The 72,089-nt window shown below is 39.8% G+C and overlaps 1 pseudogene; it reads left to right on the top strand.

Annotated features, from left to right (window-relative positions):
• The first annotated feature begins 23,881 nt into the window (after positions 1-23,881).
• On the top strand, positions 23,882-25,287 carry LOC127102846 (uncharacterized; annotated as a pseudogene).
• Positions 25,288-72,089: the final 46,802 nt, after the last annotated feature.

Below are 72,089 nucleotides of genomic sequence, written 5' to 3' on the forward strand. Positions count from 1 at the left end.
ACCGCATTAATCTGATCTTTGACTATCTTTTCAAAGCTAAACCCCAGGCCAAATTTATCAGACTTGTACGGTACATCGATCAGTTGACCCCAGCCAGTACGACCACCATCTTCAACTACGGCTTGAGCATATTTCAGAGAAATCATAGCAGGAGGAGCACGAAGAACCTTGGGCACACGGGAAGTTGGCTTAAGGATAGGACTGGTCGGAGGAACTACTTCAAATGACTGAGAAGGAGTCTCAAAGAATTCACCATCCATCTCGATGTATCTGAAGGTATGTGTCATACCCCAAAATTTGCCCGTTGGTATTGCAAGACATTTTACAGGACCCTCCGACTTATTTTGCAAGGCACCGACTCTAATGGAACAGAAGCCCAGCTCACAACAGGCCCAATCCAAGAAAAGGCCCAAACTAGCTTGCTCGCTAGGCGAGCAATTCCTTCGCCTAGCGAACACCTCGTCATGACACTCGCCCCAGCGAGGCGCCAGATCCAGTAAAAGCCCAAAATATCTTGCTCGCTAGGCGAGCAATTCCTTCGCCTAGCGAAGCTTGCGAATACCAGAATTTCTGGGCTTCATTCTGAGCCCATTAGGTCATCATAATCACTATAAATAGCCAAGCTTCAGCCACGAAAAGGGACAGACGAAGACGGACGGAAACCCTGGCATAGAAACCCTGGAGATCAACTTGAAAGCTTCCGAGTAAAGAAACCCTGAAGGCCGCTCATTCACTCCGAAGCTACCGCCGCCCAGCACCGCCTGATACCAAAAGCAATCCGCCAGTTCAGTGTTACAATTCAGCTGCCACAGGTTTGCGCGTCACTATTGTTTTATGCTTCCAAGTTGTAATCTCTAAATACATAATGCATCATGATCGAATTTTTGGATATGTAGTTAGATTTTGCATGTGAGTTTAAGTATGCATGCCTATCCCGAATGTGCGACCATATTATTTTTGTAATTGAATACCACATGGCTTGCAGCGTGCTGAGATTATACTGTATTGAAATTCAAAACCAGCAGCCGCTCGCTAGCACATCGCTAAGCGAGACAGTAGCGAGTACTCGCTAGGCCTTCGCTAGGCGAAGCAGAGGCGAGCGGAACAGTGGCTGCTTTGTCTCTTTGCTGTTCTATCTTAGGTTTATCAAATCATGACTTATTATAGTTCTGCATCATTTGGCCTGAGTTCATGACTGTTATGTTTATTTTATGGTGCCACTCTCAATTATGCTTTATCTCAATGCTCTAATCCGTGTGTTGAATTGTGTAAGGGCTTACTCATTCTCGAAGAAACGGCCGGCCAGGTATTCCACCTCATGTGTGGGATACCCTTATGGAGATTTATTCTGAATTATTCAATTAATTTTAATGTATTTTATGGCGAAGATCCACCCTAATGGCTTAATTGTTCTTAATGTATTGTTTCTAATATGGACCTAATTACCTACTTGATTACGGCTACTTAATTGAACGTAAAACTTTGCCTTTAAATAAGTGATATCGGACCTCTCTTTGTTACCCTACGATTACGGTATTACGGTCATGTCCCGCGAATGGGGGGAATACACTTAGCAATGACCCTTCGATTAAATCATCATAAAATAAGTCATAGTCCCTCGGGTGTTGCCTTCGAATATATGATTTTGCTCCTCGATGACCCTTCGGTGTAGCCTACGGTTAAATGATGATTGTCCCTTCGAATGCTAAGGTATCCTCACCACTGTTGCCTTCAATGACCAATCGATGACCCTACGATGACCCTTTTACATCCAAAGGATAAAACTACTTACTTCTCAATAGTAAGGACAGTTTTACCCTCATAAGGATAGGAAATGCCCGGAAAGACCTCGGATAGGTATAACTCTTAGTTGCTCATTCACAATTCAAAACTACTTTTCACACCTTACACATTTCAAAACATCCTTTCTTAGAAAATCACCACTTGGCATACATTCGTACTAGAATCCTTGCCGAGTTATATTTTTCTAAACAACTTTCAAAACTAAACGAGATAACCACTTTGTATACATTCATACAAGAATCATTACAAAGTTAAATTCTCCTTTTCAAAACATTTCCTACACATTTCTCAAACACTCTTTCAAACTAGAAAAACATAAATGATTGAGCAATTAAGAGCCCATGGATAACCATGGATACAAAGGGTGCTAACACCTTCCCTTTGTATAATGTACCTCCCGAACCCAAAATCTATTGAGGTCTTTCCTGTTCTTTTCCACCTTTCCTTATTGGATAAAAGAAAAGTCGGTGGCGACTCTTGCTATCCGCGACATTGCGATAAAAAGCAAAACACCCCAAGTCAGTGCACCGTATGACAGAACTGGCGACTCTGCTGGGGACTAGACAAAGAGAGGTCATCTTAAAAAATCATTTATGTTTCAAAGTGTTCTTTCTTTTAAGGGTATTGTTGAGTGAAAGATCCTACACCCGGATCTAGCGTATCTTAGGTAAGTGGCAATAGATCATCGCGACTATCCGGCGTATACTGGAATGGTTAAAATGATGGCCACGGTTAATGTGACACTTTGGATGTCCTGATGTTCCTCATGTTTACTTGAGGAAAAATTTGGCATCTGCGTGGTGTCATCAAAGCATTAACCAGACCTTTAGAACCCTAATTGACTCATCCTAGCCATTAGAAAGTAGTGAGATAACTGACTTCGGTTCCGACTGGGGTTGGTTGATACTCGATACTACACTCTTTGAGATTTGACTTTAGGGAAGCTTTGGTCAACCACTTGGTGTTGCACTGAAGTGGACTTAAGGGAAGGTCGATGATTTGAGATCCTTCTAGAACCCGGTTACTATTCTAGGACAGGTTGAACCAACCAAACTTCAGTGGGGAGGGTACTTACCTATGGAACTCATGCAAGCCTTAAACCTAGGAATGATTGTTGTGTGACTCGCTTGTGCTTGTTGTTTACATAATATCATAATATCATAATATCATAACATCATAACATCATAACATCATAACATCATGGCATTACACTAACCATTTCAAGGACTTAGGGGTTTAGCTTTGCTCTATTAAACAGGTTATGGCTTCCCGGAAGACTATCCGGATCAATCTCGTAACGATCTCTCCTCAACTCAAGGATTTAGTGTCAGAACTTCCCGATCATGCCCAGTTCATCCAGAAGCATGGTTCTCTCCTCAATTTGGTTACCACCAGTTTCAAAGAAGATATGATGAGAGTCCTATTCCAGTTCTTCGACCCTAAACATCATTGCTTCACCTTCCCAGATTATCAGTTGGTACCTACACTGGAAGAATTCTCCAGACTGCTTGGGATACCTATCCTTGATCAAATACCTTTCAGTGGTTTAGAAAAGGTTCCGAAGTCTGAAGAAGTTGCCGCATCTTTACACATGACAAAGTCCGACATTGAAACTAATTGGGAAACAAGAAGTGGAGTTAAGGGTTTACTTGCCAAATTTCTAATAAATAAGGCCCGAGAATTCCTAAAAGCTATGAATGCCCATGCTTTTGAAGATGTCCTAGCATTACTGATCTATGGTTTGGTGTTATTCCCTAATCCAGACCAATTCATAGACATGAATGCTATTAAGATATTCCTCACTCATAACCCTGTGCCTACCTTGCTCGGAGACATCTTGCATGCCCTTCACACTCGTACTACGAGAAGGCAAGGGACTCTCATGTGCTGCGTACCTTTGTTGTCTAGGTGGTTTATTTCGCACCTCCCTCAATCAGTCTTGAAGAATGATCAAAATTTGAAATGGTCTCAAAGGATAATGGCACTCTCCCATTTAGACATCCGTTGGTGTTCTAATCTCAAAGAAAATGTTATCCTCATCGACCCTTGTGGAGAATTCTCTAACGTACCACTCCTGGGGATAAGAGGGGGTATTACTTATAACCCAGCTTTAGCCTTACGTCAGTTTGGGTATGCTCGAAGAGATGGTCCACGCGAAATGACTATTCAAGGTACTGTGTTTGACTATGACAACGACTCTCAAGGTCTCCGTCAAAGGTTTGTACGAGCTTGGGGCATGGTGAAAAGAAGCACTTTAGGACAGAAAAATTCTATTCCTATGGAGCCTTATCTCAGATGGGTGCGAGCCAGAGCTCGTGAACTTGTCATGCCATATCTTGCGATCGGGCCATTGATTGTTGAACCAGGAGTTGAAGGAAGTACTTCTCAGATCATTCCTTATCCAGATATGCCTACCCATGTTGATGAATTGAAAAGGTCCTGGACCCAGTTGAGAGAGGAAAGGGATACTTTCGAAGCTCAGTTCAATGCAGAAAAGAAGAAAGTACTAGAGCTCACCAGCCAGCTTAATGAGGAACGAAGACTCAATACATATCTTCGCCCAAAAAGAAGCCGTCCCTGGGAGGCTTGAGCTGTTATTGTATTTTTTACTTTTTCCTTACTGTAATGAACCTTGAAAAAAATTATTATTAACAAAAGTGTCTCTTTTTGGTAGTTTACGCAAAGTTAAATTCCAAAAGTCCTTGAAAACATTTCATGCATTGCATAACATAACATAACGCTGCATAACAGGTATTCTACAAGTTCAATGTTCTCACGGTCTTCATTGCCACAGAAAAATGGATCTCGAACAAACTGTCAAGGATCTCCAGACTCAGAATGCTCAATTCAAGGAGATGATGCTAAGCTTATCCAAGGGGCAGGAGGAATTGAAGGCTCTTTTGGTCGAAAAGAAGAAAGACAAGAAAGCTGTGAGTTTCATTAACCCGGGAAGAAGGCGTAAAGGACAGACCGCAGGAGTCAAGTTTGGAATCCCGAATGGTCCAGAAGAGGGGGCGGAGAATGATTCAGAGGAAGAGAATGCTGATTTCTCCGACCCTGAGGATGACGATGAAGATTATGAAAATGAACAGTACTCTCCAAGAGATGATAAGTACAAGCTGCTGGAAGAACGTATGCTAGCCATGGAGGGTCAGAAAGCGCCCGGTCTGGATTTCGAAAGTTTGGGTCTGGTCTCCGATGTGACCATTCCTCGCAAATTCAAGATCCCCACTTTCACTAAGTACGATGGTGCATCCTGTCCTCAGATGCATCTGAGAGCTTATGTGAGAAAAATCCAGCCACATACCACTGATAAGAAGCTATGGATCTATTTCTTCCAAGAAAGTCTGTCTGGCACACAGTTGGAATGGTACTATCAGCTCGAGAGCTCTGACATCCGCACCTGGACTGATTTAGCAACAGCCTTCTATAAACAGTACCGGTATAACTCTGAACTAGCGCCTACCCGGCTACAGTTGCAGAATATGACCATGGGATCCAAAGAAAGCTTCAAAGAGTACGCTCAGAAATGGAGAGATTTGGCTGGCAGAGTCAAACCCCCTATGACTGACAGGGAATTGGTAGACATGTTCATGGGCACACTGACCGGCCCATTCTACAGCCATCTCCTGGGAAGCTCTTCATCCGGTTTCACCGAACTTATATTGACAGGTGAGCGTGTTGAAAATGGCATCCGAAGTGGTAAGATACAGGCGACCACCTCTGCAAGCACCAAAAGGTCCTATCAGGGAAGGAATGAATCAAATGCTGTGTACGGTCAAAAGGGTCATAATAAGAAAAATGGTGACCATGCTGTTGGAGCAGTGACAATTGCAGCCCCGCCAGCTCAAAACTTCCAGCACAGACAAGACCGACCAAGAAGGCAGTTCACCAAGATCAATATGACCTTGGTTCAGGCACTGCAAAGTATGCTAAAGGCAAACTTAATCACTCTCAGAGGTCCTCCTGCGAATGTCAACACTACTTCGCCTCGTTATAATCCTAATGCCAGGTGCGCATATCACTCCGATAGCCCCGGGCATGATACAAACGATTGTTGGCTGTTGAAGAATAAAATTCAAGACATGATCGACGCTGGGGAAATTGAGTTCGAGCCTCCGGAGACTCCTAATGTCATCACTGCACCTATGCCTAATCATGACAAGGTTGTTAATGCTCTCAATGACGATTCTCTCATCACTGCTGTAGCGGACTTAACATCTCCTCTCCTGGCCATCAAGAAGAAGTTATTGCAAGCTGGTTTATTTCCAGGTTGTGCTGAAAATTGCGATCTCTGTATATCCCGACCCAATGATTGCCTGAAGTTGAGAGGTGGTATTCAACGGCTGATGGACGATCATACCATTCTCTTCGAAAAGGTTCCTCAGGTGGAAGACCCTGTGGAAGAAATATCTGTGATTGCAAGGTCCAAAGCTCCAGTGAAGATTACTGCTCCCAGAGTACCCGTAAAGATTACTGCTGAGCCCAAGGTAGCCCCCCTGATCATTACTGCACCTGGCCCAGTACCGTATTCTTCAAGCAAAGCCATTCCGTGGAATTATGGAGGTGATGTTTACATCCATGGCGTAAAGCAAGTTGGTGATTCTGCTAATCCTAATGACATTGTTGGGACTAGTAAAGTTACTCGAAGCGGAAGGATCTTCTCTCCAGAAATCTCACCTCCAGTTCCCGAAAACCGAGGAAAGGAACCAGTCAACCCTTCTCAGTCAGATATACCGATCGAAGCTACTACTGAAGACGTTGCCAAACGAGAAATGGAAGAAATGCTGAAAATCATCCGCAAGAGTGATTTCGATGTGGTAGAACAGTTAGGGCATACTCCTTCCAAAATCTCGATGTTATCCTTGTTGTTATCTTCTGAATCTCATGCCCATGCCTTGATAAAATTCTTGAAGACTGCTCATGTACCTCAGGAAACATCCGTCGATCAATTCGAAAACTATGTTGCTAACCTGACTGTTGACGATGGCCTAGGATTTTCCAATGCTGACCTGACACCAGCAGGGAAGAATCACAATAAAGCCCTGCATATTTCTATTGAGTGTAAGGGGATCACCCTGTCTCATGTGTTGATCGATAATGGCTCTTCTTTGAATGTGCTACCGAAGGCCGTGCTCAATAAACTTGACTGTAAAGGCATTGAATTGAAGCCTAGTGACATTGTGGTGCGTGCTTACGATGGTGCAAAGAGTGTTGTCCACGGTGAAGTTGTTCTCCCTATCAAGATAGGACCTCAAGTCTTCAACACTACCTTTCATGTAATGAACATTCGCCCCGCCTATTCCTGCTTGCTGGGACGCCCTTGGATTCATGGGGCGGGCGCTGTAGCTTCGTCTCTCCATCAAAAGCTGAGATATCCAATAGAGGGTAAGATTGTCACTGTGTGTGGGGAAGAGGAGTATATCGTCAGTAGTGTGCATACCTTCAGATATGTTGAGATGGATGGTGAATTCTTCGAGACTCCGTCTCAGTCATTTGAAGTGGTTCCTCCGCCCCGTCCTGTCCTTAAGCCAACTCCCCATGTGCCCGAGGTTGTTCGAGCTCCTCCTGCCATGATTTCCCTGAAGGACGCTCAAGCTGTGGTTGAAGATGGTGGCTGTACTGGCTGGGGTCAACTGATCAACATACCCTACAAGTCTGATAAATATGGTCTGGGATTTAGCTCTGAAAAGATGGTCAAAGATCAAATCAATGCTGTAGAAGATGCTGACAGTAATTGCGACCTGGATAGCTGGATCTACCCAACAATTGGTGACAGACTCAATAATTGGAAGGCTGAAGACACTATCCCGATCTCCTTTAGTCGGGAGTAATTGTTATTGTCCATTTAGTATTGCAAATTTTTAATTTTTCAATTGAAGCATTGTGTCTACGCCCGGGGCACAATAGCTAAGTTGTTAAGGGTTTTGTCATTTCATAAGCATATTCATATTCAATAAATCAATGGACTTTTTGCATTCAAATATTGCGCTCTTTATCTTTCCTGTCGTCTTTCAATCAAGCTATGTTTTCTTACACACACTCACGTAACAAATTGCAGATCCGTATCCACTCTGGATCCTATTGATAATAATTCCGCTACTGTTCATTATGACTTTGAAAATCCGATCTACCAAGCCGAAGATGGAAGTGAGGAAGATTGTGAAGTACCTGGAGAGCTTGCCAGACTGGTACTGCAAGAGGAAAGGACTATACAGCCGCATGAAGAGTCACTCGAAATTGTAAATCTAGGTACTGAAGTGGACAGAAAAGAAGTCAAAATAGGAGCAGGCTTGGAAAACAGTGTCAAAGAGAGATTGATTCAGATGTTACATGATTACGTAGAGGTTTTCGCTTGGTCTTATGAAGACATGCCCGGATTGGATACTGACATAGTAGTGCATCGTCTGCCAACGAAGGGAGACTGTCGTCCTGTTAAGCAGAAGGTTCGCCGCATGCGTCCTGAAATGTCTGAGAAAATCAAAGCTGAGGTTATGAAACAATTCAATGCCGGTTTTCTAGCCGTCACTTCTTATCCCCAATGGGTTGCTAATGTAGTACCAGTGCCGAAGAAGGATGGCAAGGTACGAATGTGTGTAGACTACAAAGATTTGAATAAAGCGAGTCCCAAAGACGACTTCCCACTCCCGCACATCGATGTTCTGGTAGATAACACCGCTCAACACAAAGTATTCTCCTTCATGGATGGATTCTCGGGTTATAACCAGATTAAGATGGCACCTGAGGACATGGAGAAAACTACGTTTGTGACGCAATGGGGCACTTTCTGTTACAAAGTAATGCCATTCGGTTTGAAGAATGCAGGAGCAACATACCAGCGTGCTATGGTAGTTTTGTTTCATGATATGATTCATCATGAGATAGAAGTATATGTGGATGACATGATAGCCAGATCTCATACTGAAGAAGAACATCTCGGTCATTTATACAAACTGTTCGAGAGGTTGAAGAAGTATAAGTTGAGATTGAATCCGAACAAATGCACCTTTGGAGTAAGATCCGGTAAACTCTTGGGCTTTATTGTCAGTGGTAAAGGAATTGAGGTTGACCCGGCTAAAGTGAGAGCTATTCAAGAAATGTCAGTTCCCCGTACGGAGAAAGAAGTCAGAGGTTTCTTGGGACGCTTGAACTACATTGCCCGATTTATCTCCCATTTGACCGCTACCTGCAAACCCATCTTCAAATTACTGAGGAAGAATCAAGAGATGATGTGGAATGACGAATGTCAAGAGGCTTTTGACAAAATCAAGGAATATCTCCAGGAACCTCCAATTCTGATACCACCAGTTGAAGGAAGACCTCTAATCATGTATTTGACCGTGTTAGAAAATTCAATGGGGTGTGTATTGGGGCAACATGACGAGTCTGGTCGAAAAGAGCACGCCATATACTACCTTAGCAAAAAGTTCACCGACTGTGAAACAAGATACTCACTGCTCGAGAGAACTTGCTGTGCTTTGGCCTGGGCTGCTCGCCGACTAAGACAGTATATGTTGAATCATACCACTTTGTTGATTTCTAGGATGGATCCCATCAAATACATGTTCGAGAGACCTGCCCTCTCCGGAAGAATAGCGAGATGGCAGATGATCTTAACGGAGTACGACATCCAGTATACTACCCAGAAAGCAATCAAAGGAAGCGTGCTAGCTGATCATTTGGCTCATCAAGCGGTGGACGATTATCAATCTATGAATTTTGAGTTCCCGGATGAGGATGTCATGCTTGTTACTGATGATGAAAAAACTAAACCGGATGAAGGACCCGAACTGGGATCCCGATGGACTATGGTTTTTGATGGATCTTCTAATGCATTGGGCAATGGTGTTGGTGTGGTAATCATTTCTCCCGAGGGTTACCATACGCCTTTTACTGCTAGACTATGTTTTCATTGTACCAATAATATGGCTGAGTATGAAGCATGTATTTTGGGACTCAAAGCTGCTATAGATCGACGAATCAAGTTTCTGAGAGTGTACGGAGATTCGGCCTTGGTAATCAGTCAGATCAAAGAAGAATGGGATACTAAACATCCAAATCTCATCCCTTATCGAGAGCGGGTAATGACATTAATCCCATACTTTGAAGAGATTACATTTGAACATATTCCACGAGAGGAGAATCAGTTGGCAGACGCATTAGCTACCATGTCATCTATGTTCAGAGTCAGATGGGACAACGAAGCTCCCAGGATCACTATTGAACGATTGGATGAACCAACACACTGTTATGAACTTAACGCTGAGAGGGTACCGGAGAAACCTTGGTTCCACGACGTAAAAAGATATTTAGAAGCTCAGGAATACCCTGAAGGGGCATCCATCAATGACAGAAAATTCCTGAGGAAGTTCTCCGCTAAATTCTTTCTGAGTAATGGAGTGTTATACAAACGTAATCATGATTTGACTCTGCTTCGCTGTGTGGATAGAAAGGAAGCAGAAAAGATTATGGAAGACCTGCATGACGGTATTTTTGGGACTCATTCTAATGGACATACAATGGCCAAGAAGATTCTGAGATCAGGGTATTATTGGTCTACCATGGAAGCTAATTGCCACCATCACTCCAGAACCTGTCACAAGTGTCAGATCTATGCGGACAAAGTACATGTGCCTCCTGCTCCATTGAACGTGTTGACAGCACCTTGGCCCTTTGCAATGTGGGGCATCGATATGATTGGAGAGATTAAACCCACGGCTTCTAATGGACATCGCTTCATTCTCGTCGCTATTGATTACTTTACGAAGTGGGTAGAGGCAGCCTCATTCGCTTCTGTCACCAAGAACGCGGTGGCACGGTTCATCAAGAATAGCCTTATTTGTCGATACGGCATCCCTGAAAGAATTATCACTGATAATGGTACTAATTTGAACAACAAGATGATTACTGAACTCTGCACGCAGTTCAAAATTAAACACCATAACTCTTCTCCGTACCGGCCAAAGATGAATGGCGCCGTAGAGGCTGCTAATAAGAACATCAAGAAGATCATACAAAAGATGACAGTAACGTACAAAGACTGGCATGAGATGTTACCGTTTGCTCTCCATGGTTATCGCACTTCAGTACGCACTTCGACAGGGGCAACTCCTTTCTCTTTAGTCTACGGAACGGAAGCCGTTTTACCAGTGGAAGTTCAGATTCCCTCTCTAAGAATCATGAAAGAGGCGGGCTTAGATGAAGAGGAATGGATTCAGACTCGACTCGATCAGATAAACTTGATTGATGAGAAGAGACTTGCGGCTGTTTGTCACGGGCAGATATATCAGAAGCGCATGACCCAGGCATTTAACAAAAGAGTCAAGAGACAGGTGTATCAAATTGGCGACTTGGTGATCAAGCGTATCATTCTACCACAAGGGGATCCCAGAGGCAAGTGGACTCCCACATACGAAGGGCCATTTGTGGTTAAGAAGGTATTCTCCGGTGGAGCCATGATACTTGCTACAATGGATGGCGAAGACTTCCCGCATCCTGTGAACGCGGACATAGTTAAAAAATACTACGCATAAAAGAGACCCGCTAGGTCGACGTACCTAGGCAAAAGTAAGGGCATCCCGGCGAACCAAAAGGGTTCGGGCAAAAATTAGGGATAAATATATAAAGACGTACACCCGGCAAGTCGAAAACCTGAAAAGGCGGCTTGGGCAAAAAGGGGTATCCCGGTGGACTGAAAATCTGAAAAGGTGGTCCAGGCAAAAATTAGGGATTAAAGCGTATGACTACATCCCGTTCTCTGTCAGCTTCAACCAAGTTCAAGGGACTGAACAAGCCAATCACCTTTATCTGACAGCAGGAGATGAGATGCTTGAAGACATAATGACAGTAGTGAAATTAGAATCGATAGGACTTTTTCTGCATAGCTTTCTCTTTGTTTTCCTGACAATTTCGTCTTACTAGGATTTCTGTCTCCTTGTATTCAAATCGCCTGTTTATAGGCTCTCTTTCAAAATCAATACAATTTCATTTCCAAAAAGATGCTTTTGTTTTTACCTTTTCTGTTTTGATTGCGTAAACGTCCATTGATTTAACTTGAATTGATATATGCATTTGAATATGATCAATGTTTATCAAAATACATGCATAAAACAGCGATGGCAGTTACTAAAAGACTTCAGGATCCAGGAGAAGGTCTAACCATGCTTCCCAATGAATCCGTTGCTAATTCGATTCCCCGGCAACGCCAATTATTCCCCAGAAGAGGTCGGCACCACCAGACAGACAGGTCATCTCTTCTAATCCCAGTCAGGCTATGTTGGATATTTCCACCATCAGACAGAAATCAAATACCCCCAGCTGAGACCGGGTCATCAATACAAATATCTCCGACCAGAAGACTGAGATTTATTTCCCTAATAGAGTCCCCTGGAAGAACGTTTCAGACGCATAGTGCATTCATTGCACCATTTCATAACATGTACATGCATACAAAGTTCGCATTCATTTCAGACGTATAAGTTATTCATTACATCATTTCACAGCATACACATGCATACGTTGTTCGCATTTTGTTTCAGAAACATAAGACATCTCATGCATCATGATATAGCATGAAGCTAACTTTACTTTTCAGGTCAGTTATCCTCCTGACACAGTCAAAGCAAAGGTCCGTTCAGACGGACATCTTTATCAATTACATTCAAGATTCAATTATAACCCTCAGATACGGCCTAGCGTATGGTGTATTCCGAGGTGTAGTCTAGCGTACGATTACTTTCTTCTTCAGATATATCTTTCAGATATACTCCATGTCAGCATTCATCCTGACATCCTCCTAGTGATGGCATCTCTAAGCCCATCCCAGACATTTATTGCGGATACAACATATGCAATCTCATCGGATATAGCCTAACGTACGGTTCATCCTGATTCAGCCCCTATGATTCCTTCAAATGTTTCAAGACGGTCTAACGTACGACCCATTCGGATATTCATCTCCTCAGATGCTGCCCAGTGTATGATACATTTCTGAAGTGTAGCCCAGCGTACGACTACCCCTTTCATCCTCCGACGCGGCCTGACAGACGACTCATTCCGCAACTCCAATGTGGCCTAACATACGACCCATTTGGACCTTCAGCTCAGAGGAGATCTAGCGTACGATCCATTCTGATTCCACCTTCGTCAGATACAGCCTAACGTACGACTCATTCTGCAACTCAGATACGATCTAGCGTACGATCCATTCTGATCTTTCATCCCCAGCAAAGTCATCCGCCTAATGAACGACTCACTCTAGTAGTCGGATATGATCTAGCGTATGATCCATCCTGATCTTTCATCCCCAGCAAAGTCATCCGCCTAATGAACGACTCACTCTAGTAGTCGGATATGATCTAGTGTATGATCCATCCTGATCCCTTATCCCCAACAGTATATAACACACTCTGACTCCCCGGCGAAGTCGACAGCATAATGGATGACTCACTATACGGTCTGACGCACGACCCGGTAAGAACACCCGTGTTTCCAGATATCGTCTAACGTACGACACAATCTGAAGCCCATCTCCATCAAGACAAATTGACGAGCGCAAATTTTTGGGGCATTCTAGTGTTCAATAATCTTTCACCTCCAGACCACGAACGACATGCTTGCCACCCTAACTCTCTCGGTTCAAGAATATTGAACAGGGGCAGCTGTCATACCCCAAAATTTGCCCGTTGGTATTGCAAGACATTTTACAGGACCCTCCGACTTATTTTGCAAGGCACCGACTCTAATGGAACAGAAGCCCAGCTCACAACAGGCCCAATCCAAGAAAAGGCCCAAACTAGCTTGCTCGCTAGGCGAGCAATTCCTTCGCCTAGCGAACACCTCGTCATGACACTCGCCCCAGCGAGGCGCCAGATCCAGTAAAAGCCCAAAATAGCTTGCTCGCTAGGCGAGCAATTCCTTCGCCTAGCGAAGCTTGCGAATACCAGAATTTCTGGGCTTCATTCTGAGCCCATTAGGTCATCATAATCACTATAAATAGCCAAGCTTCAGCCACGAAAAGGGACAGACGAAGACGGACGGAAACCCTGGCATAGAAACCCTGGAGATCAACTTGAAAGCTTCCGAGTAAAGAAACCCTGAAGGCCGCTCATTCACTCCGAAGCTACCGCCGCCCAGCACCGCCTGATACCAAAAGCAATCCGCCAGTTCAGTGTTACAATTCAGCTGCCACAGGTTTGCGCGTCACTATTGTTTTATGCTTCCAAGTTGTAATCTCTAAATACATAATGCATCATGATCGAATTTTTGGATATGTAGTTAGATTTTGCATGTGAGTTTAAGTATGCATGCCTATCCCGAATGTGCGACCATATTATTTTTGTAATTGAATACCACAAGGCTTGCAGCGTGCTGAGATTATACTGTATTGAAATTTAAAACCAGCAGCCGCTCGCTAGCACATCGCTAAGCGAGACAGTAGCGAGTACTCGCTAGGCCTTCGCTAGGCGAAGCAGAGGCGAACGGAACAGTGGCTGCTTTGTCTCTTTGCTGTTCTATCTTAGGTTTATCAAATCATGACTTATTATAGTTCTGCATCATTTGGCCTGAGTTCATGACTGTTATGTTTATTTTATGGTGCCACTCTCAATTATGCTTTATCTCAATGCTCTAATCCGTGTGTTGAATTGTGTAAGGGCTTACTCATTCTCGAAGAAACGGCCGGCCAGGTATTCCACCTCATGTGTGGGATACCCTTATGGAGATTTATTCTGAATTATTCAATTAATTTTAATGTATTTTATGGCGAAGATCCACCCTAATGGCTTAATTGTTCTTAATGTATTGTTTCTAATATGGACCTAATTACCTACTTGATTACGGCTACTTAATTGAACGTAAAACTTTGCCTTTAAATAAGTGATATCGGACCTCTCTTTGTTACCCTACGATTACGGTATTACGGTCATGTCCCGCGAATGGGGGGAATACACTTAGCAATGACCCTTCGATTAAATCATCATAAAATAAGTCATAGTCCCTCGGGTGTTGCCTTCGAATATATGATTTTGCTCCTCGATGACCCTTCGGTGTAGCCTACGGTTAAATGATGACCGTCCCTTCGAATGCTAAGGTATCCTCACCACTGTTGCCTTCAATGACCAATCGATGACCCTACGATGACCCTTTTACATCCAAAGGATAAAACTACTTACTTCTCAATAGTAAGGACAGTTTTACCCTCATAAGGATAGGAAATGCCCGGAAAGACCTCGGATAGGTATAACTCTTAGTTGCTCATTCACAATTCAAAACTACTTTTCACACCTTACACATTTCAAAACATCCTTTCTTAGAAAATCACCACTTGGCATACATTCGTACTAGAATCCTTGCCGAGTTATATTTTTCTAAACAACTTTCAAAACTAAACGAGATAACCACTTTGTATACATTCATACAAGAATCATTACAAAGTTAAATTCTCCTTTTCAAAACATTTCCTACACATTTCTCAAACACTCTTTCAAACTAGAAAAACATAAATGATTGAGCAATTAAGAGCCCATGGATAACCATGGATACAAAGGGTGCTAACACCTTCCCTTTGTATAATGTACCTCCCGAACCCAAAATCTATTGAGGTCTTTCCTGTTCTTTTCCACCTTTCCTTATTGGATAAAAGAAAAGTCGGTGGCGACTCTTGCTATCCGCGACATTGCGATAAAAAGCAAAACACCCCAAGTCAGTGCACCGTATGACAGTATGCACACTAGTGACAATATACTCTTCTTCTCCACACTTAGTGACAATCTTTCCCTCTATTGGATACCTCAGCTTTTGATGGAGAGACGAAGCTACAACACTTGCCCCATGGATCCAAGGGCGTCCCAGCAAGCAGGAATAGGCAGGACGAATGTTCATTACGTAACAGGTAGTGTTGAAGACTTGAGGTCCTATCTTGATAGGGAGAACCACTTCACCATGGACAACACTCTTCGCACCATCGTAAGCACGCACCACAACGTCACTAGGTTTCAGTTCAATGCTTTTACAGTCAAGCTTATCGAGCACAACTTTCGATAGCACATTCAAAGAAGAGCCATTGTCGATCAACACATGAGACAAGGTGATCCCCTTACACTCAATGGAGATATGCAGAGCTTTATTGTGATTCTTTCCTACTGGTGTCAGGTCAGCATCAGAAAAACCTATGCCATTATCAACAGCCAAGTTAGCAACATAATTTTTTAACTGATCGACAGATGTCTCCCGAGGTACATGAGCGGTCTTCAAGAATTTTATCAACGCATTGGCATGAGATTCAGAAGATAACAACAAGGATAACATCGAAATTTTAGACGGAGTATGCCCCAATTGTTCTACCACATCAAAATCACTCTTACGGATGATTTTCAGCATTTCTTCCATTTCCTGCTTGGCAACATCTTCGGGAGTAACTTCGACTGGTGTCTTTGACTGAGAAGGATTGATTATTGGTCCCTTTCCTCGAGTTTCAGGGGCGGGAGGTGAGATTTCTGGAGAGAAGATCCTTCCACTTCGAGTAATTTTACTAGTCCCAACAATGTCAACGTCATTAGGATTAGCAGAATTATCATCTTGCTTTATGCCGTGGATGTAAACATCACCTCCATAATTCCACGGAATGGCTTTGCTTGAGGAATACGGTACTGGGCCAGGTGCAGTAATAATTAGGGGAGCTACCTTGGGCTCAGCAGTAATCTTCACAGGCACTCTAGTAGCGGTAATCTTCACTGGAACTTTGGACCTAGCAATCACAGATATTTCTTCAATAGGGTTTTCCACCTTAGGAATCTTTTCAAAGAGAATTGTACGATCATCCATCAGCCGTTGAATACCATTCCTCAACTTCAAGCAATCATTGGGTCGGAGTATACAGAGATCGCAATTTTCAGCACAACCTGGAAACAAACCAGCTTGTAATAAATTCTTCTTGATGATCAGGAAAGGAGATGCTAAGTCAACTACATTAGTAATGTGAGAATTGTCATCCACAGCACTAACAGTCTTGTCATGATTAGGCATAGGAGCAGTGATGACATTAGGAGTCTCCGGAGGATCAAATTCAATTTCTCCAGCGTCGATCATATCCTGAATCTTATTCTTCAACAACCAACAATCATTTGTATCATGCCCGGGGCTATCGGAGTGATATGCACACCTGGCATTGGGATTATAACGAGGAGAAGTAGTGTTGGGATTTGTAGGAGGATCTCTGACGGTAATTAAATTTGCTTTTAGCATACCCTGCAGTGCTTGTGCTAAAGTCATATTGATCTTGGTAAACTGTCTTCTTGGCCTGTCTTGTCTGTGTTGGAAGTTTTGAGATGGCGGTGCTACAATTGTAACTGCTCCAACAGTATGGTCACAATTTTTCTTGTTATGACCCCTTTGACCGTACACAGCATTTGATTCATTATTCCCCTAATAGGACTTTTTGGTGCTTGCAGAGGTAGCCGCCTGTATCTTTCCACTTCGAATGCCGCTTTCAACACGTTCACCCGTCAATATAAGTTCAGTGAAACCCGATGAGGAACTTCCCAATAGATGGCTGTAGAATGGGCCAGTCAGTGTATCCATGAACATGTCCACTAATTCTCGATCAGTCATAGGGGGTTTGACTCTGCCAGCTAAATCTCTCCATTTTTGAGCATATTCTTTGAAGCTTTCTTTAGAGCCCATAGTCATATTCTGCAGCTGTAGCCGAGTAGACGCTAATTCAGAATTATACTGGTAGTGCTTGTAGAAAGTTGTCGCTAAATCAGTCCAGGTGCGGATGTTAGAGCTCTCGAGCTGATAATACCACTCTAACTGTGTGCCAGACAGACTCTCTTGGAAAAAATGGATCCATAGCTTCCTATCAGTGGTATACGGCTGAATCTTTCTCACATAAGCTCTCAGATGCATCTGAGGACAAGACGCACCATCATACTTAGTGAAAGCGGGGACCTTGAATTTGCGATGAATAACCACATCAGAGACCAGACCTAAGCTTTCGAAATCCAGATCGGGCGCCTTCTGACCCTCCATAGCTAGCATATGTTCTTCCAGCAACTTATACTTATCATCTTTCGGAGAGTACTGTTCATTTTCATAATTTTCATAGTCGTCCTCAGGATTGAAGGGATCAGCATTCTCATCTTCCAAATCATTTTCTGTCTCATCTTCTTTATCCTTCGGAATTCCAATCTTGGCTCCTGAAGCCTGTCCTTTAAACCTTCTTCCCGGGTTAATGCAACTCACAGATTTCTTGTCTTTCTTCTTCTCGAGCAATAGAGTCTTCAGTTCCTCCTGCCCCTTGGATAAGTTCAAGATCATCTCCCGGAATTGAGCATTCTGAGCCTGGAGATCCTTGACAGTTTGTTCGAGGGCTATTTTTCTGTTTGAGAGGAAGACCGTGAGAACATTGATCCTTTAGAGTACCTGTTATGCAATGTTATGTTATGCTATGCAATGTATGAAATGTTTTCAAGGACTTTTGGAATTTAACTTTGCGTAAACCACAAAAAAGGGGAACTTTTATTAATAATTTCTTTAATCAATGTTCATTACAAGAAAAATGAAAGCTCAAGTCTCCCAGAGACGGCTTTTTTTTGGGCGGAGATATGCATTGAGACTTCGTTCCTCATTAAGCTGGCTGGTGAGCTCTAATACTTTCTTCCTTTCAGCACAGAACTGAGCTTCAAAAGTATCCCTTTTCTCTCTCAACTGGATCCAAGATTTCTTCAATTCTTCAACATTGGTAGGCATATCTGGATAAGGAATGATCTAAGGGGTACCTCCTTCAACTTTTGGTTCAACAATCAGAGGTCCGATTGCAAGATATGGCATGATAAGCTCACAAGCTCTGGCACGTACCCATCTGAGAAAAGGTTCCATAGGAATAGAGTTTTTCTGTCCTAAAGTACTTCTTTTCACCATGCCCCAAGCTCGTACAAACCTTTGACGGAGACCTTGAGAATCGTTGTCATAGTCAAACACAGTGCCTTGGATAATTATTTCATGTGGACCATCTCTTCGAGCATAACCAAACTGACGTAGGGCTAAAGCAGGATTATAAGTAATACCTCCTCTTATCCCCAGGAGTGGTACGTTAGAGAATTCTCCACAACGGTCAATGATGATAACATTTTCTTTGGGTTGGGGACACCAATGGATGTCTGAATGAGAGAGCGACATTATCCTTTGAGACCATTTCAAATTTTGCTCATTCTTCAAGACTGATTGAGGAAGGTGCGAAATAAACCACCTAGATAATAAAGGTACGCAGCACATGAGAGTCCCTTGCCTTTTCATAGTACGAGTGTGAAGGGAATGCAAAATGTCTCCAAGCAAGGTGGGCATAGGGTTATGAGTGAGAACTATCTTAACAGCATTCATGTCTATGAATTGATCTGGATTAGGAAATAGCACTAAACCATAGATTAGTAATGCTAGAACATCTTCGAAAGTGTGGACACTCATAGCTTTTAGGAATTCTCGGGCCTTATTTATCAGAAATTTGGCAAGTAAACCCTTAACTTCACTTTTTTTTACCCAATTAGTTTCAATGTTGGACTTTGTCATGTGTAAAGCCGCGACAACCTCTTCAGACCTCAGAATCTTTTCTAAACCACTGAAAGGTGTTTGATCAAGGATAGGTATCCCAAGCAACCTGGAAAACTCTTCTAATGTGGGTACCAACTGATAATCTGGGAAGGTGAAGCAATGATGTTTGGGATCGAAGAACTGGAATAGAACTCTCATCATATCTTCCTTGAAACCGGAGGTAACTAAATTGAGGAGATAACCATGTTTCTTGATGAACTGAGCATGATCGGGAAGTTCTGACACTAAATCCTTGAGTTGAGGAGAGGTCGCTACAAAATTGATCTGGATGGTCTTCCTAGAAGCCATAGCCCTACAAAACAGAGCAAAGTTAAATCCCTAAGTCCTCGAAATGGTTAGTATAATGCCATGATGTCATGATGTTATGATGTTATAATGTCAAGTAAGTAACAAGCACAAACAAGTCACACCACAATCATTCCTAGGTTTTAAGGCTTACATGAGTTCCATAGGTAAGTACCCTCCCCCCTGAAGTTTGGTTGGTTCAACCTGTCCTAGAATAGTAACCGGGTTCTAGAAGGATCTCAAATCATTGACCTTTCCTTAAGTCCACTTTAGTGCAACACCAAGCGGTTGACCAAAATTTCCCTAAAGTCCAATCTCAAAGAGTGTAGTATCGAGTATCAACCAACCCCAGTCGGAACCGAAGTCAGTTATCTCACTACTTTCTAATGGCTAGGATGAGTCAATTAGGGTTCTAAAGGTCTGGTTAATACTTTGATGACACCACGCAGACGCCAAAATTTTCCTCAAGTAAACATGAGGAACATCAGGACATCCAAAGTGTCACATTAACCGTAGCCATCATTTTAACCATTCCAGTATACGCCGGACAGTCGCGATGATCTCTTGCTACTTACCTAAGGTACACTAGATCCGGGTGTAGGATCTTTCACTCAAGTATAGAATACCCAAACAATCCCTTAAAAGTAAATCAGACAAAGAAACAATTCGAAAACATAAGTGATCTTATCTTTAAGGTAACCTCTCTTTTTAAGATTCCCCAGCAGAGTCGCCAGTTCTATGATACGGTGAACTGACTTTGTGTTTTTGCTTTGAAAAGCTATGTTGCGAATAGCAAGAGTCGCCACCGACTTTTCTTTTATCCAATAAGGAAAGGCAGAAAAGAACAGGAAAGACCTTGATTAGATTTTGAGTTCGGGAGGTACATTATACAAAGGGAAGGTGTTAGCACCCTTTGTATCCATGGTTATCCATGGGCTCTTAATTGCTTAAGTCACTTATGTTTTCCTTGTTTGAGAAAGTGTTTGAGAAATGTGGTGTGTTTAGAAAATATTTTGAAAGGAGAGTTTAACTTTGTAATGATTCTTGTACGAATGTATACAAAGTGTTTATCTCGTTTGATTTTGAAAGATGTTTAGAAAAATATAACTCGGCGACGATTCTGGTGCAAATGTATACCAAGTGGTGATTTTCTAAAAGATGTTTTGAAAAGTGTGAGGTGTGAAAAGTATTTTAAGCTGTGAGCAAGCATTTAAGAGTTATACCTAACCAAGGTCTTTATAGGTATTTCCTATCCTTAGGAGGGTAAAACTGTCCTTACTATTGAGAAGTAAGTAGTCTTATCCTTTGGATGTAAAGGGACATCGTGGGGTCGTCGATTGGTCATTGAAGGCAACATTTGTAAGGATACCTTAGCATTCAAAGGGACGATCATCATTTAATCGTAGGCTACAACGAAGGGTCATCGAGGGACAAAGTCATACACTCGAAGGCAACGTCCGAGGGACAAGGTCATATATTCGAAGACAACGTTCGAGGGACTATGATTTATCTTGTAGGGACATTGACCTTTTGATCGAAGGGACTATGACTTATCTGTTTAGGGATGACGATGATTTAATCGAAAGGGTCTTTGCTAAGGGTATCCCCACATTCGCGGGACATGACCGTAATATCGTAAGGCAACAAAGAGAGGGTTACCCTAGAGGTGCAAGTGTGAAAATGATTGGATTCAGATATATTATCTTGAATTAATTTATCTAAGTTCGATTATTTATCTTTCCATGCAATCCTATTAGCATACATCTAGACAGTTATATTCATAGTATAGAAAATTAAAGTGCGAAAAATAAGACTACGCTATTACATGGCTTCGGGATAGGGGGTACATAATTTAAAAGGGGATATAAAATATCTAAATCTTACTTAACGAGTACCAAATTAAAAGGGCATGCAAAATAATAAAACCTAATTAAACTAAAAAGAAGGAAATAAAAAAAATCCTAATTAAATCTATTACATAGAAAGTCCATGACAAATGAAATAACTAAACTAAATTTAAGAATGAATTAAGAATATTTTTAGTCTATAATAATAGAAACTTTTTTTTTATGAATTTATGGAAAAAACTTAGACTAAATTGATAGAAATTTTAAAAGAAAAGAGAAAAAAAATATAATTAGATTTTTATTATTCAAAATAGCTCATTTTAATTAATTGAGTGATATATGAAAGTTTAATTAATAAACTAGATTAAATTATATCCTAGTTTAAATAACTAAGATAATATATTAATTAGAAAATTAATTAGTAAAAACACTGAAAAGCTAAAAGTGAGGGGGGAGCTACCAACGAGCCATGTTGGTCCATTCGTTATTTATTCGCCTTCATTAAAATATATATTAATTCTACATGGATTTTTCCATTTTGACACAACACCACCGTGCATGTTACAGCTTTCTCTCTTACGGCAAGCTACTTTATTTTTTCTCATGCTGTTTCTTTCATGTGAATACAACTAACCTGTAACTTCATCTTATATCAAACCACACACATAAAATAAGATCATATGTAATCATCATGCAATAATAAAAATAGCCATGCACAAATCAAGAAGCTTATATTATTTTACTCATGTATTAGTTCTCTTTACTGCAAGTGATAATGATAAAACAAACCTTACGCATACATGTTAAAGACAACCAAGGATTTATATTATCACCATTATATCATCATCATCATTATTATGTAATAACAGCATGTGAAATAAACATAATCATGCTAGAAACAACACTCATATAATAATAATAATTAAATGGCAGATATAATTCTTTAATCATGCAAACAGAATTTCTCCAACATGCTATGACATATCAAGAACAGATGCATACTTGAATAAAGCAATATCAACATCCACCAAACGATGAATACATCATCTCAATATATATATTAAACCAATATTATTCATGCATGAATTAAGGAGTATTGCAAGGTAATCATGCTGGATTCAAATTCCATAATGAACACTTACTGGGGATTTGATTCTTCTAGCTTGCTCACTGTATGTGGGTTGTTCTTATTCAGGATATGAGTGCTTTATGGTTGCTTCTCTTTTCCCTGCCCGTGGATCTTCTTGCTTCTGCCTTGCCTTGTGTATCTTCTTCTGTTGTATCTCTCCTCTTTTTCCTCTCCTCCCTCTCGCTGCAGCCATATGAAGTATTTATAATGGTGTGGATTAGGGTGTAACCTTGCTAAATATTTGGATCCCTTCCTATACTTTAGGGTTTAACCTTGCTAAATATTTGGATCCCTTCCTATACTTTAGGGTTTAACCTTGCTAAATATTTAGAGAATGTATGCTAATGAATGAATGCAAATGTGACATGAATGCCATGCATGAATCAATTTATCATAAAAATTAACAGGCAAATTTTGGGGTATGACAAACAGTCTAGATTGGATCTGGTACGTTTTAAAGCCTAATCCCATGCTTACCAAAGGCTATTTAAAGAGAATGTTGCTAACCTAATTTAAAAGAAGTTAGAGCTACGCTTGAGTATTGTGAAATTAGGGGTTTAGTGTTCTTTGTTATTTATGAGCCACTCTTATATCTCGTTGATGTTAGAGTTGGACAGTGTTTTTATGTTGTAATTGTTAATCACTCATAACCTTTTAAGTAAGAGTGGATTATATGTTTTGGAAGAGTGTATTCTATTATTTGATTAAAGTAATTATCATTGTATGTGATTGACGGGAAGTGAGAGGGTTCTCATATCTAAGAGGGTCTTAGATAGAAATAACATGGGTATTGATCAGGTGCAAAGATTGTAAATAGGAAGTTGTTTACTGAGGTTTTCAAACTAATACTATTATATTGGATTTTATTTTTGGCTTGGATACCCCCATATGTAGGTGAAGTTGCACCGAAGTGGGTTAACAATCATCTGTATTATTTAGTTTCAGTAGTGCATTTTAAAATCCTTATTATTGTTGTTGTTGTGTGAAGTCTTAATATTAGTGTCGTGACATTGCACATGACATCTGATATTTGAATACCAGAATTTCAATTAGTATCAGAGCAGGCATCCTGCTCTGTTTCTGGGTGAGATCCAGGAAGATACTTTTTGGTACCTTGGACAAGGAAGGATAATTTGTTAACAGATCACCCTTATTAGATGGCACCAACTATGACTATTAGAAGGCATGTTTGGTGGCATTCCTAAAATCTATGGACAACAAGACTTGGAAAGCTGTCATCAAGGGTTGGGAACATCTCGTTGTAAAGGACAAAGATGGAAAGGCTATTATTGACTTGAAGCCTGAAGAAGACTGGTCTAAGGAAGAAGATGAACTAGCTCTTGGAAAATCCAAAGCTTTGAATGTTCTATTCAATGGAGTTGATAAAAATATATTCAGGTTAACAAACACTTGTACTGTGGCCAAAGATGCATGGGAAATTCTCAGAACCACTCATGAAGGCACATCTAAAATGAAGATGTCTAGACTTCAGCTTCTCACTACTAGATTTGAGAATCTAAAGATGAAAGATGATGAGAGTATTCATGATTTTCACATGAATGTTATTGAAATAGAAAATTCATTTAGTGCCTTCAGAGAGAAGATGTTAGAAGAAAAGATGATTTGAAAAATTCTCAGGTCCCTACCTAAGAAATTTGACATAAAGGTCACAACCATTGAAGAAGCCCAAGACATCAGCAATATGAGAGTATATGAACTTATTGGGTCACTCCAAACTTTTGAATTGGGTATTAGTGACAGATCTGAAAAGAATAACAAGAGAATAACTTTTGTATCCAACACTGAAGATGATGGGGACCAATGTGACTTGGATACTGATGAAGGAATGTCTAATGCTATTGTACTGCTTGGGAGACAATTCAACAATGTGCTAGAGAAAATGGACAAGAAGTCAAGACCAAATGTCAAGAACAACTCGTCTGACATCAGCAAGAACAATGACTTTCAGAGTAGAACAAGAACAGATGATAAATCCAATCAAGGTAAAGGCATCCAGTGTCATGGGTGTGAAGGATTTTGACACATTAGATCAGAATGCCCTACATATCTCAAGAAACAAAATAAGGGAATGTATGTCTCTTGGTCTGATGATGATAACTCTGAAAGTGAACCTGAGGATGAATATGTTAAACATGTAACTACTTTAACTGAAAGATGTGATTCTGATGAAGATTCATGTGATGAAGAAGTCTCTTATGATGACTTGGTTGCCTCTTATAAAGAATTGTGCATCAGAAGTGAAGAAGTTTGTCAGCTGGGAGAAAAACAAAAGAAAATTATATCTCAACTACAGACTGAAAAAGTAAAATATTTGTCTACTATATCTGGTCTTCAAGATGAGGTGAACCTATTGACTTCTAAACTTGAGAACAGACAAAGTCTGTAAGAATGTTGAACAATGGTTCTGATGTGTTGGATGAAGTTCTTCAAGTTGGAAAAGTGGATGGAGATTTGAAAGGGATAGGCTTTAATTATCAATCTTTAAACAAACAAGGAGAAACTCATGTGACAAACTTTGTTCCTCCAAAAAGGAAGCATGAGCCTATGATGTCTAATTATATATCTGAACATCGTGCCAGACATCAGAATACATAAACTGGAGGCAAGTTATTGCGATGGACATGTCATTACTGTGGAAATTTTGGTCATATAAATCCCTTTTGTTTCAAACGGTATGGTTATCCAAGGTGTCCAACACAACCTAGGGCTAATCAAGTGGTGATTAAAATTAGAAAGGAGTGGATACCTAAGCCTATCACCACTAGTCTTATAGCTTACACCTCTTTTAGAGCTTCGGTTTGAGAAGACTGGTACTTTGACAGTGGATGTTCTAGACATATGAAAGGGGTCAAGAAGTTCTTGGTGGACATCAAGTCTTACTCCACCAGTTATGTCACTTTTGGTGATGGGGATAAAGGTGAAATTAAAGGAGTTGAAAGAATAGCTTGTATAGGACTCCCTAGTCTTGATGATGTTATGCTTGTAAAAAATCTGACTGCTAATCTGATTAGTATCAGTTAGTTATATGATCAAGGTCTTAAAGTTAATTTCACTAAGTCTAAATGTTTGGTCACTAATGAGAAGAATGAAGTGTTGATGAGGGGAGTCAGGTCTAAGGATAATTTTTACTTATGGACACCTCAATAAAGTGATTGTTCTTCCACATGCTTGTTGTCCAAGTAAGATGAAGTCAAACTGTGGCACCAAAAACTTGGACATTTGCATCTGAAAGGCATGAAGAAGATTATATTTAAAGAAGATATCAGAGGTATTCTTAAGCTTAAGATCGAGGAAATAAAAATTTGTGGCGAGTGTCAAATTGGAAAGCAGACCAAGGTGTCACACCAGAAGATCCAACATCTAACTACTTCAAAGGTTCTGGAACTTCTTCATACAGATTTAATGGGGCCCATGTAGGTTGAGAGCCTTGGTGGGAAAAGGTATGCCTATGTTGTTGTTGATTATTTTTCAAGATTCACTTGGGTGAACTTCATCACGGAAAAATAAGATGTCTTTGAGGTTTTCAAAGATTTGTGTTAAGGGCTTCAAAGGGAGAAGTAAAGTGGAATTGTCAGGACTAGAAGTGACCATGGAAAGGAATTTGAAAATAGTAAATTTGATGAGTTTTGCTCCTTTGAAGGTATTCGCCATATGTTCTCTTCTCCCATAACTCCTCGACAAAATGGATTTGTTGAGCGCAAGAATAGGACTCTACAAGAATCAACTAGATTCATGTTTCATGCTAAGCATCCACCCTACCATTTTTTGGCTGAAGCAATGAATATTTCTTGCTATATTCAAAATGGGGTCACTCTGAGAACTGGTATATCATCTACTCTCTATGAATTGTGGAAAGGGAGGAAGCCTATTGTCAAATACTTTCATGTGTTTGGAAGTAAATGTTACATTTTGGCTGATCGTGAATAAAGAAGAAAGATGGATTCCAAGAGTGATGAAGGAATATTTTTGGGCTACTTTACAGACAACAGAGCCTATGGAGTATTTAATTCCATAACTAAACTCATGATGGAATCTATTAATGTTGTGTTTTATTATTCAATCACAGAGAAGGAAACTGGTGTCGAAGAAGATGTTGGAACATCATCTCAAATGAATGATGCTCTAGAAGATGTAGCAGACATTGAGTCCAACACTGAGTCTGCAGGTACTGAATCAGAGGTCAATCAAGCCAACAAAGGTCCGTCTATCAGAATTCAAAAATATCACCCTAAGGAACTCATTATAGAAAATCTTAGTGAAGGAATAACCACTAGATCAAGAGAGGTTGTATCCAATTCTTGCTTTGTGTCTAAGTTTGAACCCAAGAATGTGAATGAGGCTTTAAGTGACGAGTTTTAGGTCAATGTTATACAAGAAGAGATAGGTCAATTCAAGAGGAATGAAGTATGGGATTTGGTTCCTAGGCCTGAAGGAACAAATGTCATTGGTACAAAATGGGTTTATAAGAATAAATTTGATGAAAAGGGAGTTGTCACCAAAAATAAGGCCAGACTTGTGGCTCAAGGATACACTCAAATTTAAGGAGTAGATTTTGATGAGACCTTTTCTCCAGTTGCTCGTCTTGAATCCATATGACTGTTGTCATGAGTGGCGTGTATACTAAAGTTCAAACTATTTCAGATGGATGTGAAAAGTGCCTTTGGAATGGGTATTTAAATGAAGAGGTGTATGTTGAACAACCCAAGGGGTTCATAGATCCTACTTTTCCAGATCATGTGTTCAAACTAAAAAGCTCTTTATGGGACAAAGCAAGATTCTAGGGCTTGGTATGAAAGGCTGACAGAGTTTCTTGTCAATAATGGCTACAAGAAATAAGGAATAGACAAGAGCATGTTTATTAAGGAGAAGGATGGAAAACTCATGATTGCTCAGATATATGTGGATGACATTGTGTTTGGTGGAATGTCAAGTGAGATGGTTCAACATTTTGTCAAGCATATGCAATCTGAATTTGAGATGAGTCTTGTTGGTGAATTAACCTATTTTCTTGGTCTTCAAGTGAAGCGGGTGGATGATTCTATATTTATATCTCAAAGTAAGTATGCTAAGAACATAGTGAAGAAGTTTGGTATGGAGAATTATAGTCACAAGAGGACACCTGCACCTACTCATTTGAAGTTATCTAAAGATAAAAAGGTGTTAATATGGATCAAAGTCTGTACAAGAGCATGATTGGTAGCCTGTTATACCTTACAACTAGCAGACCTAACATCACATTTGTTGTAGGTGTGTGTGCAAGATATCAAGATGAGCCCAAAATGAGTCGCATCAATCAAGTGAAAAGGATTCTGAAGTACATCAATAATACAAGTGGTTATGGAATGTTATACTCTCATGGATCTAATTCCATACTTATAGGGTATTGTGATGCATATTGGGCAGGTAACATCTATGATAGGAAAAGCACTTTAGGAGGTTTCTTCTTCTTATGGAAGAATATTATATCTTGGTTTAGTAAGAAGCAAAATTGTGTGTCCCTATCCACTGCTGAGGCTGAGTATATTATAGTAGGAAGTAGTTGTTCTCAGTTGATTTGGATGAAGCATATGTTTAAAGAATATAATGTGAAACAAGATGTCATGACATTATATTGTGACAACATGAGTGCTATAAATATCTCTAGAAATCCTATTTAACACAGCAGGATAAAGCACATTGACATACGTCATCACTTTATCAAGGATCTTGTTGAAGACAAGGTTATTACCCTTGAGCATCTGGCCACTGAGAAGCAACTGGTGATATTTTCACTAAGGCATTGGACGCAAATCAATTTGAAAAACTAAGGGGTGAACTTGGAATTTGCATTTTTGAGGAATTATAGCAATTATTGTTATTTAAGCGTGCAATAAAAACTTTATCTTCCCTCCATGCATTGGTGCATGCTACTCAAAGGAAATCATTTCAAACTTTCCTCATTTGTTTTCAAACACGCTATCTTCTTATTTACATCTAGTATGCCGTTTTAGTTCACGATATTTTCATAAATTTCCTCTTCTTTGTGCTTACCTATTTCCATCTAAAAATCATATTCCAAGCTATTTTCAAGATGTCAAAATAATTTGCTTCAACACCCATCGGCATCTCAAAGGGCAACTCAGATTCATCCCCCATGAAAGCTAAGGTTGCTTCCTCTACTGCAATGGTGGCCCCTCCGATATAGTCCTTGATGTAGTTACTTTGTCAATGGTTCCATGCCCTGTCCCTATTCAAAATAAGGCGAGAAATCCATCTACAAAGAAGGCTAAGGCAACTATTATGAGTAAGTCTCCCAAGCCATCTGTTGTTGTCAAGAAAGCTTATTCTATGACAAGTCTTTATGTTAAACCCATTCAATCTGCTAATGTTGAATCTAACGTCAATACTTCTGCTAAAGTGGTTATTGGGTCAAAACCTGTTAGTAGAGTGGAAGCCTCTAGTTCATCTATATCAGAAAAATTAAACCATAATGCGAGTGAGGCTGAAAAAGTTTCCATTGATAGAAGTATTTGCGGGTTAGTGTCTAATGTTCTGAAAAAAGCTAGGTCTGGTGTGTTGGTGTAAGCCCTAGAGGCCAATACTTTTGGTACTTGTATCGAATTATTTATTAATAATAAAAGGCTTTTTCTTTATTATGTTTATTTAATAAAGTCCCTAGAATAGCTAGTCCGTTTAATGTATCAAGTATGACTTAATCATGAGATCACATTAAACATAAGGACACTATTCTTAAAGTATCTGTAGTCAAGCTTTAGTGTGAAGTGGGATAACATTAAAGCATGAAGACTATTATATTTATAGACTGATGATCACATCTCATGGATCATGGATAAAGAGTTATCAAGTCTTAAACATAGGTATGAATATTAAGAGTAATATTTATACTGGATTGACCCGCTATGAGAATACTACATAGAATGTTATGCAAAGTGTCATAAGTTATTCTCATGGTGATAATGATGTATACCACCTTTCGACCTGAAACCACTATGGACCCTAGATGTAGAGTCGAGTGCCTTATTGCTGATCAAACATAGTCCGTAATTGGATGACCATAAAGACAGTTGATGGGTACTCCACGAAGCATGCTAAGGGACATGAGTGACCTAGATGGAATTTGCCCATCCTGTGTAACAGGATAAATGTTTATGGACCCAATATTGAACTGGACAAGGATGACACGGTATATGCATTGTGTTCAATATAGCCATAAGGGCAAAAGGGTAATTATACACATAATTATTATCACAGAAGGATTTTTCAGATCACATGACATTTTCGTGTCTTGGGTAGCAGTGATGTGTTGCTAGATACCGCTCACTGTTTATTATGTTAAATACGTGATTTAATATAATTGCCAATGCCGCGAAAACCTATAGGGTCACACACAAAGGACGGATTGATGAGAGATAGAGTAATTAAGAAATACCGTAATGTACGGTGCCCTTAAGTGAATTATAGAACATCGTAAGGTACAATGTACTTAAGTAGAATACGAAATATGGTAAGGTACCACACGCTTAAGTGATTTTGGCATATTATAGGATATGGGCCATATACACTTGAGTGGGCTTTTTAGCTTGCAGCCCACACAAGTGGTTCTATAAATAGAACCCTTGTGTAGAAGCATTGATAGACTTGCAATTTCGTTTCTCTCTCTCTCTCTCTCACTCAAAGCCTTCATTCGTAGCAGCTAGCACTGAGATTGAAGGAATCCGTTCGTGTGGACTGAGTAGAGGCGTTGTCATCGTTCAACGTTCGTGATCGCCATAAGAGGTAACGATTCTATCACTGATCATGCCCATTCGTAAGGATCATTAAAGGAGAAATTTTAAATTCCGCTGCGTTTTGGATCGCCCTTCTCCTTCATGGTGATGTGTCAGATGTTACAACATATTTGGCCAAAGATGAGCATCCAGCTGAAACCACCCCTAAAAACCCTATTGGTGGTTGTGATGATGACTTCATCTCAACTGAGTCTGATAAAGTTGTGTCTGTTGATAACCTTGTACCTGTGACAGATGAGGAGAAGAAGGATGTGTCTGGTGAGGAGGAAAACCCTGGTAGAAGGAAAGAAGAATCCACAGTTATTGTGAATGTTGATGAGTTAGACTCGAATGAAAAACCCATTGCTAAGAATCTGGCCCTTATAATTGCCAAGTGGCTGAAGAATAGAAGAAGAAATGATGTGATGAATGAAGGCACACCCGCTAAGACCTCCAAGAAGAAAGTTATTGTTGGTCCCACCAAAATCTGGAGCAAAGTTATGGCTCCTAATAGGAAGAGGAAGGATATATCTTCTAGTGAATCTGATTATCATGTTTAACATGATGTTTAGGATATCACCTCATAGAAGAAAGCAATGGTGAGAAAGATACATGTGAATGTTCCTAAGGCGCCTTTAGATAATATCAAATTCCACTCTGTTGATAATGTAGAGAAATGGAAATTTGTTTACCAGAGAAGGCTAGATATGGAAAGGGAACTTGGATAAGATACACTTGAGTGCAAGGAAGTCATGAAACTCACTGAACTTGCAGGTTTAATGGAAAGTGTTATAGGCTTTGGAAAATGCTATGAGATGTTAGTGAAGGAATTTATGTAAACATCCCTACTGACTGTGATGACAATAAAAGCAAGGAATTTAGAAAAAAAATTGTGAGAGGAAAATGTGTGCAATTTTTACCTAATGTGATTAATAGGTACATGGGAAAATGTGAAGATGAACAACCTGAGATAGAGGTAATTGATAACCAGGTTTTCAAAGAAATTACTGCAAAACAGGTTGTACAATGGCCTAGAAAAGGAAAGTTGTCAGCTGGAAAGTTAAGTGTAAAGTATGTAATCCTTCACAGGATTGGTGTTGCTAACTGGGTTCCTACGAACCATACATCAACCATTGCCATTGGATTTGGGAAGTCCATCTATATAGTTGGTACCAAGACCAACTTTTATTTTGGAAATTATGTTTTTGAACAAACATTGAAGCATGCTGGTACTTGTGTAGTGAAGATGCCCATTTCATTTCCTTCATTTATATGTGGAATCATTCTCAATCAACACCCAGGCATCCTGAATAGTGTTGATGTTACTAGTAAGAGGGAATCTCCTATTTCTCTTCACTCTAGGTTGTTTGCAGAGACACATGTCCCAAATATTATCTTGACATATGACAAAGAGTCTTCCAGTTCAACCTCTAAGGCTGGTCTGATTGCTGAACTAAAGGACACCTGCAATGCTTTGGATGATACTATCAAGACCTGCACTGAAAGGAAGATCAGGCTTTAAAGACTGATCAAATCTTTGGCTGAATAAAGTCCTGATAAGAATCTGGATGGTGATGTTGAAGAAGGAGATGAGGAAGAAGAGGATGATGTTGCTGGTGCTACCTCAACAAATGAATTAGATGTTTCTGCTGATATTTGAGCTATTTGTTTTTCTGATTGATTTTGTATTTTTTTTATGGGCATTTGCCCTGAATACTGCACCTTTGTGTGCCATGGTTTGTACCTCTAACTCACACGTTCTGCTACTGCTTTGCTCTATTATTTTGTTATCATTGAAGAATGTTTGCTTGGTTTGTCATATTCTGGCTAAAAGGGGGAGTAAATAGTGTAGAGTTGTGCTCTTGAATGTTTTTTTGATGCCTTGTGTGCTTTGTGTGAAGGCAATTTCTTTGAGGGGAGTATGTTTCCTGTGTGATAGGAGGATGAGTTTCTGTGTTACTGATCATGACATTTAAGGGGAGTTTAATTTTTTTGTACTTAGGCTGTTGTGTGATTACTGTGATGCCAAACAGAATGTCTTGACATTTTGTTTCAGAGAATTTCTTCTCTGAAGGAGGCTTGGAGTGTGAGAGTTTATTTCTCTCTATGTGTTTTCTATGATGCTGGGTTTCTACTTATTTTTGTTGCGTGTGCCTCTAATATGTCTTGGTGTTATACCAAGTGTCTGGTTGTTTGGTTTTTGTGCTTGTGATTATTGCTACTATTTTATCTTTTCTCCTGCTATATGATGCAAAGGTTGTTTTAGCCAAAAAATTCCAAAGGGGGAGATTGTTAGATCTATGTTTTTATGATTAACAACAATTTTGTTAAAACATGTATCACAACAAGATATTGAGGAAGATGTCTTGACATGTTGATCATACATCTTTGCAGGTTTTGTTTTACTTCTTGGAAGACTTATTTTATTATGAGATCTCTGAAGATTCTCTGAATATTCAGCTATCATATCTAATTGTCCAAGAAGGTTTATTTTAGGAACTCTTGTTTCGTTTCTAGCAGTGCATTTTTTCATAAAAAGGGATGTTCAGACATTTTAGAAAACAAGTGATCATGTTCCTGATTTTATGCAGACTTTGTCCAACAGTCCAGATTGGATCTGGTGCGGTTTTAAGCCTAAGCCCGTGCTTACCAAAGCCTATTTAAAGATAATGTTGCTAACCTTTAAAATAAGTGAGAGTTATGCTTGAGTATTGTGAAATTAGGGTTTTAGTGTTCTTTGTTATTTGTGAGTCATTCTTATATCTCGTTGAAATTAGAGTTGGAATGTGTCTTTGTGTTGTAATTGTTAATCACTCATAAGATTTTAAGCAAGAGTGGATTATATGTTTTGGAAGAGTGTCTTCTACTATTTGATTAAAGTTATTATCATTGTGCGTGATTGAAGGAAAATGAGAGGGGTCTCATATCTAGGAGGGTCTTAAATAGAAATAGCATGGGTCTCATATCAAGAGGTTGTTTACTGAGGTCTTCAAACTAATACTATTATAGTGATTTCCTTCCTGGCTTGGATGCCCCCAGATGTAGGTGAAGTTGCACCAAATTGGGTTAATAATCATTTGTGTTATTTACTTTCAGAAGTGAATTTTAACATCCTTATTATTATTGTTGTGCGGAGTCCTGATATTAGTGTCGTGACATCGCATACGACATCTGATATCTGAATACTAGAGTTTCACTTTCTTAGTTAAAGACCTTTCTCTAAGGTGCTACCCGAATATATCCTTGTAGACTTTGTTGACGTTGTACAAGGCTTCATCGTGCTTTAAACAATTCAAAGATGGGGGATTAAGAGACCTCTCATGTACAATTTCCCCATATAATCGAATATGAACATGATCTCTTTTTGACAAGACAAACTTTAACATGGTCTATTAGCAGGGTATGGTTCTCAATGCATGTCATGATCAAGGTGATTCATGATAGTTTAGGTGTTAGTGTTGTCACAACGACCACAATGATAATTGTAGGAAGATTTGGGTCACTCAAGTGTTTCTTGGATGAAATAATGGTTGATGACTACCATTCTTGTGCTTTCCAACTTTGATAGGACATTTTCCCTTTTGTTGTGTTCTCTTAGCAAATGTGAAATTTCACATACCTTGAACGAACTCAATTTGTCTTTGACAACAACCACATATTTTTGTAGTAATGGATCCCTGGCTTGTGCATTCTCATTTTCTAGGACACCACAGTTAGGATTATGTGTGCATCCTAACTTCTTTTACTCCTATCTCTGATGCTAGAGTGAATACGGAGATGGGAGCTTCATATTCAACTTCTACCACATCTTCTACCACATCTGCTCTTTGTCACCATGAATGATGAGGCTGACTCCATTTCCCCTGCTATTTAATGACCCACATGTAAAGACGAACCACATAGTGCATGGTTCATAAGTTTCAAGAGCCAATTCTGGAATAAAATCCACGGAGACTTGGATTCTTAAGGCCTTTTTGGGCTCAAAAGAGATATAAAACTTAGAAAACTCCATCACCTCCGCCAAGTCTGACGTGAAGAGGAATAACTTCCAAGATTTATCAGTGCGGACCATTATTGAATGAGCTATAAAATAGCATTGTAGTTTTCTTGAAGCTATTCCTAAGACAGAATCTTCTTAACCTTTTAGTATCACACTTCAGAACCCACTAGCACATTGAAAATGAAATATACTGAATTAATGTTAGTGTATATCTCTATAAGAAGGACAACACTTACTGTTCTGCTAAGACTGTAAGGTATATGAAGACCATGTGTATTGACAATCATTTATATTATTTTACATTTTAATTAAAAAAATATTTTTCATATATATTTATTTTACAATCATTTATCATATATATTATTTTACAATTTTAATAAATAAAAAAATCATAATTTTCTATATTTTATTTGATTCATTTCAAATATACTTAGATATGTGGCCATACACACACTTATTTAATATAAGAGAGAAATTAAATTTCCAAAATTTTATATATGTCTAATTCGAGTAATATAGAGTTTATAAACTATTTATATTATAAAGTCTCAAAATTAAAGAGTATTATAGGATATTAGTTTGGTTCTAATTAGAAATAATTTATATTATTATCCTTAGGTTTAATATATATTTTTAAATTTATCAAAGAAGAATTTCTTTATAAATTAAATAAATATTTATATAAAAATATTAATGGTTATTGAAATAATATTCGGTTGATTAATTAAAGTTTGAGATAAAAGTACTCTTATATTTTTTGAAGGCAATAAAAGTGTTATATTTTGATATCCAATTAAGGTGTTATAATGTGTCAAAAATTTTTTTAAAAAAATAAAGGTGCTATATATATTATTTTTTAAGATTGTGTTGTTATAGTTTATTTAAAACCAATAAAGGTTTATTAACACTAATAGCGTGGATTAGTTTTTATTTTTAATTGTTGAAGGTAATATACAAAAAATTGAAATAGGACTATGTTCTCCAAAAAAATAAATAAGGAGCGTATTCAAAAAAGTAAGGACACATTTTTTAATTAGTTTTTTCTTCAGCAAAGAGAGTTTTTTTAATTAATTTTTTCATAATTTCATAAAATTGTTTGGAAGGATTTTTCTCAAACAAATTAAGTTTTTAATAAAGATTTAAACCTAAAAAACAAAATTTTGTCTGAATTATTAGTTTGTTTTCTTCCCTTATCCAATCTCCTTAGGTATATATCTAATAATTAATCCTTGATCAAATAGAAAAAGATTTATTTGACTAGTATCGAAACAAGAAAATAATCTAAATAATGAAAATCTAACTTTTTGCCATATATATAGGAACGATGTGTACCAAGTAAATCTAAACAAGATTTTATTTAACAATAAATTTAAATCTGATCAATGATTGGGTCGTGAAATCTGACCAATGTTATAGATATAAAAACTCAAACTCTAGCATTGTAAATAGAAACAATTTATATCAAACAAATTGAACCGAAATCTTATACCAAAAATCAGTTTATTTTATTAAGAGTTTTGTAGTTTATACTCTACTTTCTTCTAAGTGGTTTGTCAAAAAACACTTCATCTTCATGGCTAGTTTATCCATGGAAACCTTCTTCGACTTATATGTGTGTCCAACTCGTGAACCAATTGAATCTTCACATAATATTCATGGTCTTAGGAAATGTTTCTTCATTGACTTTGAGTTCAACCACGCAAATTTACCTTTTCAATCCGATGAGACGACCTTTATGGCCGTCTTACCAACTACAATAAGAGAAGTTGTGATGATTCCTATTGAAATCTTATGTAATTATATAGAAGGAGGTCATAATAGGGTCTTGTATGACAAATTTTCTTTCGTGCCAATTAATATATTAAATAAAATTCTACCTACTATAGAAGAATGTGCTAGACAAATGGTTGCACACAACTATGAAGAACATAACATATTAGAGATGAATGTGCACCTTTTTGCCATAACATCAATTGAAGAGGAGGAAGAAGAAGATCTTATAAATCATGATTATGGTCAAGCCCAACAAGTTGTTGATTTGATGGAGAAAATAGAATATTGTTATCCCGACTCAAATGGACAATGCTCTATTTGTTTGAAGGAATTTTGCACTAAGTCAGAATTTGTTCGGACAAAATGCTCCCATGTTTTTCATAAAAATTGTATTGCCTCATGGATCCAACAATGCATCAACCGTTCATCAACTAACACTTGTCCATTGTGTCGACATCTATTATAAACATTTATGAAAAATAGGTGTTGGTTGTCTTAGTACTCATGTTCCTTAGAGTATATTGAAATTCAGTTGTAATTAATTTTAGTGTTAAAGATACTTTTATCCCAATTTATTTGAGCAAGTTTTGATTTTTCTTCTATAATATTTTTTATTTTAATGTCACTCTTAAAATAGAGGGAAAAAAAGTTTATACCATATGGTCATCTTAGTAAAATATTTACAAAAATAGTTAATATTATTGGGACATCGATTTGGGATTCAATATGAAAGAACATTTTTATATATTTTGGAATTTTATCTATGAAAAACACATCTTATGAGAGACACACCACATACTTATCCAAAATTTTAAAGTGATAGATGTGTGGATTATGTTACTTATAAATATTCAATTCTCAACTTTTCTAATCAATAGGGAATTTTTCCGACTTTAATTCTCAAAGTTCTTAACTCACATGTTCTTTGTCTCAACAAATATTATCTTAGTCATTATATATTTTTTTCCTTGCCCCATCATTTAATATATCTAGCATAGGTGAAAACTAAAAAATATTATATATAAAAGATCAAATAAAAAAAAGTTAAATAGAAGAAAGTTAAAACTCACTTAAATAATAGGGTGACTTGATTTTATAATAAAAGTGTTTGTTAACTTGATTTTATATGCTTTTTTCTTATAAAAAAATTGAATGTGATGGTTGCTATGTTAATTTTTAAACTAGATTGTGGAGATTGAATTTAATAAATTAAAAAGAGTTGAAATAAATATTATTTTATTTTGAGGGTAGCAGCCTAAAATATGAAATATATATATATATATATATATATATATATATATATATATATATATATATATATATATATATATATATATTTCATATTTTAGGCTGCTACCCTCAAAATAAAATAATATTATATATATATATATATATATATATATATATATATATATATATATATATATATATATATATATATATATATATATATATATATATATATATATATATATATATATATATATATATATATATATATATATATATATATATATATGTCTTAGGAGGTGATGTGTGGATTCGTCAAAACCCCTATATTGGATTAATCACCCATTTATTAGATGTGTCATCCTTCTATTATGAATATCTCATATTCTTCTAGGATAAGTTGCAGACATAGGAATTAGGGAGTGACGTGTCATCGCCCTATAACGGCAAGGAAGAAGTCGTGGGAGACGTGGATCACGCTCCTCAGAATACTAGGAGATAAACTTTTAGTTCCCTCAGTGGTTGCTATTTTCAAGGAAGTTACAGATTTAGGCCCAATGCAGTTATAAATATCTCAATATCATGGTAAAGAAGGACAATCTAACTCCAATACATAAATACACGCATATATAGGGTTTCTCACTCATACATGGACTAACTCTCAACCTCACAACAAACCTTAAAGTCTTTGACAATCCTTAATCAATAGGAGTTGTCACGCATTTGTACTTTTAGAATATACAATTGGCCATCATAACACAAACCTGTCGGATTATTGCTCTTATGTTCAACCCCCCATAGGGCTGACAATGAGCCAAACAACCTCGAGTGTAGTTTGAAACTCGATTCTTTTACTAAATCTTTGAGTTTGGTTCATTAACCAAATAAGTTGAATGTGGCCAATAAACTAAGTTAACGTTAATTAAATGTCATGAATTTAACTATGTATAATTCGACTCGTTAGGTTCATGAGTCAACTCGATTATATATATATATATATATATATATATATATATATATATATATATATATATATATATATATATATATATATATATATATATATATATATATATATATATATATATATATATATATATATATATATATATATATATATATATATATATATATGAGAAGGATTCAATTAACTCTAATAGTAGGTTTAAAAATTTATCTTAAATTTGAGTCTTCTATTTTATTTTAATTTAAAGGTTTTAATTAGTTATTTATATTTTTAAATGAACAAAATATTTTAAAAAATAATTATACAAATAAAATCAATATCATAAAGAAAGATTATAGAGATAACTATTTTAATCTTTTTCATAAAAGGTAAATAAAAACTTTGTTTCAAAAACCTTTTTTTATTTTAATCTTTAACCTTTATTTTTGTTTAAATATTAATTTAAAATATCCCAATGTCTTTTCTTCAGCAAATTGTCATCCCTAGTAAGTCCTCGCCCTCATTGTCCTTTTCATTTCCTATGGATAACCGTTCCATATATTTCCATTATTCCCCACAGACTCGCCTTTCATTCTTCATCCATCATTAAATCTTATGTTAGGGTTCATCTCATACCCATCGTATCTCTAGCAAACCAAAAAAAAAGAGCCCTTCATACATTCACAACATATCATTTTATTTCATTTCATCAAGGGACAAAATTTGGGTCATTTAGTATTTAACTATCTCTCACCCCAAGCATATGAAGAGTGTCACACTTCATATTATATGGTCAAAGATACTTAAATAGGGGCAGTTGCCAGACCCCAAATTTTCCCTTCATTCAATAAATCGATGCATTCATCATGACATTCACATCATTTGCATAGCCTAACATGCATTTCATCCCGCATAATGCTTAAAATGTCGACCAAAATAAATTTGCGGTTCTACAGACAGGCCCGTTGAATCAATTTTCAAATGTACATAAAGTTAGCGGGAGAAAAATTTCAAGATCAAGCTTGCAGTTGTCAGTTTTATTGATCTACGATTTGCATAGTTTAACTTGATGTGCTCGTTTTATTTTTCGACTTCGTTTGCATTCGCATGTTAATCATCCCGAGTCTTCTCAACCGAACTATTTTTACTTCAAAATTTGATATTTTCCTATCGTTTTTCCAGAAGTTTATTTCGCGTATATCATTTTAGTGCATTAATTTTATTCTTTCGAGCATCATTTATGCTCGATTTTATTCATTTTATTTCCTTTTATTTTTGTATTTTTATCTAGGTGTTCAGAAAAAATAAATAGGATTAATCATATTTTTGGTTTAATTTTATCTTATTTATTTAAATTTGTTTGACTTTATTGCATTTAAATGTTTTAGACTCATTTCACACTCAAAATATCTAAGGAAGGGCGATTTTGACATTTGAATAAAATAAGTAACTCTAGTAGTCTCATATAAATATTAAATGATGTTGAAAGCGAGAAGAGGAGACCACGCAGTTGATTCCAAGAGATGAAAATTTTACAAAAATAACCCACTTTTTCAAGGAAATTCCCAAAATACCCCAGGTTTCAAAAAAAATCCCAAACTACCCCACTTTTAGGAAGAGTCGCCAATTGAATTGGAGACTCCTCTTAAAAATTGAATGGAGGCGCCAATTCAATTGGAGACTCCTTCTAAAATGCAATTTTTTTTGGTAAATGGTATACGTGATAGATAAATTTGATATAGGATCACTTGATATTAATAAAATTTTCCGTTTACACAAAGAAACCTAATGGTGATGACCGGGATCACCTAACCGACCTCCGGTCCCATATCCTCTAGCTACCCTAACCCACGTTGACGATTCGGTACCGGTGTTTGAGCATCTGAGGGGCAAAGAGTGTCACTACCAACTACAGGAGAAGGTCTGTTGAGGTAGTCAAACAAGTCGGCATAGTCTTCAGTATGCATCAATGGTGTACCATCGTAGCTGGGCTCATGACCCATGCCAGAGAAGTTGGGATGTGGTTGACTCATTGATGGGTGACCGGGGCGGTTGAAGGGAGACATGGGTGTGAACGATGCATCGAGGAAAGGTTGGAAAGGTTGTTGGGGTGTTTGGTAGAGATAGGGTTGTTGGATGTTTTGGTTTTGTGAGGTTTGGGCTTCTTGGCTACGGTAGGAGGAGGGGCGGTTGGTGTTGAATGATCGTTGGGTGTTCTGGCTTAGGCGACTTTGGTAGGGTGATGGGGTGGGTGTGAAGCGATGTTGAGTCTCAGGTTGATGATCAATTTGTTGGTGGTGGTATGGGGTATGCTCTTGGTATTGGGGTTGGGTGTATGGAATGTTTTGGTTGTATGTTTGTGTGTTGGTTGAACGGAACGTTTGACATACAGGGGGTTGTGTGTATCTGGTCTGACACTGTTGTTAGGGGTTTGATGTTGAGGTGTCAGGTGTGTAAGTCATCTGGTGTGGGTCGTACAAGTACATATCCTCGGCGATGAACTAAAAACCAACCGCTCTGTACCAAGCCATATAAGTACGACTTGGTCTTTCTTCAGTTGGCATGACTGCGTCAGTTAACATATGGTCATGACGGTGCTTCCATTTGCGACACTCTGATCTTGCGAAGCTTTGCCATGGATTGAAGTTCCATTGGTCATTAACTTTGCGCAGATGCCATTCTCCTAGGCTAGCTGGGGGATCTGGGATATTTTGGGGCATACCAAACTACAGCTTCACACGATCACTGTTGTGCATCTCCACAGTTGTGAACGGTATTATCGGTGTGCATGCAGTCCATACGGCCGCGTCTTCAGCGTTGACTTGATGGTCATGATCCAAATTAAGGCATGGACGCCAAATAAACTGAAATGTAAAAGAAGATTGGATTATAGTCAAGGTAGAAGAAGTTAACAAAATATAACGAAATAATTAAGTTATTTTCCTTACGCCTGTCGGTCGAAGGTGATCCAACAACTTGCGATACTGAGTAATACAGTGTCTTGGACATCTGTTGTAACTCATACCACGTGCAGACCATCTACACCAAAAAGTCAAAAAATATTAGTTAGAGGTAATAATCTTTAAAGAAGTAAGTAAAGATATAGCAATTTAAACAACTTACTTTTGTGCATACGGAAATGTGAAAGGGTTGTTATTGACGGGTGCTAGAGACGGTAGTCTTGACCAACCCCATGCTTGTAGCAAAACAGCACATCCAGAAAATGTAGATGTGTATTTTTGTGAGTTTTTGCACAAGGAGCTATAGAGATAGGCTAGACAAGCAGATCCCCAACTGTAACTTCCTATTCTATCTACATGTCTAAGTAGAGGTAAATACATAATATGCATTCTAGAACCACTACCTTCGAGAAATAAAAACGAGCCAATTAACAGCATAATGTAACACCTAGTTTTTATTATTCGAGCATCTTCGATAGAATGCTCATCTAAGTATAAACTATTATATTACGACTTAAGGCGTGAGAGTATTATACCTTGACCTCTTGCGTTATCATCTAACAAATCAGTCTCCAAGAGATCCATGCAAATTGAATTTGCATAGTTGGTTTTACCATTAACAGCCTTACCTTCAATGGGTAGTTCCAAAAGCATGTAGACATCTTCTAACGTCATGGTACATTCACCGGTTGGGAACCAAAATGTGTGTGTCTCTGGTCTCCATCTTTCGCATAAATCTAGAATGAATTTGTTATCTATGGACCAAGACAAAATCTTGCTTATATGACCAAAATCGGCGAGTTCAACATAAGGTTGAATCATCGGGTCCATATGGACATATTCGTGGACCCGAGTTCGGAACCTTGATATATCCTATAAAAGAAAGAACAAAAAACTTGAATAAGTTGGTATGTTAAAATAAAAGGGGGTTGGTGAAGATGAAAGATAAAAAGTTAACAAAAGAAAAAACTTACATATGTTGCGATGTTTGCAACTGTTCCTCTATGTGATTCGCCCATTGTGAGGGTAGACATTTTGTCGGGGGGTTGGTGTAGATGAAACTACAAGAAGTTGTTGCAGATGAAATTATAGAAGAAGTATTGTAGAAGAAGTAGTGAGAGTGATGGTGTGGAAGAAGTGTTGATGAAGTGGATGTATTTATAGGCAAATGGATGGGAGCATGAAAAGTTGTGCTTGCATGGTGTCTCCACTTGAATTGGTGACCATGTACAACCTTTAAGAGGGGTCGCCATTCAAATTGGCGACTCCATAGGGACATGCATGTAAGACCTAGGTCTGATTGCTTGGTTTCGAGGTATGAATGCATGCTTTGACAAGGTGTCTCCACTTGAATTGGCGCCCATGTGCAAGGAATGAGTGGGGGCGCCAATTCATTTGGAGTGTGTGTCTGCATGTCTGGCATGTGGATGTCCTCTCTCTTGCATGCTGAACATGTCACTTCTTAGTAGCTTGCATGATTGAGACATCATTTCGGAGTAGCTTGCATGTGCGACATGTCATTTCGGAGTAGCTTGCATGTGCGACATGTCACTTCGAACTAGATAGCATGTGAGACACTTCACTCCTCTATTTAAGTGTCCTACTATCAACATCCAAGACACTTCACTCACATTCATCTGCAGTAAGAAAATAGTTTTCATCTGCACAATGTCATCTTCATCATTATACAGTGTCAACGTTCACTGCAACGGTGAAACATACGAGTCTGAGCTATATGGTTTTTGTTTTTGAAACACCGATGCCATTAGACTCACGATCAAGAGAAATGCAACCTTCTTGCATTTGAAAAAAAGAATACAATCATGTATAGGATCGGTTATTGTGTCAAAGATCACATATCAAAATCCAATATTTTTTTAGAATAGTCAATGCAAGTATTTCCCCCTTAAGGCACGAGACGATGAAGATGTTGAATACATGTTTGTTAGTCATGAACATTCAGGCTGCAACTGTATTGAGTTGTACATTACTCTTCAACCATGTATACCATCTCAACAGTCTCAACTAACCAGTCAGGATGAATCTGGTGAAGATGATCCACAATGGTCAGATGACGTCAACCCAGAAGTAGAAGCAGAAGTGGATGTCGTTGATGAAAAAGAAGAGGAGACCGAGATACAGGTTGATCACATGCTGAACAACGACGATGAAGATGATGATCAACCACCACCAATTCCTCTTAGTCATGTCTACAATCCGCCTCAACATATGACAAATATGGATCTTCACGATGATGAAACATCCAACAGTGTTTTCTATAATCCGTATCCGAGATCAGAAGGCGAATTAAAGGTGGGAGACATGTTTCGTACCAAAGAAGAATGTGTTCTGGCTATCAAAAAATTCCACATGAACAACTCTGCTGATTTTACAATAAAACGCACTGATTCTAGAAGGTATGTTATTGAATGTTGTAACATGCTTTGTAAGTTTCGTTTGATTGCGTCTTACAAGAAGAAAAACGACTCTTGGGAGATCGCTTCAATAGACCCACCTCACAGTTGCATTGCAACTAACATTGAACAAGATCACCGTAAACTAAGTGCAACGTTGATATGTCAAGACATTCTGTCGTTGGTTAATAAAGACCCATCAGTGAAGGTGAGTATAATTATATCCCATATCAGATCAACATATATTTATACTCCATCTTACAAGAAAGCCTGGATTGCGAGGATAAAGGTTGTTGAACATGTTTTCGGCAACTGGGAGGATTCATACAAGGAATTGCCACGATTTTTATGGGCACTAAAATCATATGTCCCAAGAACTGTGGCAATTATGGAGACATTGCCAGCGATGATGCCAGACGGAACCTGTGCTACAGGTAATAGAATCTTTCACCGTCTCTTTTGGGCATTTGACCCGTGCATCAAAGGTTCCCCATTCTGCAAATCTATTATTCAAATTGATGGCACTTGGTTATACGGAAAATACAAGGGTACTTTGCTCATGGTGGTTGCACAAGACGGCAACAACAATGTCTTTCCCATTGCCTTTGCTCTTGTTGAAGGTGAAATGGCTGGTGGATGGGGTTTCTTTCTTCGACATCTCAGAACGCATGTGGCTCCACAAGCCAATCTCTGTTTGATTTCTGATAGACATGCTGCCATTGAGAGTGCCTACAACAACCATGACAACGGATGGCATGATCCTCCTTCTACCCATGTCTATTGCATCAGACACATTGCACAAAACTTCATGCGTGCTATAAAAGATAAGACTCTTCGCAAGAAGGTGGTGAATGTTGGGTATGCTCTAACTCAGCCGTCATTTCAATATTATCGTGATGAAATTAGACTGTCTAATGAAGACGTAGGGAGATGGCTAAATAACATACCAGTAGAGCAGTGGACAAGGGCATTTGACAGAGGTTGTCGATGAGGCCACATGACAACAAACCTTGTGGAATGCATGAACGGGGTATTCAAAGGAATTCGAAATTTACCGATAACCGCCTTGGTAAGATCAACCCATTATAGGTTGGCTTCTACGTTCGCAACTAGAGGTGAAAGATGGAGTGCAGTGTTAATATCCGGGCAAGTATTCAGTGAGTGTTGTAACACCCTTCTAAAATACCCCAAATATTTAATAACAACAACAAATATATATATATCAGAGTAATCATGCACCAAGGGTGTCACACAACAATTCACACCATAATAACTGTCATGCTCTTTATTTAATCAAAACAACATTTTTGCAAAATTCGCAGCGGATAGAATCAACCAACCATTCAAAACATATAACGTTTTACAGGTAAAAAGGTTCAACAATCAACAATAAACAATTAAAACATCCCGTCCCGATGTTACATCTATCAGAGCACGACCCACTACGTAGACTACACTAGACTCCAGGCACTAGCTTCTACTCACTCACTGCTCGTTACCTGAAAAATAGTTGTAAGGGTGAGTTCCTCAATCGATATAATAAGCATTATAAATCATCATGTAATGCTAAGTAAATTTACACGTTAATCACCCTAATCGTATCATGCATTCAGTAACGTCACATCAACTCAAATATCATACTCAATAACAACGTAAAATGCAACTCAATAACAACATAAAATGCAACTCAAATGAGACTCGACTCGTCATGCATGTGGTACCATTCGGAGTAAAACTCCCAACTTAAAATCATTGCCAGTTTAGTGGGCATCAAGGCATAAGCCTTCAACTTTCAACTTAAAATTTTGCCAATCCAGGCCAACGTGGTGTGAGCAAAGCTCCGACTTAATGCATATGAATGTACATGGCATACACGACTTTAAATTCCGACAACATAATAATAACAGCAACACAACAATGTTTTCAACATAATCAACTTATAATCAACGTTGGCTCATCAAGCCTACAACTCAGTATTTTCAACAACTTAACACAACTTATCAACATATTTATATCAACACTTCATAACATAAACTCAACAAAATTACTCATCGAAATCAACGAGAATATGCCAATCACCAATTATGTTCACAACATTAAAATATCCAATTTTCCAATTTCCAACAGTGTTAACCGGTTAACGCCCTGGGTTAACCGGTTAACGCAGGACAAAATACATTTTCTGGCAAAACGCAACAGTGTTAACCGGTTAACGCCCTGGGTTAACCGGTTAACGCAGGCAAAACAGCACATTTTCACAAAATATAACAGTGTTAATCGGTTAACACCCTGGGTTAACCGGTTAACGCAGGCAAAACAGCAGTCCCTGCGCTAACACAAGGCAGAATGCAGAGTTCTCCGCATTTTCCGCCGTTGGAGGACTTCCGGACCTCCGATTCAACTTCCGTAAAAAGCTATACGTTCGGATATTCACAACTAACCCAAACACATATTCAATTACAGTCTAAACACAGTTTCATCCAACGTAATTTTCCAGCATTCATAATCCCAATTAGGGTCAATTCAACGGCTATCACTACCCATGACATGTTAATCTATAATACCCATCAAACGACGATAAACCCCCCTTACCTGATATAATCCGGCAATCTCTAAGCTTCAAGCTTTTCCGTTCTTCAACCTTTGCTCTCTAGCTCTTCCTCTTTGCCCTTTTCTCCTCTTCTCTGCAGCTTCTCCGTTTTCACGTAAAACCCTTTTTAAAAATGAAAACTCTTTTTCCTTATTCCAACTTATATATTTTCCAATAATTATTATTCCAAAATAATAATAATAATAATAATCCAATAATTCAATTTATTTAATTAAATTATTAAATATATTATTAACTTAATTTGAATAATCCTCTTATTTAATTCGGGGTGTTACAACTCTCCCCTACTAAAAGAGTTTTCGTCCTCGAAAACATACCTCAAGCAAATAACTCTGGATAAGACTCTTTCATCTGACTCTCCAGTTCCCAAGTCACATTGCCACCTGCTGGTCCTCCCCAAGCTACCTTTACCAAGGCAATCTCTTTACCCCGCAACTGCTTCAACTCTCGATCCTCGATCCTCATAGGTGATGTTTCAACAGTCAGGTTATCTCTCACCTGTACATCATCTACTTGAATTACATGCGACGGATCATGAATGTACCTCCTCAACTGAGATACATGAAAAATCTCATGCAAATTCGCAAGTGACGGCGGTAAAGCGATACGATAGGCTACTTCTCCTATCCTCTCCAAAATCTGATAAGGACCAATAAATCGAGGTGTCAACTTCTTTGACTTCAAAGCTCGACCAACCCCAGTTATCGGAGTAACACGAAGAAACACATGATCTCCCTCTTGAAACTCAAGTGATTTCCTCCTCTTGTCATGATAACTCTTCTGACGACTCTGAGCAATTCTCATCTTCTCCTGAATCATCTTAATCTTTTCCGTAGTTTGTTGAACAATCTCCGGTCCAACCACAACACTCTCACCGGACTCATACCAACATAAAGGTGTCCGACATCTCCTACCATACAAAGCTTCAAACGGTGCCATACCAATGCTCGAATGAAAACTATTGTTGTAGGTAAACTCAATCAAAGGTAAATAACAATCCCAAGCACCTCCCTTCTCCAAAACACAAGCTCTCAAAAGATCCTCTAGTGACTGAATTGTCCTCTCAGTCTGACCATCAGTCTGCGGATGATATGCAGAACTCAATCTCAGCTTAGTTCCCAAAGCCTTCTGCAAACCTTCCCAGAACTTCGAGGTAAATCTAGGATCTCTGTCCGAAACAATACTCGACGGAATACCATGCAAACTTACAATTTTCTCAATATACAACTCAGCTAATTTCTCTAACGGATAATCCATTCTGATCGGAATGAAATGAGCCGACTTTGTCAATCTGTCAACAATCACCCAAATAGCTTCAAAATTCTTAATTGTTCTCGGTAACCCAGAAACAAAATCCATACTGATACTATCCCACTTCCACTCTGGAATAGCCAACGGTTGCATTAGCCCAGACGGCTTCTGATGCTCAATCTTTGACTTCTGACAAGTCAAACAAGAATAAACAAAACTCGCAATTTCTCTTTTCATTCCCGGCCACCAAAATAACTTTTTCAAATCATGATACATCTTCGTAGCTCCAGGATGAATACTCAACCCACTACGATGTCCTTCTTCAAGAATACTCTTCTTAAGTTCGGCAACATCCGGAATACACACCCGCTTACCAAATTTCAGAATACCATTTTCATCCACTCTGAATTCACCACCTTGACCCTGATTCACCAGAGTCAACTTATCAACCAAAAGCACATCGGATTTCTGACCCTCTCTGATCTCATCCAGAACACCACTTGTTAACTTCAACATTCCCAATCTAACACTATTGTGAGTACTCTCACACACCAAACTCAAGTCTCTAAACTGCTCAATTAAATCCAATTCCTTAACCATTAGCATAGACATATGTAATGATTTCCGACTCAATGCATCAGCCACTACGTTTGCTTTACCCGGATGGTAATTCAAACCAAAGTCATAATCCTTCAGAAACTCTAACCATCTTCTCTGTCTCATATTCAGCTCTTTCTGATCAAACAAATACTTTAAACTTTTATGGTCACTGAAAACCTCAAATCTTGACCCATACAAGTAATGCCTCCATAACTTCAGAACAAATACCACAGCTGCCAACTCTAAATCGTGCGTCGGATAGTTCCTCTCATGAACCCTCAGCTGTCTTGAAGCATAAGCTATAACCTGCTTATTCTGCATCAACACACCACCCAAACCCAACAATGAAGCATCACAGTAAACTTCAAATGATTCCGACGAACTCGGTAATATCAGAATAGGAGCAGTAGTTAACCTTCTCTTTAACTCTTGGAAACCTTCTTCACATTTTGAGTCCCAAACAAACGCTTGCCCCTTCCTAGTCAACATCGTCAATGGTAACGCCAACTTAGAAAATCCTTCAATGAACTTCCTATAATAACCAGCCAAACTAAGGAAACTTCGAATCTCAGCAACAGACTTCGGAGCTTCCCACTTAGATACCGCTTCTATCTTAGAAGGATCAACAGCAACGCCACCTCTTGAAATCACATGACCAAGAAAACTCACCTCTCCTAACCAAAATTCACACTTGGACAATTTAGCAAATAACTTCTTTTCTCGGAGAATTTCTAAAACCACTCTCAAATGCTCAGCATGCTCTTCTTCAGATTTCGAATACACCAAAATATCATCAATAAACACCACAACAAACTTGTCTAGGTACGGATGGAAAATCCTATTCATATACTCCATAAATACTCCAGGCGCATTAGTCACACCAAAAGGCATCACAGAATACTCATAATGTCCATACCTTGTTCTGAAAGCAGTCTTCTGAATATCCTCGGTTTTCACACGGATCTGATGATACCCAGATCTCAAATCTATTTTGCTGAACACACTTGCACCAACCAACTGATCCATCAAATCATCAATCCTCGGCAAAGGATACCGATTCTTGATCGTCACTTTATTCAGTTGCCTGTAGTCCACACACAACCTCATAGTACCTTCTTTCTTCTTAACCAATAGCACTGGTGCACCCCACGGTGACACACTCGGACGAATAAATTTCTTATCCAACAGGTCTTCCAACTGACTCTTCAATTCAGTTAACTCAACAGCAGACATACGGTACGGAGCCATCGATATCGGCCTAGTACCAGGTACCAAATCAATCGAGAACTCCACTTCGCGTTCTGGTGGTAATTCATTCACCTCTTCCGGAAACACATCAGGAAAATCACACACCACGGCTAGATCGCCAATCACCAGTTTATCTTTAGCCTCCAAAGTCGCTAACAGCATAAACAACTCTGCCCCATCAGCTACTTCTTCATTCACTTGCCTTGCTGATAGAAACAAACTCTTTCCCTCCTCAATCTCAGGAAAGACCACCGTCTTATCAAAACAGTTGATAGAAACTCGGTTAAACACCAACCAGTTCATACCCAGAATAACATCAATCTGCACTAGTGGAAGACACACTAGGTCCATCCCAAATTCTCTACCAAAAATACTCAAAGGACAATTTAAACAAACTGAAGTAGTAGTCACTGAACCCTTCGCAGGAGTATCAATCACCATACTACCAAACATCTCAGATATCTCTAACTTAAGTTTCACAGCACAATCCAAAGATATAAAGGAATGAGTCGCACCTGTGTCAATAATAGCTACAAGAGGAAAGCCATTAATATAACACGTACCTCGGATAAGTCTGTCCTCACTGGAGGTTTGAGTTCCGGTCAATGCGAACACCCTCCCCGTCTGAGATTTCTTTGGCTTCTGACACTGACTTCCAATATGCCCTTCTTCGCCACAATTAAAACAAATCACTTCCTTGTGCTTGCAATCAGCTATTGCATGACCAGTCTTACCACAACGAAAACACCTCTTTACTTCAGCAGTGCATACATTACTCTTATGACCAGCCTGACCACATTTGAAGCAAACTATACCAGCAGGAGCACCTCCCCCACTAGCTCTCTGAGCCGGAGCAGCTCTTTGCTTCCCTTTTCCAGCTGGAGCATCATACGGCTTACCACGATTTTGATGTTGCTTGCCTCTGCGGTCACTGACAATCTTGTAATGAGCATTATTGTCTTCTTCAAATATCCTGCAGCTATCAACCAATTCAGTAAAAATGCGTATCTTCTGATACCCAACAGCCTTCTTAATTTCAGAGCGCAGTCCGTTTTCAAACTTGATGCACTTTGAAAATTCAGCACCAGCACCAGTGTAATGAGGATAAAATTTGGACAGCTCCACAAATTTCGCAGCATAATCAGTGACAGACATGCTTCCTTGCTTCAGCTCAAGGAACTCAATTTCCTTCTTACCACGGACATCTTCCGGATAATACTTTCTCATAAATTCCCTACGGAATACATCCCAAGTAATGGCTTCACCTGCCACGGTCAACCTCTCGTGAGTCTCTAGCCACCAGTCATCAGCTTCGACTGCTAGCATGTGAGTACCATACCGAACCTTCTGAGCTGGAGTGCAATCCATAACACGGAAGATTCTCTCAATCTCTTTCAACCATCCCAAGGCTGCATCTGGATCATGCTTCCCTTTAAACACCGGCGGATTCTCTCTTTGAAAAGTCGCCAAGCTACGTGATCCAGCATCACCACCAGCATTTGGCAAATTCTGCACAGCTTGTGCCATCGCTTGCATTGCGGCAGCCATTGCAGCGTCATTCCTTCCAGCCATTTCAACTTATCACTACAACACAACTTAAAGTTAGACTAGTAACAATTACACAATTGTTAGACAGTAACGACACGACAACTGGCCGGACAGACCGACCTGCTCTGATACCACTAATGTAACACCCTTCTAAAATACCCCAAATATTTAATAACAACAACAAATATATATATATCAGAGTAATCATGCACCAAGGGTGTCACACAACTGTAACACCTCAAAATTTGCCCTCCTCTCTTGGGACTAGCTTAACATATTGCATATCATTTTAGGTCATTAGGCATTTCATATTGCATATCATGTGGATACATTGTGCAAATCATTCTCCCAAGTCTTGATCAGAAGATGAGGAAGTCAGAGTGCAAGCCTAGGGTTTATTGACTGATCATGGGCCATCTGAGGATTGGGCTGTGAATTAGGGTTTTGTGATTCTCAAAGGATATTGGTCTTCATCTTGATTGAAGTGATACATCATCATCATCATGGTTTGATATCATCAAGTGTTGAAGCTGATTCCTTGAGATTAGGGTTTTGACCACTGGTCAACCCTAATCAGTTGCATTGGGCCAATCAGGGCATAATCAGGAGATGTGGTCTATGATGGCTATGGGGATCATTCTTTGATTGTATTGAGATAATTGAGGCTAGGGTTTCACCCTTGGGCCATTTCAGTTGGAGATTGGGGCTCAGATTGATCTATGCATTGCCTGATTCATTTGTCAGTTGAAAAGTCAACTGTGGTCAACTGTACATGATCTGATGGATTTGGAGGTGGAAATGAATTGAATACGCTTCATTCATGTTGGAACAAGTGTTATATGACATCTCAAAGCTTAAAAATGAAGAAAATCAAGTCAGGACAAGAACTGCCAAAAATAGAAAGTGACTTGTAATTGAAGTTTCCAAAAATGGAAAGTTTTGGACCTCAAAGCCACGTGTCCAAGGAAGCTTCAAATGAAAAATTGTTCAACATGAAAGTTGTAGATCTTGTTCTCACATTTCCAAAAAGTCCAAGAACTTGACAATCCCATGTATGGTTGGGAAATTATGGCTCAGTGAATTTCAGAAATGACCCATAATCAGGAGGCCATAACTTCCACATGGAGCATCCAAATTGGAAGCTCTTTATATGCACAAACTCCATTTGACATGTACTTTCATGGTGCATAATTGGATTTCTCCAAAAGTGGTCAATGCAAAAAGTCAAATTTCAACTGGACAGTTAAATGAACCAGGGGCAAAATTGTCCAACTTGTGAAATAATTGGAATTTTTGAGTGGGGATTTTTGCAACACCTCATAAATGGTATTTGAAACTTGTTGGAATCATCATAACATGTCAAAGCTTCATGGTTTGGAAAATAGCTTTTGAAATGAAATTGGAAAAATGGACAAAGTGCCATCACATAGTGAATTTCCAAAATACTCATCCAATGAAGGTGAAACAAGTTGCAACAGCTCACACATGTCACTTTGAGAGTGTGTGAGCTGTCCATGAGGTGGCAATGAGCTGGCATATGAAGTTACACTTTTGCCCTTTGCTTGAAATTAACCATTTCACTAATCATTTCCATTTGGTTAATTGGTGTAATTAAGCTGGGATTAAGCAAGGGTATATATTCCTAATCATCATCTAATCATAACAGAATTACACACATTCCAAAACCAGATCTGAAAACTCTCCAATTCTCTCAATTCCCTCAAGAACACAAAACCTTCAAATCCAAAGAACTTCATCAATTTTGGATCAATCCTCGAATTTCTTTTTGTGCTGATCTTTATTCATCTTCTACCTCAACTGTTTTGGAGAAAGAGCATCAAAATCCTCATAATTCGCAGCTGTCCAAAAGTGCATCATCAATGGCAAATCGATTTTTCATGCACTAGAAGTGAAACCAGTTGGATCTAAGCTTTGCATCTCACTTCCACAAGCTCGTGTTACAACTGTTTGAAGCTAACACACGCAGAGCTCATCAATCCAACACTGCCATTGCCAGGTTTTGCATTTTTCGAATCTCTAGATATGCTTAATGTTTATATGCGTTTGAAAGTTCATGCTACGTAGAGTTTAGTGATATGATTGGTTTGTGAAATGATGAACTGTAGCGTGCGAAATCTGGATTTGAAATTATGAACCAAAACCCTAACCTCATCGATTTGGAAAATAGAGGAACATTTAGGTTAAAATAGGTTGATATTCGGATTGTGTGTTCTTAGACGAGTTCAACGATTATCCATTTGTTCATTTTTGTTAAGATTGATGGATCATGTGTTCTTCGTGTGCCTGGGTTGGAGAAGACGAAATTCTGGGAAATTTGAGTGTTAGATCTTTAGTTTCATTTGAAAATTCAAATTTGGCGTTTCCCTCCCCCGCGCCAATTAATTACCAGAATGCCATTACTAATTCATTTTAATTAATTTAATTGTTAAAAAATTCATAACACCTTAGAAAATTCACCAAAAATCATAGAAAATTCAGTAAAATATGAGAATTGTTTCTTTGACTTCCTTGTTGACTGTAGATGTTTTTTGACCTATTGGTTAAAGTTGTGCATGGTGGAAATTGTGTTTGACTTAGGGTTCTTTCACATGTATGTAAATTTGATACACTTTGCCATTTTGTTCATGAAATTCTCATAGTTGCAAATAAATTCTTGAAATTTTTTGTGATGATTGTGGACTGGCTAATGTTGATTTATATGTAAATTTCATGAATTTTTGATACCTGATCATTGAGTTATGAATTTTGGAACTTAGGTGTGACAATTTGTGTCACACCTCATTATGTCAATTTGCTGGATTTTTTTGAATGACTTAGGCTTGTTAGAATGATGTGAAATTTTGCATGGAGGTTCATTAACATGTTAAGATGCTATGTGAATTTTTGTGGAATTTTATGTGGCATTTTCAATTTGATTGCTATTTTTCATCTCTGATTGGTCAATTGTGCAAGCTCATGTGATACATGTTGGTAGATTTAATGTGAAATGCTCATATGGTATTGAATGATCATGAAATTTGGTAGGAATGTTATAGACACATTGTATGACATCCCTGTTTTGGTCCCAGTCATTTCTTTATTGTTTTCATTGACTTGTGGGTTTTTGAAGTGGAAGCATGTGTTGATGTTGTGATTTGGAGCATGTAATTGTGTCTGTTTTTGTTGATTTTCATTGACATGGTTTCCTTTGCCCAATTAAGCTGAAATTTGGTGTGCCATACCTTGAATAGACCCTGTTTAGGTGTAATTTATTTGAGATTTTTTGGATTTGTTTTGATATGGATTTGAATGCAATAGTTCTGTTTGGATGTTTGGTGTTCCATTTGAACTAGTTTGGATTGTTTTGTGCATAAAAGGAACATGATGAATGATATGGACATGGGACTAATTGTGTTGGCTTTTGTTTGACATTAATTTGACTTTGGTTGGATATCCCTTGCTGTTTAGGAATTTTTCTTGCCTTTGGACCCTAGGCTTGGCCTAGTGGTCTAGTTTCTAACATTTGATTGAGTTTTCAGGATGAAAAGGTGCAATGCTTATGGAGAATGATCCAAGTCAATTCAATTGATGTTGTTTGATGTTTGTACACTAACATAACTTTGTTTTGTAGGTTGTGAAGTTTGGGCTTGAGCTCATAGCTCGCCTTTGTTGTGCATTAGTTTGTATAGTCTGATTGGTTGAACACTCGTTGTTTTCTGACTGTTTGTCTGAGTACTAACTGTGTTTGACTGTTTCCAGGTACTTTTAGTTGCTCAGTTCCTTGTGAACTTTTGCTTTGCTTTGCTTAAGCAACTTGCATTGAGGTATAACTTCATAACTTCATGTAGTCTGGAGACCCGGTCTGTTATTTGACCGGGCAAACTGTCTGAAGTCCTCCTTAAGAGGCAATGGTTGTGATTGTTTAAAATTGTGCCTAAGCAGGTAAAGTCCTTAATCAAGGCAATTGGTGGAAGGTAGGGATATGCAATCTATCCCCCACTATTCAGTTGAGTCTTCTCCTTGCTCCCATTACATGGTTGTAGCATTGAGATCACAAGCCCAAGATCTTGTGCAGTGCACATTGTGTCAGAGTCTCTGAGTATAGAAGGGTTCCCCCATTCTGGACCCATGCTCATTTGTCAGAAGCTCTCCCTGGTCAGGGATAAGAGCTGTGAGGTCTGATCCTCACTTCATCCTTTCATCTGCTTCACCTTAGCCTCGTAATGGCAAGGTTAAGAGCAAACACAGCCCGTACAGACGACTTGCTGAGGCAGTCAAACCTATTGTGTGAGCCACTTGTTTGGTTATAGTGCGTGCTATGTGGATATCTGTTTGAGATGCTTGTTCTCATTTGGTGTATGCTTGAATTACTTTGTATGCTTGTATGCTTGCTTCTTTCCTGGATAGGAGTAGTTTGCTTATGCAAGTAGGATAGAAAACTGAACTTAGGGTAACGATGCATGACAATACTAGGCTCGAGTCCAGCTCCCTAGTAGTGTGTCTTCCCCTGGTTTCTGGCTAGTAATTCAGTCCCTTTCAGGGGAACTACATCGCCCTGATCCTCGTTCCAGACGAGGTATGTAGGCAGGTGGTCGTGCGAGACCACTCCGGGCAACCTTTTTCTTTTTCGCGTGTGTTTACTTGTTATCTGATTGTGTGTTTTGGTTCGGATGCCGACGTAAGTCCAATAATTGGCTGTCGGGCTCCACGTTTGCCGTTTTGTGCGTGTTTTGGTTCGGATGCCGACATAATTCCATCGAGTGGTTGTCGGGCTCCATGTTTGCCACCCTTGTTTGTTCGCGTGTTTTGTGTTGTTTGGCGTGCGTAAGCCGAACTACAGTGGCTCTGATTCTTGTTCCAGACAAGATATGTAGGCATAAGGTGCGATACCTTATCGAGCTCCCTTCTGTTAACCCCACCTGCGTACCTTGTGTGTGTGTGATGTTTTAGCAACCTTTTCTTTATCCTAGGACGTGGATCCCGTCGAGTACGACGGACGTGAGGGGTGCTAATACCTTCCCCTTGCGTAACCGACTCCCTTACCCTGTCTCTTTGGTCGCGAGACCATTTCCTTTCCAGGTTTCTCTGAGCGTTTCCTTTCCCTATCTTGGGATAAATAACGCGCAGTGGCGGCTCTGTGTTGTGTTTTATTTTTAGCTCGCCGGTTGATTTTCGCGGATGCGACAGCTGGCGACTCTGCTGGGGACTACGGATGTAGACCTGTGCTGGTCCGTCTTCCCTAAGCGAGTTCTTCCTAGCGTTCTAGGATAGTTTAGGTTGCTTGTTTTGTATTATTTATTGCATTTATTATTCTAACCACTGTGTATATATTTGCATTAATGTCTGCATGCATCATACTATCATGTTGTTGCCGTCCTCTGTGCAGGTGGTTCCCTCTGTTTGGGGTGGGTGTTCCGAGTGGGGCTAAAACCCAGGCCCGAGTGTACACCTAGGATTAGCGTGGTCTCACGTCGCTCATGTGCCGGTTGGGCATATTGTTGCTACGTGACATACCACAAGCCGGACGAGGTTCATCTGAGAAGTGCTCTTCCAGTGGGGTTTTCCACTTTGGTTGGGTTATCTCTTTTGAGCTGTTGACTCTGGTGACCGATCATTTCCCGGATCTTTGGTTTAGACGATCTCAGGAGAGCTACAATGGCACACCCGAAAGGGCAAACCCATTGAGTATCTCTGCCCGATTGTCGAGACTATTATCCGCCTTAGGATGACCTGTTTAGAATTTACCTGTGAGGGGAGGGTGATTCTTACAGATGCATGTTCAGATGGTGACTTTTTGTTCCGTGGATCAGAGTCCTATTTATAAGTCGGATTTATGGTCATTTATTGCCGAGACGCCGGAGTGCTGTCCGAGTTATTTATCAGTGGGGATCCGTTTATTTCAGGATTCCCCGGGCCGAGTTGTTCATCAGTGGGGATCCGTTTATTTCGGGATTCCCCGGGCCGATTCAGATGATTGATGGGTATCTGCTCAGAGATGGTTTGGTGATAATGATGATGATGATGTATCTGTCTTCCGTTTATTTCGGAACCCTTGAGATGGATTGGTGGTTACATATTCCTCAGATGGTTGTGATCGGTTCAGAGGTCAGGGCTGTGACTCAGAGCAACAGATGACCAGATGACTTGGAGGATGGCACAACCCATTGCATTCATTCATACATCATTCTCATTTTGCATTCATCTGCACCAAACCTACGTCTAGCCATGTGGGGAGTATTATGGATTGAGAATCTGGTTGAGAGACATCTGGATGTCAAAATGTTATTGGTGAAATTTTATCTGTCTCGATGAAACCAGGATCGAAAGACAGAAGCTTCCTCGTATGGATAGACGTTGCATTCATGCATATTAACCTGTTTGCTGTTTTGCAGGAATCATTGCCCGCGCTCGTAGAGCTGTACCTTTGCACTCAACACGCCCTCACCGATACTTCACCAGACGCAATACTCCTCGACTGATGGACCTCCCAAGTACTGATCTCCTCGAGCTGAAGGACAAGATGACTGAGCTGATCAACATCATGCAGGGTTTTGCAGTTGATCAGAAAGCTTTGGCTGACAAAGTTGAAAAGCTCGAGCGGGCTTCAGCTGTTAACAGTGTTGTTAATCTGGATGGTGTCTCCAATCAGGGGCTGGTGGTCAGCGTGGGCCCGGTCTGGGGCATAATCTGAAAGATAGTCTGTTTCCTCCATTCTTTGGGGATGATGATGACAAAGAGGAAGACCGAGAAGCTGATCAATTCTCCATGCTGAATGAGCCACTTGGGCCATATGGTGTTCAACCACAAAGCAAAGAGATTCAGTTGCTGGCAGAAAAGGTAAGGGCTCTGGAAAGCCACGCCACTCCGGGGTTTGTCAACATGTCCAACATGGGGCTGGTCGAGGGGATTGTGATCCCACAGAAATTCAAAGCGCCTGCATTTGACAAATACAATGGGAGTTCCTGCCCGGAAACCCACCTTCAAGCCTTTGTCCGCAAGATCTCTGCATACACTACAGATCAAAAACTGTGGATGTACTTCTTCCAGGACAGTCTGTCTGGAGGATCCTTGGAGTGGTACACCAAGTTGAAATCTGCTGACATCAAGAGCTGGCAGGATCTGGGAGATGCATTCTTTAAACAATATCAGTTCAATGCTGATATGGCCCCGAGTCGTACCCAGCTGCAGGGTATGTCTCAGAAAAATAACGAGGGGTTTAAAGAATATGCCCAAAGATGGAGGGAGTTGGCTGCCAGAGTGCAACCTCCTCTAGTGGACAGAGAGATGTCTGATCTCTTCATGGGTACCCTGCAAGGGGTTTTTGCTGAAAGGATGGTGGGTTGTCCGGTAACCAACTTTGCAGACATTGTGGTGGCTGGTGAGAGAATCGAAAGTTGGCTGAAAATGGGGAAGATACAAGGTAATGCTTCGTCATCAGGGTCGAAGAAGCCATTCGGGAATGGTCAGCGCAAGAATGAGGGTAGTACCAGTGCGGTCTACGCTCAGAGAGGACCCAGTAGGGATCGTTACTTCTAGCACATCGCTGCGGTAACTATTCCTGCTGACAATCAGCCTGCACAACAGCAACAGCAGCGTCAGCCATTTCAGCAGAGGTCTCAGAGGGCAGGATATCCAGTCAGGAGGAGGATGAGTGATCGGCATTTTGACAGGCCGCCTGTGACATACTCTGTCCTATTGAAAAAGTTGAAAGATATGGGGCTGGTACAGTTGAGGACTTTGGCGCCTATGGGACCTGATCAGAGGCCAGCCAATTTTGATGAAAATGTCAAATGTGAATTCCATTCGGGTGCTCCCGGGCACAGTGTAGAGGACTGCAAAGCTTTTAAGCACGTAGTCCAAGACCTGGTGGATTCAAAAGCAATCAACTTTGCTCCATCTCCCAACGTTAATGCCAATCCCATGCCGGCACATGGTCAGGCGATGGTGAGTGCAATTGCTGAAGATTCGGATCACGCCTGTGGGATGGGTGAAGAGACTGATGGTAACTGCAAGTTTGATGGTTGGATAAAGCCGTGCGTACCAGGAAACTGGAAGGCTTAAAAAGATCAGCACTGACACTCATTCGGAAGAGTAATGATTTCTGTTTTGATTTTATTTGCATGAAAGCCATACGTGTTGCCCGACACGTAATGGTTCATTGTAAGGGTCACCTAATGTTCATAATTTGCATTTTCTGCATCATTAATAAATGGATGTTTTTCAGTCAAAAAGCGGTGTTCCCTGTTTTTCATTTATTTTTACAGTTTAAAAACAAATAAAAATGGCAATGTTTATTTTTCATTTTTTTCTCTTTTTGATTTGTCTCGTTTCGACTTCGAAAAATAATTCTCCGGATCTCGTTGATAACAATTTGGTTACCCCTCATATGACTTCGACAAACCAATCTATCTTGCTGAAGAAGAAGACGAAGAAGATTGTGATCTGCTGGAATTAACCAGGTTGTCAAAACAAGAGGAGAAGGTGATTCAGCCGCTCGTGAAGCGAGTTGGGATTGTTATTCCAAGCACCGCCGAGGTCAGAAAAGAAATGAGAAATTAGGGCCGCTTCAGAGGCAAGTCGAGAGCAGAATGGTAGCCTTGTTAAAGGAGCACGTGGATACCTTCACCTGGTCGGGTCAGGATACGCCAGGGGCGGATACCAATGTCGTTGTGCACAAGCTACCATGGAAAGGAGACTGTCCTCTAAAGAAGCAGAACGCCAATGCCTGTATCAGAGAGCCATGGTGACTTTGTTTCATGATATGATTCATCATGAAATTGAATTCTATGTTGATGACATGATAACAAAGTTCCATACAGAAGTGGGGCATCTGGCTGACCGGGGCAAGTCGGTTGACTGGTTGAGACAATTCAAACTGAGGTTGAATTTAGATGAGTGCACTGTCAGAGTGCGATCCGGTAAGATGTTGGGGTTCATTGTAGGAGAGGAATCGGGGTTCATCCTGCTTAAAAAAAAAAAAAAAAAAAAAAAAAGAAAGAACAATAAGAGAAATGCCTGAACCGAGAACATAGAAAAGAGGTTCGTGGTTTCTTCGAAAGATTGAACTATCTGTCATGGTTCACATCTCATCTAACAGCCACGTGTGAACCTATATTCAAATTGTTGAGAAAGAGATCAAACGGTCAGGTGAAATAATGATTGCCAAGGGGCAGTGAAAAATAAAAGAATAAGTTGCAGGAACCTCTGATTCTGGTACCTTCTCTGAAAGGAACGATTGTTAATCTGGTACTTGACGGCCTTCGAGGGGTCTACGAGGTGAAGTGGGTCAGCATGACAGGTCTTGTCGAAAAGAGCATACAATTTACCTAAGCAAAAAGTTTATCGACTGTGAAACAGTACATTCACTGTTCGAGAAAACTTGATGTACTTTGGCATAGGCTGCTCGCCGACTGAGACAGTATATGCTGGTTCATACCACTTTGTGGATTTCCAAGATGGATCTGATCAAGTACATATCTGAAAAGCCAGCAATGACCAGACGGGTTGCGAAAGGACCAATGATTTTGATTGAATACGATATTCGATATATCTCTCAGAAAGCAATCGAGGGGAGTGTATTGTCTGATTACCTCTCCCAGCAACCCATTGAGGATTATCAACCGAGGAGGTTTGAATTCCCTGATGAGGACATCTCGAGGTGCTCCAATCGAAAGATTGAGAGTAACCGATCCCGGAGGAGGGGCCTGACCCTGAATCCGAACGGATTCTGATGTCTGATGGGGAGGTTAAGGTGAATGAGCTTTTGTTGCCCGGACAACGTTTGAATGCACCGACGGTGTGATTGTGCAGAAAATGGTGGTGACCTACAAAGACTGGCATGAGATGTTAGTACGCACATCTACTGGGCCAACACCTTTCTCATTGGTATATGGGATGGAAGCCGTGCTACCGGTTGCCGTTTGCATTGTACGGGTATCGAACGTCGGTGCGCACATCTACTGGGGCAACTCCTTTCTCATTGGTATATGGAATGGAAGCGGTGTTACCGGTTGAGGTTCAGATTCCCTCTTTGAGAGTCCTGATGGACGCGAAATTGCAAGAGGCTGAATGGGTAAGGACCCGGTACGAAGAATTAAGCCTGATCGAAGAAAAGAGGCTAGCAGCTATTTGTCATGGGCAGTTGTACCAGCAACGTATGAAGCGTGCTTTTGACAAGAAGGTGCGACCTCGGGTATATCACGTAGGTGATATGGTGCTGAAAAGGATCCTTCCTCCTCAAAACGATCGAAGGGGCAAATGGACACCGAATTATGAAGGTCCATTCGTGGTCAAGAAGGTTTTCTCTGGCGGAGCCTTGTTGTTAACGACCATGGATGGCGAAGATTTTCCATCCCCTGTGAATGCGGACGCAGTTAAAAAATACTTCGTATAATTGACCCGCTGGACGAAAAGAATAAAATAGTCCAGGCAAAAATGGGCATCCTGGCGAACCAAAAACAGAAAGAAAGGTTCGGGCAAAAATTAGGGATAAAAAGAAAAAATGTACACCCGGCAAGTCGAAAACCTGAGAAGGCGACTTGGGCAAAAAAGGGTATCCCGGTGGACTGAAAACCCGAAAGGGCGGTCCAGGCAAAAGAGGGATTGAAACGAACAACTGCGTCCTAGCATGATCGTTTGTGCTTTGGTTAAAGCATCATGGATAATACCTGGTAGGGATCAATCAGAAACGTCTTGTTCAGAAGGCAGAAAAGCACGGAGAGTCTGAGGACATATGGGGTGTAACCGAGTTGGAACTCGATGAGATCACGGGTTTCACATTGCCATTAGGATAGATTTTTCCTTTTGAGCGCAATTACCTCTTTTCAGGAATTGCTTCCTTTGTATTGCTCAATTTGAGCCACACTTTTCCAATCAATAAAATGCATATTCAGTCAAATAATTTTGTTTTTGTTTTTCATTACCGCTTTGATTGCAAAAACATCCAGATATTTTTGATAAAGAATCTTGCATTTTTAACACATACAGGTTCCTTCCAATGCATGTTTATAAGATTGAAAGCTTGAAATCTTATTCGGAAGGTTGAGTGACCCAAGTGTTGAAATCTTGACACGCCTGGGGCACGGTTTTATCTGACGATCTGTTTTGCAGGTACTGTTAGGTATTCGTTACTCACTTGTAGGTTGTGATGTGGAAGCTTTGTGACAGATCCCCAGAGAGTTCGCTCAGGGACGAATGTATGAAGGGATGACGAAGAGACGTTGAGACGTACGATGATCCTTGATTTTAATCAAGAAGACTCTTCAAAATCGGAAGATTGGAAAGTCTGTAGAAATTCCCCGCAGAGTCTGATCTGGGACAGTTGAATTGGAGAGCGACGGAGAGACGTCGAGACGTCCGACGACCTTTGGGATTAATCAAGAAGACTCTTCAAAGTCGAAAGATTGAAAGTCTGTATAGTCCCCAGGAGTACGTCCGTCGAGCGCGGAGCGATTGGGAATACAAGATGATGGAGCAGAAAAGGTCCAGACGAGTCTGGGAATGCTCAAAAGTGGAAAGCTGATACGAGATCAGGAGGTGGATACCATGGTTCGACGAGTCGACGGTTGTTCTGTACCAACTTCTCTCATTTCCCAGCTAGGTCCCCAAGCAGAATCGGAGGACTAGCTTCTCAGCAGATCCAAGGTCTGTGGACTTCCCCAGCCGAGTCAGGATGGTTACCCGGGAGGTTTACAACGATGTTTCCTCAGCAGCCAGGCCTGAAGGTTGCTATCCCCGAGTGGAGCGGGTTTCAATGAAATATATCTCCAGCAGTGTTCATCCTACCAGCGGATTGGACAAGTTCCCGTAGAGGACGGATTTTTGCATCCCCAACTGAGTTGATTCTACCTATGGGTTGCATGGGTTGTTCCCAGCGGAGTAGCATTCGTTTCCCTAGCAGGGTCAGGATGGTTATCCCCAGCAGGTGTCAGATTGATACTTCCCCAGTTGCCAAGCCTGGAGGTTGCTATTTCCCCAGCGGAGTATCTGTGAGCATTTCCCCAGTGAAGTCGGCAGGTATCTGTGAGGGTTTCCCAAAGCAGAGTCGGGATTGATATCCCCAGCAAGTCAAAAGACTGTATCCCCACAGAGTGTTGGTGGTTCCTATCCCCAGCAGTTTCTCGAGTGGATTGGGTGCAAAGGAGGTTCTTCCCCAGCAAGGTTTGCCTTATCCCAGCAGCAGTGCTTATCTCCAGCAGGGCGGAATCGGAGTATTGACGAGTTCCTCAGCAGAGTGTCTCGTGCTCCTCAGAAGAGTCCCTTGAGGGGGATGCCTTTTTATGCATTCATCATGTAGAGTAAGCATAGCATATTGCATAGAAAAAATAATAAATCGCGTAGCATTTCCATAATTATGGAGCATTACGCAGAAAAAGATCATGCATCATTGTTGCAAGCATAGAGCTAGTCTCAAGCCGTGGTTACCGTTGGAGAGGTGGTTGTGCCAGAAAGCGAAGACGTTACTCCGAGGAGTTTAGCATCAGGACGTCAGATCAGCAATGTTCCCCAGTAGTGCGATATTGGAGGAAATGTTTCCGTCGGACAGAGATGGAAATAATATCAGAAGACGTTACGCGATCAGCGCGATTCAAGCCGTGGTTACCGCTTGAGGATTGGTTTTATCAGACGGTGAAGGTGTTACTCCGAGGAGTCTAGCATCATGGTTTTAATCAAGGATATGCCCCAGTAGTACGATACTGGAGGGTAAGTTTCTGTCGAGCAGAGATGGGAATGTTAATCAAGAAAGTTTCGGGGTCCAAAAAGAAAAACAAGAAAGAAGATAATCCCCAGCTAAACGCGAAGGGTTTGTCTGCCAGGGTTGAATAGAGAGCAGCCGGCTCAGGGCTTGTCATCCTCAGCATGGGTCGTAGTGGCACTCCGGCCAGTTTCCGATTTCCAGATCGAAGAGGTTCTCAACCGTCAAGACGAAGAACTTGCGGCAATCCGGCCAGTTTCCGATTTCCAGATCGAAGAGGTTCTCAACAGTCAGGACGAAGAACTTGCGGCAATCCGGCCAGTTTCCGATTTCCAGATCGAAGAGGTTCTCAACCGTCAGGACGAAGAACTTGTGGCATTCCGGCCAGTTTCCGATTTCCAGATCGAAGAGGTTCTCAACAGTCAGGACGAAGAACTTGCGGCAATCCGGCCAGTTTCCGATTTCCAGATCGAAGAGGTTCTCAACCGTCAGGACGAAGAACTTGTGGCATTCCGGCCAGTTTCCGATTTCCAGATCGAAGAGGTTCTCAACAGTCAGGACGAAGAACTTGCGGCAATCCGGCCAGTTTCCGATTTCCAGATCGAAGAGGTTCTCAACCGTCAGGACGAAGAACTTGTGGCATTCCGGCCAGTTTCCGATTTCCAGATCGAAGAGGTTCTCCACAATCAGGACGAAGAACTTGTGGCACTCCGGCCAGTTTCCGATTTCCAGATCGAAGAGGTTCTCAACAGTCAGGACGAAGAACTTGCGGCAATCCGGCCAGTTTCCGATTTCCAGATCGAAGAAGTTTCCGATTTCCAGATCGAAGAAGTTTCCGATTTCCAGATCGAAAAAGTTTCCGATTTCCAGATCGAAGAAGTTTCCGATTTCCAGATCGAAGAAGTTTCCGATTTCCAGATCGAAGAAGTTTCCGATTTCCAGATCGAAGAAGTTTCCGATTTCCAGATCGAAGAAGTTTCCGATTTCCAGATCGAAGAAGTTTCCGATTTCCAGATCGAAGAAGTTTCTGATTTCCAGATCGAAGAAGTTTCCGATTTCCAGATCGAAGAAGTTTCCGATTTCCAGATCGAAGAGGTTCTCAACAATCAGGACGAAGAACTTGTGGCACTCCGGCCAGTTTCCGATTTCCAGATCGAAGAGGTTCTCAACAGTCAGGACGAAGAACTTGTGGCACTCCGGCCAGTTCCGATTTCCAGATCGAAGAAGCTCATGATGATTAGATCGATGCAGCTTGCGGCAATCCGGCCAGTTTCCCGGTATCCAGACCGAAGTGGTATCCAGACCGAAGAGGTGTCCAGACCAAAGTGGTGTTCAGGCCAAGAAAATGAAAAAAGAAGAGAAAATTCCGGGGTTCAAGAAAATGAAAAAGGAGAGCGGGGTTCAAATGCAGAGATCCGAGGATCGTTAGCGCAGAAAATTCCGGGATTCAAGAAAATAAAAAAATAGAGAAAACCTTGGGGTTCAAGAAAAGCATAAAAAAGAAAGGAATAATAATCCCCAGCGGATGAGTGGTGTTCAGGCCATGGTTATCCCTGTGTTACCATTTATTTTGGTACCCAGGTCGACGTTTTTCGAGTTTGTTTCTTCGCCGATGCTGACAGGCGTTGTTAATTATATCCCATCAGAGTGCAAATTGTTCGTCTGTTCTTGGTATTCAATCACTCTTCATCCTGATCATCCGAAAGCCGAGGCTATTCGTATCGACAGGTTCACAGTGGATTGAATAGGGGCAGCTGTAACACCTCAAAATTTGCCCTCCTCTCTTGGGACTAGCTTAACATATTGCATATCATTTTAGGTCATTAGGCATTGTATATTGCATATCATGTGGATACATTGTGCAAATCATTCTCCCAAGTCTTGATCAGAAGATGAGGAAGTCAGAGTGCAAGCCTAGGGTTTATTGACTGATCATGGGCCATCTGAGGATTGGGCTGTGAATTAGGGTTTTGTGATTCTCAAAGGATATTGGTCTTCATCTTGATTGAAGTGATACATCATCATCATCATGGTTTGATATCATCAAGTGTTGAAGTTGATTCCTTGAGATTAGGGTTTTGACCACTGGTCAACCCTAATCAGTTGCATTGGGCCAATCAGGGCATAATCAGGAGATGTGGTCTATGATGGCTATGGGGATCATTCTTTGATTGTATTGAGATAATTGAGGCTAGGGTTTCACCCTTGGGCCATTTCAGTTGGAGATTGGGGCTCAGATTGATCTATGCATTGCCTGATTCATCTGTCAGTTGAAAAGTCAACTGTGGTCAACTGTACATGATCTGATGGATTTGGAGGTGGAAATGAATTGAATACGCTTCATTCATGTTGGAACAAGTGTTATATGACATCTCAAAGCTTAAAAATGAAGAAAATCAAGTCAGGACAAGAACTGCCAAAAATAGAAAGTGACTTGTAATTGAAGTTTCCAAAAATGGAAAGTTTTGGACCTCAAAGCCACGTGTCCAAGGAAGCTTCAAATGAAAAATTGTTCAACATGAAAGTTGTAGATCTTGTTCTCACATTTCCAAAAAGTCCAAGAACTTGACAATCCCATGTATGGTTGGGAAATTATGGCTCAGTGAATTTCAGAAATGACCCATAATCAGGAGGCCATAACTTCCACATGGAGCATCCAAATTGGAAGCTCTTTATATGCACAAACTCCATTTGACATGTACTTTCATGGTGCATAATTGGATTTCTCCAAAAGTGGTCAATGCAAAAAGTCAAATTTCAACTGGACAGTTAAATGAACCAGGGGCAAAATTGTCCAACTTGTGAAATAATTGGAATTTTTGAGTGGGGATTTTTGCAACACCTCATAAATGGTATTTGAAACTTGTTGGAATCATCATAACATGTCAAAGCTTCATGGTTTGGAAAATAGCTTTTGAAATGAAATTGGAAAAATGGACAAAGTGCCATCACATAGTGAATTTCCAAAATACTCATCCAATGAAGGTGAAACAAGTTGCAACAGCTCACACATGTCACTTTGAGAGTGTGTGAGCTGTCCATGAGGTGGCAATGAGCTGGCATATGAAGTTACACTTTTGCCCTTTGCTTGAAATTAACCATTTCACTAATCATTTCCATTTGGTTAATTGGTGTAATTAAGCTGGGATTAAGCAAGGGTATATATTCCTAATCATCATCTAATCATAACAGAATTACACACATTCCAAAACCAGATCTGAAAACTCTCCAATTCTCTCAATTCCCTCAAGAACACAAAACCTTCAAATCCAAAGAACTTCATCAATTTTGGATCAATCCTCGAATTTCTTTTTGTGCTGATCTCTATTCATCTTCTACCTCAACTGTTTTGGAGAAAGAGCATCAAAATCCTCATAATTCGCAGCTGTCCAAAAGTGCATCATCAATGGCAAATCGATTTTTCATGCACTAGAAGTGAAACCAGTTGGATCTAAGCTTTGCATCTCACTTCCACAAGCTCGTGTTACAACTGTTTGAAGCTAACACACGCAGAGCTCATCAATCCAACACTGCCATTGCCAGGTTTTGCATTTTTCGAATCTCTAGATATGCTTAATGTTTATATGCGTTTGAAAGTTCATGCTACGTAGAGTTTAGTGATATGATTGGTTTGTGAAATGATGAACTGTAGCGTGCGAAATCTGGATTTGAAATTATGAACCAAAACCCTAACCTCATCGATTTGGAAAATAGGGGAACATTTAGGTTAAAATAGGTTGATATTCGGATTGTGTGTTCTTAGACGAGTTCAACGATTATCCATTTGTTCATTTTTGTTAAGATTGATGGATCATGTGTTCTTCGTGTGCCTGGGTTGGAGAAGACGAAATTCTGGGAAATTTGAGTGTTAGATCTTTAGTTTCATTTGAAAATTCAAATTTGGCGTTTCCCTCCCCCGCGCCAATTAATTACCAGAATGCCATTACTAATTCATTTTAATTAATTTAATTGTTAAAAAATTCATAACACCTTAGAAAATTCACCAAAAATCATAGAAAATTCAGTAAAATATGAGAATTGTTTCTTTGACTTCCTTGTTGACTGTAGATGTTTTTTGACCTATTGGTTAAAGTTGTGCATGGTGGAAATTGTGTTTGACTTAGGGTTCTTTCACATGTATGTAAATTTGATACACTTTGCCATTTTGTTCATGAAATTCTCATAGTTGCAAATAAATTCTTGAAATTTTTTGTGATGATTGTGGACTGGCTAATGTTGATTTATATGTAAATTTCATGAATTTTTGATACCTGATCATTGAGTTATGAATTTTGGAACTTAGGTGTGACAATTTGTGTCACACCTCATTATGTCAATTTGCTGGATTTTTTTGAATGACTTAGGCTTGTTAGAATGATGTGAAATTTTGCATGAAGGTTCATTAACATGTTAAGATGCTATGTGAATTTTTGTGGAATTTTATGTGGCATTTTCAATTTGATTGCTATTTTTCATCTCTGATTGGTCAATTGTGCAAGCTCATGTGATACATGTTGGTAGATTTAATGTGAAATGCTCATATTGTATTGAATGATCATGAAATTTGGTAGGAATGTTATAGACACATTGTATGACATCCCTGTTTTGGTCCCAGTCATTTCTTTATTGTTTTCATTGACTTGTGGGTTTTTGAAGTGGAAGCATGTGTTGATGTTGTGATTTGGAGCATGTAATTGTGTCTGTTTTTGTTGATTTTCATTGACATGGTTTCCTTTGCCCAATTAAGCTGAAATTTGGTGTGCCATACCTTGAATAGACCCTGTTTAGGTGTAATTTATTTGAGATTTTTTGGATTTGTTTTGATATGGATTTGAATGCAATAGTTCTGTTTGGATGTTTGGTGTTCCATTTGAACTAGTTTGGATTGTTTTGTGCATAAAAGGAACATGATGAATGATATGGACATGGGACTAATTGTGTTGGCTTTTGTTTGACATTAATTTGACTTTGGTTGGATATCCCTTGCTGTTTAGGAATTTTTCTTGCCTTTGGACCCTAGGCTTGGCCTAGTGGTCTAGTTTCTAACATTTGATTGAGTTTTCAGGATGAAAAGGTGCAATGCTTATGGAGAATGATCCAAGTCAATTCAATTGATGTTGTTTGATGTTTGTACACTAACATAACTTTGTTTTGTAGGTTGTGAAGTTTGGGCTTGAGCTCATAGCTCGCCTTTGTTGTGCATTAGTTTGTATAGTCTGATTGGTTGAACACTCGTTGTTTTCTGACTGTTTGTCTGAGTACTAACTGTGTTTGACTGTTTCCAGGTACTTTTAGTTGCTCAGTTCCTTGTGAACTTTTGCTTTGCTTTGCTTAAGCAACTTGCATTGAGGTATAACTTCATAACTTCATGTAGTCTGGAGACCCGGTCTATTATTTGACCGGGCAAACTGTCTGAAGTCCTCCTTAAGAGGCAATGGTTGTGATTGTTTAAAATTGTGCCTAAGCAGGTAAAGTCCTTAATCAAGGCAATTGGTGGAAGGTAGGGATATGCAATCTATCCCCCACTATTCAGTTGAGTCTTCTCCTTGCTCCCATTACATGGTTGTAGCATTGAGATCACAAGCCCAAGATCTTGTGCAGTGCACATTGTGTCAGAGTCTCTGAGTATAGAAGGGTTCCCCCATTCTGGACCCATGCTCATTTGTCAGAAGCTCTCCCTGGTCAGGGATAAGAGCTGTGAGGTCTGATCCTCACTTCATCCTTTCATCTGCTTCACCTTAGCCTCGTAATGGCAAGGTTAAGAGCAAACACAGCCCGTACAGACAACTTGCTGAGGCAGTCAAACCTATTGTGTGAGCCACTTGTTTGGTTATAGTGCGTGCTATGTGGATATCTGTTTGAGATGCTTGTTCTCATTTGGTGTATGCTTGAATTACTTTGTATGCTTGTATGCTTGCTTCTTTCCTGGATAGGAGTAGTTTGCTTATGCAAGTAGGATAGAAAACTGAACTTAGGGTAACGATGCATGACAATACTAGGCTCGAGTCCAGCTCCCTAGTAGTGTGTCTTCCCCTGGTTTCTGGCTAGTAATTCAGTCCCTTTCAGGGGAACTACATCGCCCTGATCCTCGTTCCAGACGAGGTATGTAGGCAGGTGGTCGTGCGAGACCACTCCGGGCAACCTTTTTCTTTTTCGCGTGTGTTTACTTGTTATCTGATTGTGTGTTTTGGTTCGGATGCCGACGTAAGTCCAATAATTGGCTGTCGGGCTCCACGTTTGCCGTTTTGTGCGTGTTTTGGTTCGGATGCCGACATAATTCCATCAAGTGGTTGTCGGGCTCCATGTTTGCCACCCTTGTTTGTTCGCGTGTTTTGTGTTGTTTGGCGTGCGTAAGCCGAACTACAGTGGCTCTGATTCTTGTTCCAGACAAGATATGTAGGCATAAGGTGCGATACCTTATCGAGCTCCCTTCAGTTAACCCCACCTGCGTACCTTGTGTGTGTGTGATGTTTTAGCAACCTTTTCTTTATCTTGGGACGTGGATCCCGTCGAGTACGACGGACGTGAGGGGTGCTAATACCTTCCCCTTGCGTAACCGACTCCCTTACCCTGTCTCTTTGGTCGCGAGACCATTTCCTTTCCAGGTTTCTCTGAGCGTTTCCTTTCCCTATCTTGGGATAAATAACGCGCAGTGGCGGCTCTGTGTTGTGTTTTATTTTTAGCTCGCCGGTTGATTTTCGCGGATGCGACAACAACAATTCACACCATAATAACTATCATGCTCTTTATTTAATCAAAACAACATTTTTGCAAAATTCGCAGCGGATAGAATCAACCAACCATTCAAAACATATAACGTTTTACAGGTAAAAAGGTTCAACAATCAACAATAAACAATTAAAACATCCCGTCCCGATGTTACATCTATCAGAGCACGACCCACTACGTAGACTACACTAGACTCCAGGCACTAGCTTCTACTCACTCACTGCTCGTTACCTGAAAAATAGTTGTAAGGGTGAGTTCCTCAATCGATATAATAAGCATTATAAATCATCATGTAATGCTAAGTAAATTTACACGTTAATCACCCTAATCGTATCATGCATTCAGTAACGGCACATCAACTCAAATATCATACTCAATATCAACGTAAAATGCAACTCAATAACAACATAAAATGCAACTCAAATGAGACTCGACTCGTCATGCATGTGGTACCATTCGGAGTAAAACTCCCAACTTAAAATCATTGCCAGTTTAGTGGGCATCAAGGCATAAGCCTTCAACTTTCAACTTAAAATTTTGCCAATCCAGGCCAACGTGGTGTGAGCAAAGCTCCGATTTTTGCCAATCCAGGCCAACGTGGTGTGAGCAAAGCTCCGACTTAATGCATATGAATGTACATGGCATACACGACTTTAAATTCCGACAACATAATAATAACAGCAACACAACAATGTTTTCAACATAATCAACTTATAATCAACGTTGGCTCATCAAGCCTACAACTCAGTATTTTCAACAACTTAACACAACTTATCAACATATTTATATCAACACTTCATAACATAAACTCAACAAAATTACTCATCGAAATCAACGAGAATATGCCAATCACCAATTATGTTCACAACATTAAAATATCCAATTTTCCAATTTCCAACAGTGTTAACCGGTTAACGCCCTGGGTTAACCGGTTAACGCAGGACAAAATACATTTTCTGGCAAAACGCAACAGTGTTAACCGGTTAACGCCCTGGTGTAACACCTCAAAATTTGCCATCCTCTCTTGGGACTAGCATTATCATTGTACATATCATTTTTAGGTCATTAGGCATTTCATATTGCATATCATGTGGTTACATTGTGCAAGCTATCCTCCCAAGTCTTGATCAGAAGATGAGAAAGTCTGAGTGCAAGCCTAGGGTTTATTGATTGATCATTGGCCATCTGAGGATTGGGCTGTGAATCAGGGTTTTATGATTCTCCAAGGATATTGATCTTCATCTTGATTACAATGATACATCATCATCATGGTTGGGTGTCATCAGGAGATTGAAGAAGATTCCTGGAGATTAGGGTTTTGACCACTGGTCAACCCTAATCAGTTGCATTGGGCTAATCAGGGCTTAATCAGGAGATGGGGTTTGTGATGGTTATGGGGTTCATTATATGATTATATTGTGCTTATTGAGGCTAGGGTTTCACCCTTGAGCCATTTCGGTTGGAGATCGGGGCTTAATTTGATCTATGCATTGGCAAAATTCATCTGTCAGTTGAAAAGTCAACTGTGGTCAACTGTACATGATCTGATGGATTTGGAGGTGGAAATGAGTTGGATACACTTCATTCATGTTGGAACAAGTGTTATTTGACATCTCAAAGCTCAAGA

The sequence above is a fragment of the Lathyrus oleraceus genome, chromosome 7 (assembly GCF_024323335.1).
Source record: "Lathyrus oleraceus cultivar Zhongwan6 chromosome 7, CAAS_Psat_ZW6_1.0, whole genome shotgun sequence".
Lineage (NCBI taxonomy): Eukaryota > Viridiplantae > Streptophyta > Magnoliopsida > Fabales > Fabaceae > Lathyrus > Lathyrus oleraceus.